The sequence below is a fragment of the Dermochelys coriacea genome, chromosome 9 (assembly GCF_009764565.3).
Source record: "Dermochelys coriacea isolate rDerCor1 chromosome 9, rDerCor1.pri.v4, whole genome shotgun sequence".
In the NCBI taxonomy this organism is placed as follows: domain Eukaryota; kingdom Metazoa; phylum Chordata; order Testudines; family Dermochelyidae; genus Dermochelys; species Dermochelys coriacea.
This window is the reverse complement of record NC_050076.1, coordinates 53238122-53310210: the sequence shown is the minus strand read 5'-3', so window position 1 is coordinate 53310210 and position 72089 is coordinate 53238122.

Genomic DNA, 72089 nt, shown 5'->3' with positions numbered 1-72089 from the left:
ACCAAGTACAAACACCCATCCCCATGCTTTCTGATCTTCCATTGGCTTTAGCATCACTACCCTCACTTAGTGAATGAGGTTCATGTTAGGATGACCCCCCTCAATTAGGACATATTAAGTACGGTTCTGCTGCCCTTGAGTCATATGACAAGGGCAACAACATTTCATTACCCCTGCATCCAAGACTAAAGTTAATTTTAACCCCAAACAGCCAAAACTGATCACTTTAGCAAATCAGGTCTGTCTGCTGATCACCTAAGCAAAGTAGGTTTGTCTATGCAAATATGCTCTGCTCCCCAGTTCATCAACAGAGGGCCGGAGAGAGCTCATTCAGACCATGGCTTACATAAAGGTTAAAATGTTAGGCAAATTTTTTTTAACAAAAACAATTTTCTGTTTTCATCTAATATTTCTCTTTGTATGTATATGGCAGGGGGAAATTCTGACTACTGAGTCCAAACTCAAATATTTATCATCAGATGCACAGCACGCACACATACTACACTGTACAATATAGAAAAAATAGCGGAAAAACCAGTAACTATATTATTAAAGAGCCCCAAAAGGTAATTCCCACCTCCATACATAGGAGCTATGGACTCTTATGCCCATGAATTGAGGCAGCTTCTGAACCACTAGCTGAGTAGTCTACCTCTTAGCAAAATAAATTGCCCTTTCATAGTCCTGTTTTGTCTATCTTCACTTCTGGATTCTCAGCTAGCAGTAGAGACTTATTGTGACTTTCATGGTCTCTAGTGTCTGCAGGCACCCTTGTCTAATGTGGACCTGGTAGAAGCCATCCGTACCTTTATCATCACCATCACATTGGATTACTACAGTGTGCTGTACTTAGGGTAACCACTGAAATCCACCCAGAAGGACTAGCTGGGGCAGAACACATCTGCCCAGCTTCTGAGCGGGCTGAACCATCATGAGTACTTAGCGCCTGCGTCAAGTTTTTGCTCCACTTGTGTTAACTTCTAGGCAAGTTAAGGTATTGGCGGTACACTTGAATAGGCTGGGATCTGTACGTTTGAAAGACCATCGTTTACCCAACACCATCTGTGCCTTCACTACAAGGATGATTTGATGGGAGGCGCTTGCTGTCATTGCCTTGGTTCATTCACACCAGGCTACATTGTAACGTTCATGTGCAGCCCTAAGAAAGGAGTGGTGCATAACATACACCACCCCAGGAACAGCCCTAGGCAGCTCTGACACTCTGAAATGTCCATGTGATTTATACATGGAGTAGATTACACACACACACACACACACACACACACCCTCTCCAGTGCTGCACTCACATGCGTGGGCTTAGTCCCCCTGACCAGTGAATAGGGCGAGGCTCCTTTCATCCCTGTTTTCACCCCACCACCTGCTCCAGAGAGGGAGGAAGGAAGCAAAGCAAGTACCCTGCTTATTCCTGTGGGCCTGGTTCCAAGGTCTAGGGAGGCCGCATAAGGTGGGTGTGTGGAGGGGCTCTTCAAATGACAGGTCACCCTGAGACCCAGTCACTCACACTGGGGAGGAGTTATTCACAGGCCTGGTCTCATTAAAGTCAATAGGACACGTGAGTAACTACACACTAACGTGAGCAAGAGGTTTGGAGCCTGGCCCAATGATCAGAATTGCAGTAGGGAAAATGTTAGACTGGCTTTTGGGTGTTGGCTGCAGTTCCCTGACACCATCAAAACTCCGTTTTACATAAAGAAGATCGGAGCAGGGGATAGATAATCCCTCTTTTATTTTAAGTCAGGCAGGAGAAGCCCATACAGGAGATGAGTTGGCTAAACTCCTCACATCAGAACAAACACAGCCTAATGGCTTCATTTATTTCAGAAGGACTGGCTGGAGTCCAGACACCCGGTCCGTCTAGCTGCTCCTCCCTGTGCTGAATCCAATCCATCCATTACCCATTTCCCTTCCCTTTGACACTTTTAGAATTTATTCACCTATTTCTTGCCTGAGCAGAAAAAGCAAAAGGGAAAGTTACTGATTGATTTCACTCTTGGAAAGTCCCTGTCATCTTGTTTGATGACTTCATTGCAAAACTGAAATAGGCAAGGCAAAAAGCAATGTTTTCAGAACAATTTGGAGCAAGAGGAGGAGGAGGAGTAGGGGAAGGAAGAGGAGGAGGGGAGCCACGGAAATTTGATGGCCTTTATTCTTCAATTCCCATGTTGTGTCTGGCTTGCTGCAGGCTACAGCCAGAAAACAAAATTGTTATGATTCTTATTAGTTTTTATTTTATAAAGCCTGAACTACACTCTGTAGAGGTTTCAAACTGGAGCTGCAAATCATAAGCATGCCAGCCTGCCTGGGCACCTCATCTCTACACTAATGTACTACTTGTCTGCAGGAAAAAAACCTTCCATCTTTTTGATAATCACAAGCCAGGAGCCTGGTTAGTCTGGAGGGTTTGTACTGGCGTACAGAGGGCTTCATGGCTGTGTTACCAATTTGAATCTGCCCCACTTCAGAATCTCTGTCACGCTTGGTTCACCAACCTCTGCGAAAGGAAGTGGTTCCAGTTTGGATCTTGCGCTTCATAGAAAATACAGAATAAAAATGGAAGTCGCAGAGCAGAACACAGGGATTTACAATTGGGCATAAGAACCTGCTTCTATCACAGTTGAGGCATGTGGGAAACTTGATAAAAAGGACTTGGGTCTGCTGGGCTATAAATTTGGCTCCTTTTTCACTGCACCACAGCTGGGGAAACTACTTGGCAAACAAAGTGTCTGAAATCCAACTCGCACTGGGACCCGGCCATGTCCATAGCCTCTCTCACATGCTCAGCTGAGAAGAGTCACACAACCATCACACATTCCCCGGAACTCTGGGGGGCAATTAGAATCGCTAAGCCCAAGTGGTCAAAAAAAATCACATATCAGTCACCAGAATATCATGAGGTTGGCTTCAAAAAGCATGAGATTTTAAAAGAAATAGCATAAGTTGGGTGCTTTCAGTTTGCCTGCTGGTCTCTGAGCCTTTAGGGTGCACTTTAGTATTGTTTTCAAGCTTTTCTCTGCAACCATGAGAGCTAGGAATTTTTTCAAGGCACAGGATGCCAGGAAAGACAACAAACATTACAGGATTTAAGAGAAAGTTGCAAGTGTTGGTGACATCATGTGATCCACACACACTCACATTTGCACATGTGAATAAACATGTTCACTCTCAAATGCTGCAGCACAGCCATCTGCAATATTTGGCATTTTTTAATCAAGCCCCAAAATAATAATTAGATTGGCTTAAAAATCACCATTAAAAAAAGTTGGGTTCTTTTGCTTTGCCTTTTGCTTTTTGAGTTAGTAGGGTTCGTGTTTTTCCACTATTCTCCACAACCACAATACAGTAGTTAGAAATGTACTTTTCTCTCTTGAAATGAAAGTCAAGAATCTCATGTAATCACAGGCTTCAGGAACTGGAGATTTAAGATAAATAACAAATATTGTGAGACTTTTAATAAAACGGCAACACTTATACCTTGTATTTATACAAATGGTGCTAGTTGTGTGTTTTGTGGTGTGAGATGCCAAGGAGATGGGGAGACTGTTTTAAAATAATTGGCTTCCTTAAACAAAATAAAGGAATGCACCATCAACAGGAACAGCAGTCAGATGGGGAAGGTACAAGGAATCGAAATAAGGAAATTATTTTCCCCCTGTACACAACAATGGTGTAGTAGATACTGGAATACTGTGAACTGTGCTGGTGTCCTGTACTTATTGGGTTCCGGGAAGTGGTCGGGCGGGAGCCCACCCACTGCTTAAGGATCCCCCCCAGCCTAAAGGGAGGATCTACAGGACCTGGAAACTAAATGATTCTGGGGGACAACTAATGAAATAACAGGGATGGGAGTGTGGTCAAAGGAAGGGAGCCTGACAGGGACACCGAGCAGAGAACCCCGGACAGTGCCCACTGCTCCTTAAAGGCATCAAGAGAGCCAGTGGATGCCACCCAGAGGAACTCTGCCTGGATACGTGAATGGATAGAGGATCGGAAACAGGCCCCACAGACACAGGAATCTCCATTGGCCAACCTCCTTTCCCTGGTTTTGTAGATGGCCATTTTAGCCAGGGCCAGGAAGAGGTTGACCAGGAGGTCCTGTGACTTTGTGGAGCCACGGAAAGGGAGTGCATAGAAAAGGAAGTGAGGGGAAAAGTGCAGCCAGAAACGTAACAGGATATTTGTGAGGAGCTGGAATAGGGGCCGCAACCTGGCGCACTCCAAGTAAATGTGCGCCAGAGTCTCCCTCACGCCACAGAAGGGGCAGGTGTCCGGGATAGGGGTAAACCGCACCAAATACATGCCTGTGCACACGGCACCATGAAGGAGCTGCCAGCTGATATCCTCGGCGGGCCTCGGGACCAGGGTGGAGTATAGGCTGGCCCACCAGGGCTCCTCACCCTCTAAAGGTGGCAGGAGGTCCCGCCACTTTGTGTCGGGGCGGGACGCAAGGGTGAGGAAGTAAAGAGTGTGGAGCATGAGCGTGTATAGGTGTTTCCTTGGCGCGGTCTGGAAATGAACTGGCTACAAGTTGTGCAGCCGGCTCACATAGATTCATAGATACTAAAGTCAGAAGGGACCATTCTGATCATCTAGTCCGACCTCCTGCACAACGCAGGCCACAGAATCTCACCCACCCACTCCTATGAAAAACCTCATCTATGTCTGAGCTATTGAAGTCCTCAGATCATGGTTTAAAGACTTCAAGGAGCAGAGAAGCCTCCCTCAAGTCACCCATGCCCCATGCTACAGAGGAAGGCGAAAAACCTCCAGGGCCTCTCCAATCTGCCCTGGAGGAAAATTCCTTCCCAACCCCAAATATGGCGATCAGATAAACCCTGTGCATATGGGCAAGATTCACCAGCCAGATACTACAGAAAATTCTTTCCTGGGTAGCTCAGATCCCATCCATCGAATATCCCATCTCAGGGGATTAGGCCTATTTACCCTGAATATTTAAAGATCAATTAATTACCAAAATCACATTATCCCATCATACCATGTCCTCCATAAACTTATCGACTAGAATCTTAAAGCCAGATAGATCTTTTGCCCCCACTGCTTCCCTTGGAAGGCTATTCCAAAACTTCACTCCTCTGATGGTTAGAAACCTTCATCTAATTTCAAGTCTAAACTGCCTGGTGGCCAGTTTATACCCATTTGTTCTTGTGTCCACATTGGTGCTGAGCTTAAATAAGCTCACGGAGAAGGGGCGGGGGGACCGGTTGGGTCCATGGGTCCGATGAAAAGGTCCAGAGGGCCTGGGGTGGTGGGTGGATGGGGTGTGCCCTCATGCAGGACCCGATCGAGGTAAGCCTGAGCAGCTGGTGGCAAAGTGGCCCTCACCTCCTGAAGTACACGCTAGGGAGTACAAGGCCTGGAGAGCCCCATATGCTGAGTGAGCATCAGGGGATCCAGCCAGTCTCCCCGGTCATAATCCGGGAGATCTCCGACTCTGGTGACTTCTGCCAGAACCAACCTCTGACGCACCGAGGGGGACTCTGCCACCTGCACATGGAGCTGGGGATTGTGTAGCAGGGGCTCCACGAGGAGATCTGCCCCCTCAGTGGCCGCCACAGACCTGGTTGCCGAGAACAGTTTCCAGGTCCAGAGGAGGTACTGGTAGAAGACCGGCAGCCTGGAGAGGTCTCGCGGAAGACCTCTTGGATGGAGATAAAGGAGCTGCCGGTCGTATCGGAGCCCTCGGAGGCGGCGCAGGAAGGCGTGCACCAGTACTTTCCATGCCGGACTACCTGCACCATTAAGGATCCTCTGCAGGGCCTGGAGGCGGAAGACATGGACCTGAGTGCATAGGCACTTTAGACTCTGTCCTCCCTCCTCCAGGGGCAGATGGAGGACCCCTTCAGAAACCAGGTGAAGTCCTGGCCAAAAGAACTCCAGAATCACTGTCTGGAGGTTGGCCAGGAAGCCCGGGGCTGGGACCAGGGTGTTGGACAGGACCAGTTGATTGAGCACCAGTGCCCTCCTTCGAAGGGAGAGGCACCTGAGTAGTCCAGTCCAGCTCTGGAGCCGCTCTGTCACCTTGCCCTCTAAATCATGCCAGTTCTCTGGCGGAAAGGCTGTGTGGCAGAAAGGTAAATGCCAAGATAGAGCAGCGGACCCGTGCTCCACTGGATGGCCTGAAGTGTGGGTGGGAGGAAGCTCGCCAGCCACCCATCCCCAACCACTAGTCCAGAGCTCTTGACACAGTTGACCCAGGAGGAGAAGGCTGCCGAGTACACGGTCTGGCAAGCCTCCACCCTCGCCAAGTCACCTGGGTCCTGGACCATGAGGAGCACATTGTTGGCGTATGCTGACAGGACCAGCCGCAGCTCCGACTCTCGAAGCACCAACCCCATCAACCTCCGGTGGAGGAGACAGAGGAAGGGCTCGATCACCAGAGCGTACAGTTGGCCCGAGAGAGGACACCCCTGCCGTACTCCCAGCCCGAAGCTGATCAGCTCGGTCAGGGTGCAGTTGAGCCTGACCAGACACTCCACATAGGTGTACAGCACCTGGAGAAAACCCACAAACTAGGATCTGAAACCCAATGCTCACAGAGTGCCCAGGAGATACCCATGATCCACCCTGTCAAACACCTTCTCCTGATTCAGGGACAGGAGGGCGAAAGACAGACCATCCCTACACCCAAGCTCCAAGAGATCCCGGACCAGACCAGGTTATCACAGATGGTATGGCCCGGGACGGTGTAGGTCTGGTCTCGGTGGATCACATCCTCCAGCACGGACCCTAGCCACAGCGAGATGGCCTTCACTACGATTTTGTAGTCTGTGCTGAGAAGTGAGACGGGACGCCAATTCCTTAACTCGCGGAGGTCCCCCTTCTTTGGCAATAAGGCGAGCATAGCTCGCCTCATCGAAACAGGGAGGACCCCGCTTTGTAATGACTTGGCCCAGACGGTGACTTGGTCTGGGCCAAGGACGTCCCAGAACACACGGTAGAACTCCACGGTCAGCCTGTCCATGCCTGGAGATTTGTTGGTGGGCATGCAGCGGAGGGCTTCCAAGAACTCAGCCAGAGAGAGAGAGATGCAGCTCTAGCCGGTTCCGGTTGCCCGTGCTGACCATCAGGAGTCCATTCCAGAGCACTCTGCAAGCAGTATGATCGGTCAGATCCGGGGAGAAAAGGTGTGGATCCGGGGAGAAAAGGTCCTGGCCCTCTCGCACATCTGTGAGGGGGATGCCGTCCTCCACCAGAAGGCAGGTGATGTGCTTCTTGGCCCCCCTCTTTTTCTCCAGGGCATAGTAGAAGCGGAAGCCGCGATCCATCTCCCGAAGGAGGCGGATGCAGGATCCAACAAAAGCATCCCGGGTCCGATGGTCATCGAGGGCCCAGAGCTCCTCCTGCATCTCCCAGAACACTCCACAAAGGGAAGGATCCTCAGGACTGGCGGCCAGACACCTCTCTAGCTCTGTGACCTCCCGTTCCAACTGCTCTATTGTCGCGTCCCTTCGTCGGTTGGCGCCCAGGGTGTAGTCTCGGTAGAAGAGCTGGGCGCGCACCTTCCCCAGGTCCCACCACTGTCGCGCCAAGGGAAAGGCATGCCACTGCCCTCACCAGGCCAGCTAGAACTCCCAGAAGGATTCCACGAAGCCCACATCCTCCAGCAAGCTGTTGTTAAAATGCCAATAGGCCAGCCCTGGCCTCTCCGCACGAAGAGAAGCCATCATGGTGGCCAGATGGTGATCTGAAAAAGGGGCTGGCTGGATGGTGGAGGAGTGGGCCCATGAAAGATGGAAGCGTGACAAATAGATGTGGTCCAACCGGGAGTGGCACTACCGATGGGCCTCCACCTGGACATAAGTAAACGTCACACCAGACGTCCACCAGGGAATGATGTTCGATAATCTCCCAGAGGACGTCCGCAGCGGCTGGGCTCTGCTCGGTCCCGCTCCTTGAGGGTGGTGTTAAAGTCCCCGCCCAGGACCAGGCACTCATGAGGATCCAAGGAGCCGAGGAAGGTGGACGCCTGCTGATAAAAATGCAGCTGCTCCGGGCCTGATGTCGGGGCATAGATGTTAACGAGGTTGACTACAAGCCCCTCCATGCGGACCTGGAGGTGCAGCAGGTGGCCCGGCACAACCTTGGCGACCCCCAGCACCTCGGGCCGTAGGTCTGGGGAGAACAGGGTCGCCACTCCAGCCATACGAACCGTGAGATGGCTAAAGTAGACCCTGTTCCCCCACTCCAGCCACCAGCTGTCTTTGGCTGCCGGATCCGTATGGGTCTCCTGCAGAAAAACCACAGAGTACTCCCACTCCTGAAGGAAGGAGAGCACTTGGCACCTGCGGAGACCCATCCTACAGCCCCGGGTGTTCAGTGTTGCAAAGGTGATAGGTGCCATGAGGAGGGCTGGGGGGGATCCTCGCCAGCAGGGATGCTCGCGGCCCTTAATGGGCCACACAGCAAACCGTGACCTACCCCGAAGGTGAACAAGGAGTCACAGAAGCCACAGGCCCAATGGTAAGCCGCGGCGCTCTGCTTCCCGGTCCTCTTACCCTCCCCCATGAGGACCCTCATGGCCTGGAGGATTTGATGAAAATCCCCCCATCGCTGGAGAGTGAGCTGCACCTTATTGCGGGAGCCACGAACGTCTTCTAGAAACTCCCACAGCTCCTCTCGCAGCCAAGGGGGGGGTGGGGTCACTGGCCCACGGTCGTCCTCCAGTGGGGCCCCTGGCATAGCCCTGTGGCCCAGCGAGATGGGCAGGCAAGGGGCGGACCCTCAACATGGTGCTCAGTGGGCCGGCACCACGTTACCCACCTCAGACCCCGGCTCAATGGGGGGCGGCGGAGGGAAGATAGCAGCCCTTAGTGGGTCGGGACAGGGAAACACAAAGGCTGCTCCCTGGGGGTCACTCTCCAGGAAAGAAAAGGAGATGGCCCCAGGGGCGGCAATGGCATCGTGGGAGGTGGAGGGGATAGGGACGGGGTCGGAAGTAGGGGCAGGGCAGGGGTCAGGAGTAGGGTCAGGGAGAGGGGCAGAGGCAGGATCCTGGGCCCCAGTAACTTGGCCTCTGGGAGGTGGCTCCCCTCGTTTCGGCTCAGGGATCTGAGGGACAGGGAGGGGGTCCCCAGTGATGTCGGGCTCAGGCTCAATGGCAGGTGTGACAGCCACGGTATCAGGAGGTGGGCAATTTTCAGTGGGGCCCCCACCTGGGAAGGAAGTCGGTTGCCCCATGCCCAGGATACCCCTGGTAACTTGGGTCCTGGCCACGAGGCACTGGCCATTGCCTCAGCAGTCTCGGCGACCGTCAGAGGAGCACCACCTGCCGTCGGACAGGTCGAAGAGTCCAGGGGATCCCCGGAGGTGGGAGCAGAAGCAGTGGTCATGGGGAGCGGGCACGGGGAAAACGGGGCTGGGGTGAGGTCACTCAGGTCGAGGCCCGCTGGCAGAGGGTCATCCTCCCCCTAGGTGACCAGGGTCAGACCTAGGGCCTCGATCTCCTCATAGATGGAGGGGAGATCACCTCCCAACACCCTGGGGCTCTCCCCACCAGCACCCAGAGCGACGCTCGCTCCGGGGCTCGCAGGGGCTTCAGATATTAAGGGGGCAGGAGGGGCTCTATCAGAGGCCTCCGTGGGGAGAGACCCCGATGGAGGGGCGGTGTTCCTCTCTGGCGCTGCCAAATCTTTCCCAGCCGCCACCTGTGGACGGAACTCGGCCATAGCCAGGGCAGAAGGCTCGGCAGCGGTGCCCCCTTTCCTGGTTTTCTGGGAGGCCTCCACATCGGATGGCAGGAGCGGAGCTCGAGCCTTCCACTTGCCCCGCTTTCCCCGTACAAGGGTCCAGCCCTCCATGGCATCGTCTGTGGGCTGGTTAACAGGGTTTGGGTCAGGGGGCAAGGATGATGACTCAGGGACTTGGGAAGGCAACAGTTGGGCAGCACGGGGGGGGCAGATTACCCCTGGGGCGGACCCTCTCCCATGGCCAGCGATACCCCCACAGCACCCTCCTCTACAGGCCCCGCCAGAGTGCATGCAGCAGAGGCAGGGCTCTCCCGCTCGTCCAGGCACCCTGGGGGAAGTACCCCTTGGCCCGAGCGGGAGAAGTGGTGGACTGAGGAGGAGGAGGGGCAGCTCCGGGTGCTGGGCAGCCAGGGGTGCCATCGACGACGGGGCCGGCGCCCTGCCAGGGCTCGGGGGTCCCGGGAGCTCCTCCATGCTGGGCCAAGGGGCAGTCCCTCTGGACGTGCCCCATCGCCCGGCAGAGGTAGCACTGGGCTTCCCCCGTGGAATAATGCACCCAGTAATGGGCCCCCTGGTAGGGGACGAGGAAAGACCCCTTGAGCGCCTCTCCGCCATGCGCTGCTGGCATCAGTTGAAGCTGCATCTGACGGCAGAACGAGAGGACATGACGGAGGGTGGGGTCTTTGTAGCCCAGTGGGAGAGGGCTGATGACAGAGATAGTTTTCCCCAGGGTAGAGAGGGCAGGCAGCAGGACAGCACTGAGGAGGAAAGGAGGTTAGGACTACACAGACACCCAGCTCGTCCAGCAGCTCCAGGGTGACGAACACGCCCCCCACCGCCAGGCCCTTCTCCACCGCCTCCTGGGCGGCGGCCTCTGAGGCAAGGAAGAAGACGATCTTGCCATATATTTTGGAGGCTGCCACGATGGCCGTGGGCCCCACCACCCTTGCCAACGCCCACACGTAGGTCTCCACGTGGGGCAAAGCAGGCACCAGGAGGCAACAGACGCCGTGCTTCCTGGTCAAGGAGGGAAAGGGGCCCCGGCCACTAGAGATGGTAACAGCGGCGGTGGTTGGGAGAGATGATGTAGTAGTTGGCAGGGGGCCGCCACCACCTGGGCATACACTCTGAGGGCTAGAGGGGGAGCACCCACAGTGCTGGTGGAGGGAGCAGCAGGGAGGGAACGCCGCGGCTGATGGTGGGGCCGCAGCAGTGGGGGTAGCCCCTGCTATGGAGGGCCTAGACTTTTTAGCGGGGCTCTTTCCTTTCTTTTTGCCCCAGCCCTTCCCGCCAGCTGGGGTGGGTCCCCTAGATCGGAGGGGGCAAGGGACATGGCAGCAGCAGAGGTCACCCCGTTGCCTGCCACTGCCGGCGTCCCAGCGGGGGCAATAGCAGGTGGTTCAGCAGTGGCGGTTGAAGTAGAGGCTGGGGGGACATGTCGGGGGGGGCAGGCGGGATGGGGTCTGCCCCAGGGATCCCACCCACCATGTCTCCAACCATGATGAGCCATGAGGGAGGGGAAGGAGGGGAAAAACACCGGAGAAAGGGATGAGAGGGGAAGCAAATCAACTGCTCCTCCCCACTAGGCTGCGGGCGGGGGAGGAGGATACCAAAATGAGGTGGGGGCAGATAGGAGGACTATCAAGGATTTGACCTAGGACAGAAGTCTGGCTCCTCTAGCTGCACTAGTGGAGGGAAGGTCACAATAATGTCAGGGGAGTGCAATGATCAACCAAAACGGGGGGAGAGGGGTGGGATAAGCGCATGGGAGGGGGCATGGGTACATGAAGAGAGGGCCAATCAGGGCAAGGAGGGGGTGCAAAGGAAAAGGAGCAACCAGGCTGGGGGTGGGGCAAGGGAACCAAGGGGCTAGCTGTAGGGCTGGGGCGGGACAAACAAACCAAACCTCAGAGGGAAAAGGGCGGGGAGAGCAAACAAACTAGGCTTGCAAAGGGCTCAGGCAAAGAAGCTGGGGGGGGGGGCAAAGGGCTGCAATAGTAGAAGGGCAGTCCAAAAAGGGGGGGAGCATGTGCACCCAGGTGCGCTTGCGGAAAGTCACCAGGCTGCTGCTGCAGGCCCAAATGGTAGAAATGGGCATGGCAGGCCAGGCAAGCAGCTGAGTCCTAGAGGCTGGTGGAGGGGGCAATGGTGGTGGTGGGGGTTGGCACACAGATGGACTGGGGGCAGGTGCCGTGCCACACCACACCCCCACAAACACAGTCAGGACCCCCACCACAAAAGCATAGTTCAATAATCCCTCAGTCCTCAAAGGTCCCCTCCACAGTGATCTCCAGAGTCTCCGTGCACTCCCCCAGCAGCTGATGGCCCTATTAGTCCTTTTCCTGCTCCAGCAGCTCCCCAGGACAAACACAGCAGCAGCAACTCCAGCAGCCCTGGTGGCCAGGCAGGAAGGACCCCCACAGGTGGCAGTAGTGGAGTCCTGGCTTCTTCCTCCAGAGGTGGGGGGAGAGGGGTCAGGCGGGCAAGGCCCCACCCCTCACTCAGCAGGAGGAGCAGCAGCAGCAATCCTCCAGGGAGGGAGAGAGCTCCAGCTGGCAGGGCAGCCCAAGCAGACTGATCCTCCCTCCTGGAGCAGGGTGGTTACCTGCTCTGGCCCTGTAGGGCTTAAAAGCTAGCCCTAGGAGAGGGCTAGGGCTGAGGGTAAGAAAAGCTAGGCTGATTGGGGAAATGGCCACAGCTGGGCCTATAAAGAGGCTGCTAGGCTGAAGCTTAGCTAGTCTCTCTCTGTGTTCAAAGAGGGAAGGGTCTGGCTGCAGGGACATGGGGGAAGTACCTTGAGTAGAGCTGGGCTGAGGGGAAAAGGCCAGGGAAGCTCTGGCCTGGACACCCCTAGGCTGTAAGGCTTAGATTAGGGCCTATTAAGTATTGGAGTTGCAAGGGGGCAGCTCACAGGTAGACAGAGGCAGCAGGTCCAAACCCCCTTGCCTGTGATGAATGGCTGATACACTGCAGTCTGTGCCGGGGAGTGGGGCTAAGTGATGACTGGCAGTAGCCTAGACTGAGGTGAGGTGGGGGTCGTGGGCAGGGGTTCCCCAGGGAGGGCAGTACCCCCAGACAAAAGGGTACTGGGTCCTGGAGGGACATGGGGGCCGGTGACAGGCGGATCACCAGCTGGCAGAGGGCGCTTCTGAGGCTGGTGAGCTAATTCCCAAGGATGACCAGCAGGAGGTGCTGCCGAGTGAGTCTGGCTCTATTACATGTCACAGGTTTTTAATTGATTTTGAAAAACTTGAGAGTGCAGAATGGAACCACAAAAATGATTAAAGGTCTGGAAAAATGCTCTATAGTGAGAGACAGAAAGAGCTCAGGGGTCTTGATTAGAGTGTGCAAGTACCTTCACAAGGAGAAAATACTAAAGGGCTTTTTAATCTCATGGGAAAGGCAGAATAAGAACTGATGGCTAGAAGCTGAAGCTAGACAAATTCAAAGGAGAAAAATGGCCCATTTCTAGCAGTGAGGGTGATTAACTACTGGAACACACTACCAAGGGAAGTGGTGGATTCTCTTGAAGTCTTCAGATCAAGACCAGAAGCCTTTCTGGAAAACATGCTTTATTGAAACATACATTATTGGGCTCAGTACCTGACTGAAGACCTCTGGTCTGTGTTATACAGGAAGGCAAACTAGAGATGATCTAATGGTTCCTTCTTGCCTTGAAATCTATAAAGATAGAGAGGGGATTGTGACATTACTCAGGGTAACAACAAGGAGTCTGGTGGCACCTTAAAGACTAACAGATTTATTTGGGCAAAAGCTTTCATGGGTAAAACACCACTTCAGTTGCATCTGAAGAAGTCGTGTTTTACCCATTAAAGCATATGCCCAAATAAATCTGTTAGTCTTTAAGGTGCCACTAGACTCCTTGTTTGTTTTTGTTGATACAGACTAACACGGTTACCCCTGATACTATTACTCAGGGTACAATCTGGACTGATGGATGGCTGTGGCCCCTCAACTCTCCAACTTGGGGTGCCTTTACCCTGCTTCTCTGTGAGAGTAACAACTCCGGTCTGCCTCCACACAGCCTCCAGCCTGTAAACCACTCCCAGCTATACTGTATGAGTGCTATAGCCAGACACTCATGAATTACATTGCAGGGTAACACCAGAAAATTCCCAGTCCCAGACTTTCCCCCAGAAATGTGTGTCTTGTACTACCCAGCACCCTCCTGGACAACACAAACTCATATAAAGTTAGTTAGTTATTAATAGAAAATAATATGCACAAATCTTGTTATCCCAAATGGAGTTCCCCAAACGCTCCAATCCAAACACACTGGTTTAGATAAAACAACAAAACAAATGTATTAACTACAGAAAGATAGATTTTAAGGGACTACAAGTTATGAGGCATACAAATCAAATTGGTTACAAGGAAATAAAAAGGTAAGACACAGCAACCACCTAACTTAACAAGCTAAATGAATAGAAAGCAAAGGTCTCTCTCACCACAAGTTCCGGGATCTTACTGGCTGAACCTCTTTCAGTCAGGATTCTCTCCCCCCAATCCCTTGCTGCTTCCTTTGCTCTTCAGGGGTGGATGATGCCATGGACAGAGTGCAAAGAAGAGATGATTTGGGGCATCTGCCCTCTCCTCTTATAGCCCTTTCTCTTGCACAAGAATCTCCAGCTGATGTTCAGGAGGCAAAGTCTGCATGGCCAGGAACCTTAAGATGCTTCTTTGTCAAAATGTAGATTTTTTTTTTTTGCTCACATCCTCTTTCATGCTGAAGAGAGGCCACTTAGTCAGGTTATGGTCCATTTCATCTCGTTGACACCTGGCTGAGGCATTGGCTAGCCTTTTGTCTCTGGGGAACTTGTTTGTGACTCCAGAATATGTTGGAACATTTCTTGGGAATATCATACAGTGGAATTGTATGTCTTTACATTATGTATGCATACAAGCAGACTACAGTATGGAGCAAGGTGTCCTGCCTTGTCAACAGACATTGAGGTGGGAAGATCAGCATCCAGACTCTGCCACTCAGTGCAACCAGCTCTGTGCATGGCACAGGGCCAAATACGTGGTCTTCCAGGCAGATAAGCACCCATCTGTGTCAGGTCAAAGAGCTACTGCTGTTTGTGACTGACGGCGATTGCTGAGAATGGAGACAAAATAGCAAATTCAATAAATGTGCTAGAACAGGGCTGAAAAATTCTGAGAAAACATTTCTGTCATCTGAATTTGCAGAGGAAAGATTTAGGTTAGGTATTATGAAAAACTTTCTAATGATAAAGGGTAGTTAACTTTGGAACAGGCTTCCCAGGGACTCTGTGGAATTCCCATCCTTTAAGGTTTTTAAGAACAGGTTGGACAAACACCTGTCAGGGATGAATCATAGAATCATAGAATATCAGGATAGGAAGGGACCTCAGGAGGTCATCTAGTCCAACCCCCTGCTCAAAGCAGGACCAATCCCCAACTAAATCATCCCAGCCAGGGCTTTGTCAAGCCTAACTTTAAAAACATCTAAGGACGGAGATTCCACCACCTCCATAGGTAACCCATTCCAGTGCTTCACCAGCCTCCTAGTGAAAAAGTTTTTCCTAATATCCAACCTAAACCTCCCGCACTGCAACTTGAGACCATTACTCCTCGTTCTGTCATCTGCTACCACTGAGAACAGTCTAGATCCATCCTCTTTGGAACCCCCTTTCGGGTAGTTGAAAGCAGCTACCAAATCCCCCATCATTCTTCTCTTCTGCAGACTAAATAAGCCCAGTTCCCTTAGCCTCTTTTCGTAAGTCATGTGCTCCACTCCCCTAATCATTTTTGTTGCCCTCTGCTGGATTCTTTCCAATTTTTCCACATTTTTCTTGTAGTGGAGGGCCCAAAACTGGACACACTCACTCCAGATGAGGCCTCACCAATGCCGAGTAGAGTGGAATGATCATGTCCCTCGATCTGCTGGCAATGCTCCTACTTATACAGCCCAAAATGCTGTTAGCCTTCTTGGCAACAAGGACACACTGTTGACTCATATCCAGCTTCTCGTCCACTGTAACCCCTAGGTCCTTTTCCACAGAACTGCTGCCTAGCCACTTGGTCCCTAGTCTGTAGCAGTGCATGGGATTCTTCAATCCTAAATTCAGGATTCTGCACTTGTCCTTGTTGAACCTCATAAGACTTCTTTTGGCCCAATCCTCAAATTTGTCTAGGTCCCTCTTTATCCTGTCCCTACTCTACAGCATATCTACCACTCTAGGAGTGGTATGGTCTAGGAGTACTTGGCCTTGCACAAGGGACTGGATCAGATAACCTCTTGAGGCCCCTTCCAGCCCTAAATTTCTATGATTTTTTAGAATGGAAATGTTTCTCAGTGATAGTCTGATTTTGGCAAAATCCTGATGGAACCCAGCAAGATCCAAGAGAAACCTGCCTGGCTTCCTGCCAGCTGGCCTGCGTGGTGGACTGTGAGGAGCTAAAGCTCCTGATTCCTTGGCAGCCTCACTATTGGGGGAAATGGGCAGCTGGAATTATTTTGGGACAGTTCTCTGGCCTGTGTTATACAGGTGACCAGACTAGATGATCACAGTGGTCCCTTCTGACCCTGCAACCTATGAAATGCTGAATCATTTATTATTTGTATTATGATAGCACCTAGAGGCTGCAAATGACTTTGGGGTTCCATTTAGGGGACCAGACTAGATGACCTGTTGAGGTCCCTTCCAGTCCTATACTTCTATGATTCTCTGATTGTGCTACACACTGTGCAGACAGAGAATGAGAGACAGACCCTGCCCAGAAGAACTTCCAGTGTAAATAGACAAGACTGACAATGAGCAGAAGAGGAATCAAAGGCCCAGAGTCTCAAAGTCTAACTGTGATTTTTCTCCATGTCAGTATGTGGCAAAAGCTTTCTCGCCTCTCCCTGTGGCAGTGACAACGCTGTACGGTTTAATCCTTGCAATGGATAACAGACACAGCTGAATTTCAGGCAGCAGTGTCTTTCGCCCTCTCAGGATCCACTCCTGATGATCATTCCCTTTGGAATTATAATGGACATCTCATGCACTACAATATGGGCAAACAATCAAGGGCAGGTGATTAAAAAATGCTCAGTGCTGGTTTAATTTCATCCCCACTGAAGTCAATGGGAACTTCACTCATTGACTTTAATGGGAGCATGCTTAGGATAATACTGAGTATTAGTTCCATTTCATGGAGCTGGTGCAAAGCCCAAATTCCGCCCCTTCACTTCTGTCTGAAAAATGATGCACAAAGGTCCAGGAAATGAAGAACCCTTATTCTAACCAACACAGAAAGGAGCTTGAGGTGTTGTAGAAACATTACAACACTCTTTTCCCTGCCTCATAAAAGAGGGAGAGTGGAGACAATGCATTGTCAATATTCATTAGTGCTTGGAAGATTATGATAATTGTTAATACAAACATAATTGTTGTTTTTCCTCCCATGTTTGGCCCTGTGAATGTCAATATATCCCCCAGAAGGATTTCTGGCTGGTTACCCCACCTGCTTTTCTGTGCATTTGGAAAGGATTTTAATATAAGAGGTATACATTTGTTAGTGGATTCTTAGGCTTTGATTATAGAAAAGGTACCAAGAGAACAGTATGGTTTATACACTATGCATGTATGATAACGGTACAGAGTTTCCTTCACCCAGGGGGATCCAACAACATTTTAGGTGACAATTTCCATTTGACTGAAATCCGGTTGTGTTGGCGCTCTTCTGATGAGAGTGACTCATACAAAGCTGACAGCAAGGAGGCTGTTCTGGGATGTCAGAGAAACTCTTTCAAAAGCGCTGGGAGTCAATAGCAACAAATTGCTGAGTGATGACCCGGGGTGAGATTTCAGTCCAACCCTTCATCTTCATAAACATTGAAGGAGAAAGTGGCTAATGAAGATAGATGAATGTTCTCAGAACAGGGCCTGCATTTTACCGTGAGCTATGGTAGATAGACAAGAGCACTATGGGAAAAGAGCATTTAGCCTGCTATGTCAGACCCTGTGGCTGGCTCCTGCATTGGTAGATGGAGAGCAGCCATTCATCTACAGGTTGTCAGGGCTGGATCTGTACAAAAATGCTGAAACAATTTCAATCCCATTGGAAAAGATGAAAAAACCCATATACTGGGTTTGATGTCGCCCCTTGCAGGTGCAGAGTATTCACATAGAAAAGCAAAGAAAAACTGATGGCCAGAAGAAACATAGAATCATAGAATATCAGGATTTGAAGGGACCTCAGGAGGTCCTCTAGTCCAACCCCATGCTCAAAGGAGGACCAATCCCCAACTAAATCATCCCAGCCAAGGCTTTGTCAAGCCTGACCTTAAAAACTTCTAAGGAAGGAGATTCTACCACCTCCCTAGGTGTAACACATTCCAGTGCTTCACCACCCTCCTAGTGAAAAAGTTTTTCCTAATATCCAACCTAAACCTCCCCCACTGCAACTTGAGATCATTACTCCTTGTTCTGTCATCTGCTACCCCTGAGAACAGTCTAGATCCATCCTCTTTGGAAGCCCCTTTCAGATAGTAGAAAGCATCTATCAAATCCCCCCTCATTCTTCTCTTCTGCCAAGTGTACATGGAGCCATTGATCACTACCCGTTGAACCCGACAATCTAGCCAGCTTTCTATCCACCTTATAGTCCATTCATCCAGCCCATACTACTTTAACTTGCTGGCCAGAATACTGTGGAAGACAGTGTCAAAAGCTTTGCTAAAGGCAAGGAACAACACGTCCACTGCTTTCCCCTCATCCACAGAGCCAGTTATCTTGTCATAGAAGGCAATTAGATTAGTCAGGCATGACTTGCCCTTAGTGAATCCATGCTGACTCTTCCTGATCACTTTCCTCTCCTCTAAGTGCTTCAGAATTGATTCCTTGAGGTCCTGCTCCATGATTTTTCCAGGGACTGAGGTGAGGCTGACTGGCCTGTAGTTCTCAGGATCCTCCTTCTTCCCTTTTTTAAAGATGGGCACTACATTAGCCTTTTTCCAGTCATCTGGGACCTCCCCCGATCACCATGAGTTTTCAAAGATAATGGCCAATGGCTCTGCAATCACATCCGCCAACTCCTTTAGCACTCTCGGATGCAGACCATCCGGCCCCATGGACTTGTGCTTGTCCAGCTTTTCTAAATAGTCCCAAACCACTTCTTTCTTCACAGAGGGCTGGTGACCTTCTCCCCATGCTGTGCTGCCCAGTGCAGTAGTCTGGGAGCTGACTTTGTTCGTGAAGACAGAGGCAAAAAAAGCATTGAGTACATTAGCTTCTGGGCAAGTGTGAGTAGAGATTGTGTTGGTACCAATAAAGCTACATACTAGGCATGCTCTCTCACAAGTCACAAGGCCCCTGTGGGCACACTCCATGATTGTCAAGAAGGTATGGTCAGAAAGGGGCAAGGTGTGGAGGAGAAAGAACATGTCAGAAGAGACATGGGTTTAAGCACCATCTTCAATATCCAAATGAGGTGCTTCGCTACATCCTCCTACCTTTGACCTCGCTCCTGCTAGCAGACCCAGGTAACACAGCAGTCCTGCAGCCACTCTCATATTCAGGCAGGGTTGTATTCCCATAGGCTCCTTCAGGGGACATGATCATTCTGTTCGACATTGATGAGGCCTCATCTGGAGTATTGTGTCGAGTTTTGGGCCCCACGCTACAAGAAGAATGTGAAAAAATTGGAAAGTGTCTAGCGGAGGGCACCAAAAATGATTAGGGGACTGGAACACATGACTTATGAGGAGAGGCTGAGGGAACTGGAATTTTTAGTCTGCGGAAGAGAAGAATGAGGGGGGATTTGATAGCTGCTTTCAACTATCTGAAAGGGGCTTCCAAAGAGGATGGATCTAGACTGTTCTCAGTGGTAGCAGATGTCAGAACGAGGAGTAATGGTCTCAAGTTGCAGTGCGGGAGGTTTAGGTTGGATATTAGGAAAAACTTTTTCACTAGGAGGGTGGTGAAGCACTGGAATTCGTTACCTAGGGAGATGGTAGAATCTCCTTCCTTAGAAGTTTTTCAGGTCAGGCTTGACAAAGCCCTGGCTGGGATGATTTAGTTGGGGATTGGTCCTGCTTTGAGCAGGGGGTTGGACTAGATGACCTCCTGAGGTCCCTTCCAACCCTGATATTCTATGATTCTAAGCACAATCACTTTGTGTGGTTTACTGCAGTGGTTCTCAAAGCCAGTCCGCTGCTTGTTCAGGGAAAGCCCTTGGTGGGCTGGACCGGTTTCTTTACCTGCCGCATCCACAGGTTCAGCCGATTGCGGCTCCCACTGGCCACGGTTGTTAGGATATAGATATTCAGGCCTGTCTGTAAAGGCCTATACTCTAAGAATGTAGGTGTATTCTTATCACTTAGCTAGTTATAGAGGTATAAAAGAGAGAATCAAAATCACTGTCTGCCGGTGTAAGGTCCTTCTCTTACTGTGACAGTCTGTGGCCCTGTGCTTAGGCTAAGATCTTTGGCTAAGCAGCAGAGGCAGCCATAAGCTGGGAAGCGACCGATCACCTCCTCACATTCCAAACTAGTCACATTGAAATAAGGTGCTGTTGGGCTGTTAGGCATTATCAGGACAGGATTCCTATCGCCTCCAGAGAAAGGGAAGTGCCTAGAAGATGTAAAAGGAAACTTAGTTTGATAGCATCCTGTCTGGCAAGAACTCACTTATCAATAGCTGGGATGTGAAACCCTCACTTCTTTGTTGTTCTGTCGCTGTAGTCCCCATTTCCCTATTGTTTCTCTGTATAATCTCTGTCTGGTTCTGTGATTGTTTCTGTCTGCTGTATAATTAATTTTGGTGGGTATAAACTAATTAAGGTGGTGGGATATAATTGGTTACATAATCATGTTACAATATGTTAGGATTGGTTAGTTAAATTTCAGGAAAATGATTGGTTAAGGTATAGCTAAGCAGAACTCAAGTTTTAGTATATAGTCTAAAAAGAAAAGGAATACTTGTGGCACCTTAGAGACTAACACATTTATTAGAGCATAAGCTTTCGTGAGCTACAGCTCACTTCATCGGATGCATCCAGTGAAGTGAGCTGTAGCTCACGAAAGCTTATGCTCTAATAAATTTGTTAGTCTCTAAGGTGCCACAAGTACTCCTTTTCTTTTTGCGAATACAGACTAACACGGCTGCTACTCTGAAACCTGTCAGCATATAGTCTGTTTTCAATCAGGAAGTGAGTGTGTGTGTGTGTGTGTCAGAGGAAATGGGAACAGGGAATGGGAGTGGGGAATTGAAATCATGTTTTGCTAAGGGGGGGGGAATGGGAACAGAGCCACAGGTAAGGCTCTGTGGTGTCAGAGCTGGGAAGGGGGACACTAAGGAAGGAAACTGGAATGATGCTTGCTGGAAGTTCACTCCAATAAACATCGAATTGTTGCACCTTTGGATTTCGGGTATTGTTGCTCTCTGTTCATGCGAGAAGGACCAGGGAAGTAAGTGGGTGAAGGAATAAGCCCTCTAACAGCGGTTTGCCACTCCAGGCCAATGGGGGCTGCGGGAAGGGCGGCCAGTACGTCCCTTGGCCCGCGCCGCTTCCCGCAGCCCTCATTGGCCTGGAGTGGCGAACCACGGCCAGTGGGAGCCATGATCGGCCAGACCTGCGGATGCGGCAGGTAAACAAACCGGTTCGGCCAGCCAGGGGCTTTCCCTGAACAAGTGCCGGACCGGCTTTGAGAACCACTGGTTTACTGCACTCCATATAAGGAATTGCAGAATCAAAGCCCTAATGTGGGCAACAGAGGGCTATAAACTTGACTTTAAGTGGCTCATAGGAATATGGTGCAATCTGGATGATGCTCTAATGAGTATCAGACCCTGCCCATGATGTGCTGTGGGAGTGTAGTCAGCAGGATCTCCATGGCCTGGCCTGACTCCACAACCACAGGTGGCTAATCAATCCTGAGGGGATAATCTCATCAGTTCTCAGAAAGGGGTGCTGCACCAGCCTACTCTCGCCCCATTTCCCACAGCTTCACATGGGCATGGGTGGGCTCTTGGGAGTGACATCAGAGAAGGCAGTGCCCTCTCTGGCATCTCTAGGCCTAAGTGTATGTCTACACTGCCGCTGCCTAGGGAGACTGACTTGTGTTAGCGGGGCTTGCACTAGTGTGTTAAAGATAGCTATGTGGACCTTATGCCACAACAACCAGACAGTGACCTCTACTGCGCTAAAATGAGCCCTGCTAGCACAAGCCTGTCTACACGGGCTCTGAGGCTCCCTCCCAGCCACAATGTAGACATGCCCGGAGGGGCAGCAGGGGAGAGCATCCAGCACCCCAGCAGCTTATAGATCTGACTGTCACATCCATTTTATGGGCCTATCAAGCCTGGAGATATCTGTCCCTGAGAGCAGAAGATAGGAAACATACTCCTCCATGAGCTCCTGGGCGCACAAACAGATATTGGGGGGAAGGGCTCTAACTTCCACCGTCAGCAAGCCTTTCCATGTCCTTCTCAGCAGTGGGTACCATACTCTCTAAATGGGGGGCAAAAGCCAGGTGGGGCTGGTGAGCTATGAACAATCTAGTCATCAGATTTCCCATCTGCACATTGTCCATGAAGAGGGCATGGTTTTTACATGCATACAAAGGCTGAGATCTTTCAAAACCACCTAGGGGAGTTAGGCTCCCAGCTCCCACTCATGTCATTGAGAATTCTGCATCTCGATCCCCCAGGCCTCTTTGAAAAATCTCTGCCTAAAATTCCCTTTTAACAAATAATGGAGACATTTGTAAAACCCAGACCTGTTCACGGATCCTTCACAATTTGAAGCTAATAACCTGGCCAGCTCCAGTGACAGTTGTGGGTGTTGTCAAGGCCAGGGAGTATGCTGATGTATGTGGAGGCGACACAAAGTGCTCTCACGCAGCAGAGGGATGCTGATCAGCTTTCAACAGGAATTGAAATGTCCAATTTAGATGAATCCATTGGAAGCCCAAATGCTTTTAATCAGGAACACATGGATGAACTTCGCGTGAAAAGTTTTCCATCCCACTGCCGTCTGCATTACAGGTTGGATTGTCAGCAGATGGCCCCCTTGTCTTTGGCTTCCACTCCGTCAGATGTGTGCTGTGCCTGTTACACACTGCTGTGATGAAAGCACCAGCATGCTACAACTCAGACAGCAACTGACGAGAGCCAGAAGACAATGCCTTCATTTGAATGTAAAGTTATTAGTGTCAAGGCCCATGTCTGGAATCAGAGTCCCACTCAGTCTAAACCATCATTTTGAGCTAATACATTCAGCGTTGTGAAAGTGGCAAGGCTGGTTACAATTTCTTTGTCAGACCCAGCCACAGAGAAATGCATCATTAACCAAGTGTAAAACAGCAAAGTCAGACTCTGCTCTTTCAAAGCACTACAATACACTTTCCTTATCTATTGCTGTTGCAAAGGGCCCGCGAGTCACATGTCTCTGTAGAACTTGTTTGACTTATTATGGATCTAGTTAGCAACAAAACAACAACAGCCCCTTGTATCCCCTGATTCCACTTCTGCTCAGATATACTGTGACCATAAATTCAGACTTCACTACGCATTGTAACCTGGATATTTTATAGCTGCTAATATGTCAATTTCAAAACCGTTCCCTCTATGTTAGTCTCCACTTTGCTATTCCAGTTCAGGCTTTCTAGTTCTTGCTATCAGTGAATGACATTAAGTCTCTCTTTTTAAATTAAATACATTTGTGACCTCCTAAACATTAGTAGAAATCTCCCATCAAACTGCTAACCTGCCCCATGTTATTAAAAGGAAACTGACAATTTGCCTTCACCATGAAGGGGGACTTTGGGAGTGATGATATATATTGAAGCCAGATGAGGAAAAGGTATTGGAAGCAAAACGTTAGGGGACTGCTGCCATTATAAAGCTAAGAGTCTGATTTTTGTGTATGCCCATCTTTGCACACTCAAGCAGCTACATGTTCCCTTTTGAAGCACTAAACACACGTGCACACACATTGTTTCTTAGAAAATGCCAATGCTGGTGTTTGCATGTGCAAAGTTGATATTAAATGGTTTCTTTTCTGTGGAACTGAACATGAACATGAAGCAGAGGAACATACAAATGCTAACGGCCAATGAAAGACAAGAGTTAACAAAATACATTATGTATGAAGGGTTGTTCAATTTTATAGAGAACTTGTTTGGTTAAGGCCAACCATTAAAAAAAATCCCATTTGTAATGCCAAAAAAACAGATGGGCTGGCACATCACAGTCACCTAAAAAGCCTTATTTGTTCACAACCATTTGACTGTGAAATTGACTGGGAGAAATTGGGCTGACTTTGTGGAAGTTGAGATTTTGTTAGAGGAGCTGAAACCACTCTATCGAATGTAGATGCAATTCAAAATGGTGAGTGATTGCTGTAAGGGGAAGCAATCATTTTCTTTGTCAGGAAGCATGACCTTGTACCTGGGATTTATGTCATGGAGTGGAGAGTTAAGAGCACTTTTGAGACCATGTTTAAAGAAAGATGTAAATGGGAACAGACTTGCTTGTGTAGGGGCAGTGCAAGATTTAAAAACGCATTTGCCCTCTGCATTTGCATTGGCTTATTTGATCGGGACATCTCAATGTTCAGCACTGCCTATGTTACTTCAGAGTATAGTCTCATTGCCTCGTGCTTTTGAACATCACACCCTTGGCCTGTAGGCTCCTGCAGCCTCCTGAATGGAGACATGTGTTGGTGGGGAAAAGGGAACTGTTGGCCAGTGAGAGACCATGTGTATCATGGAGACACCATTCCCCAACAGCCAGATCTGCCAACTTTCCACCCCTTTGCACAGGTGGAAATGGGTTATAATGCAAAAGGGAATTGATCCCATTCTGTTTTAGGGCCAAATTCTGGCACCCATAATCCCACTGCTTTTAGTAAGGCTACTTGTGATATCAGAGACTACGCACTATGAGTGAAAGGGGAAGGATGTGATTGTGAATAAGCTTCCCATGCAACATATTGGGGGGAGGGGTAGCTCAGTGGTTTGCGCATTGGCCTGCTAAACCCAGGGTTGTGAGTTCAATCCTTGAGGGGACCATTTAGGGATCTGGGGCAAAAATTGGGGATTGGTCCTGCTTTGAGCAGGGGGTTAGACTAGATGATCTCCTGAAGTCCCTTCCAACACTGATATTCTATGATATTTGACATTAACAACCAAATAAACAAGCATAATTTAAAAAAAGCCAGAGTGCATTGATCTTTGGACAAAGGGAAATAGCTTTCTGATCCCAAAGAGCTTGCACATGAAATTATATAAAGGGCTGGAGTTTTGATCACCTGCTTTCAGACCAGTGACATATGGGGAAATAATAAAATAAAGCAGAAAAGGAGCAATGAGTTATTTTAGAAAAAACAAATTCACAACACATTACCTAGGTCCCTATATTGTGTGGAGCAGATACCTTAGTGATATGTTATAAAATGCCAATATGTCTTATGTGTTGCTGGTAATATGCTTGTCCTTCCAGTTTTCAACAAAATGGATATTTCTGTACATTGGAGTGAGGGGATTTGTGGAATCTGGAAGGAAAAGTTTGCGTTTAATAAATTGCCATTATTTTAATAAAGCTTTATTCATTTGCAGTCCTGTGAAAAAAAGTTGGTCTCCTGAAAGCACTGTTAAATATCCTCAAATCTGTACACATGTATCAAAATTCTTAGGTTTGACAATCAAAGAAGAAAGTGCATCCCTTGTGGAGAGACTATTATTAAAATGTTATCCAGAGTCAAATCCATTTTTTATCAAAAATGTACAAAACTCCTGGCAGACTGATAGTAAAGTAAGTGCAAACTGATGGCAGTCTGACAGTAAAGTCCAGATGGGAACAGAATCTCTCCTCAACAATGAAAAATGTGCTTCTAATTAATAAAGTCCTCTGCAGTAGCATCTTTGTTTGCGGAGCCGTTGTGCCTTTAGGGATAGACCAGGGTTAGGAGTGGCCTCCTGGGGGCAGTATTCTGTGCACACTGCTACACCCCTTCAGAGCATGCAGCTTCTACTTTATTTATTGATTTTATTTTACTCCTTATTATGGAACACAATATTTCCATGGCATCCACACAGGTTACTTCTGTCTGCCCCACCACAAAGCACTTTACTATTGTTCAGTGGATTGTGTTCAGAATTGCAAGGGAAAGTGGGTTTTGAAAAGGGATTCAACAGAGGTTAGGTGGTTGTGTATCATGCAGGACATTCCAGGCATAGAGTCCAACATGGGAGAGGACACAGAATTACTTGTGAGGAGAGCTGGTAAATTTTTTTCTTACTGAATTTTTCCATCAGAAAATGCCACTGCATCAAAGTCAAAACTTTCCACAGGAACATGTTGATTTCAATAACATTTTGTTTTGAAAATAAAAAATATTAAACAAAACATTTAGATAAATTCATATTGGATCCTTATTGGAACAAAACATTTTGACTTTTTGTTTCAAAACATATGTTGTTATAATATTTTAAAAGGAGTTGAAATTGAAATAAAGCATGCCAATTTTATTGACATAGAACATGCCATTGACCCAAAGTCTTGTTCTTTTTTTTTCCCTTTCCCCCAAAATGTTATTTCACAGGAAGTGTTGCAATTTTTGCTTTTCATTCCATTTTGGAGGCAAGGAGACAGGAAGGGAGGCAGAGTGGGTGGAGTGCAGGGTCTGCACAGAAGCAGAACAGGTGCCCATTAAGGAGTTTGATACTGATGTGGAATGGGAGGCAGAGCCAGTGAACAGGGTAAAAATGGTGCATGAGGGGGGTGATATGACTGGAGCAGCAATCAAGGAAGATAAGTTTGGTGGCAGCATTTTTGATAGATTATAGATGCCTTTGCTCATTAAGTTCATTTTCTAGCCCCTCCTGACCGAAGAGCCAACTGTAATATCTTAGCTCTCATAGCCTCATTGGCCTTTAGATTTCATGTTTTACACCTTTTGCTTTATTGCTTCTGAAGTGCTCCTCTGAACCCCTATGTCTGCAGAATGGCCACACTGTCTCTTCGAATTCCCCATGTAACATTGCATTGTAGGATTGTTCCAGCCGTTCTGTACAGACTCTTATTCTGCTAAAAACTTATCTGCTGTATATATGTGAAAGGACCAATCCTCCTGTATTTCTTGTGCATACCTGTATTAATATCTCACATCTACATAGGGCAGATACCAAACTATATACATAAAGCTTAGATTCCTTTCGTGTAAGCTCTGTCCTCAACGTACCCTTTTAAAGGATGAACAGCAGATACAATGATACCTTATATCTTAATAAGACCATATCTTTCCATAAAAAGAATGGTTTTACTGATCGTCAGTGCTAGACAGCCTTCCAGCACTGCTGCAGCTCCAGGAAGAGATGATGCTATAGTGACACCAGTCCTTCATGTGCATGCTCAATTTTGCCTTGAGGGACCATTTTCTGCTCTTCAACTTCTTGCATTTGGAATTATGAGTCACAACAGCTGGAGGGCAGAAATCGTTAAGGAGGAAGCAAAGGAAGTTATTAAAGCACAGTGTCCCCATCTCCTCTTCAGAATGCCTCATTTATCACACTGGAATTATAAACCACTCCAGGTAGTACATTGGATTAGATTGTAAGGAAAGAAAATAAAGGGAAGCCAGCAGCTCTGGTAGGAGCAGTTTGAGATGTGGTTGTAGTGCATCTCTACCTCTTGCCAGTTTTTTTGTTGAGTTCTAGTAAAACATCCGGGTCCATTATTATTAAGGCTTCCACCCACACCTCCTCAATTCACAGCAGAGTGTAAAATTAATTTGGTTTATTTCAGAGCGGGTGATCGCTGGATGTCTTCACTGCCTCCCCATTGCGAGGAAACAAATTTCCTCCTTAAGTGCTTTCCACTTGACCTGCTCTTTTCTCCACTGAGAAAATTGAGGTCAGTGGAGTGGTGTTGTGCAGTGGCAGCCATTTTCACAGTGCCCTGGGTTTTGATTGCAAATGCTACAGTGGGGCCAGCCCCAGGATCCCTGCATCACCTCATCCAGCGGTTTATCAACTCGCAATGCTCCTGACCATGGCTAGCATCCATGCCTGGTCCCAGGAGACTCGGGGGATTTAGGCAGGAGGAGGCTGCATTCCCACTTGGTCCAATTATTTTTCAGGCCTCTGGTACACAGTTTGAGAGGTTATGTCTGACAAGCACAATAAATAAAGCTAATCCAGAGAGCTGTGGGAGGGGATTGAGCTATCCTGAAGCGTTTGAGAAAGACTGGGCCTGAGGTATGAACTCCAGCCCTTCCTTTTGTGTGTGAATGAAAGGCAGTGGGCTAGAATCAGTCAGACAGCAAAGGAGACAAGTACATTGCAAACTGTTTTACAAGTTACTCTCACTACTTGTAGATTTTGCTCCATTAACAATATTCAAACATGAAAATGACCATGTATACATGCAGCGGGTACAGGGTTTAGTAGAATGCTCCTTCTCTGGCTGTTTTAAACCCATAGGCCTGGATTCTTCTTCCTCACCCTTGCAACAGGACTGGAGGGGAAGAAGAAAAATGACTGGAACCCACCTCCCTGTGTTCTGGAACAGCCAGCATGACCGTCCAGCTCCTGCTGTAAATTAGAGCAACCTCAGAGCTACTCTGTATTATGCCACATGGACCATGGGAAGCAGAGAATAGGCACAGAATAGCATTCCATCCGTCTTAATAGGGCTGGTGTAGGGCCCTGAACCAGCTCTGTGCAAGCCGGGGCAGCAGGGTGTGTTCTAAAGCAGCTGCCTCCATCGTATTAAGATCTGGACACTCATGGTCAGAGTGGCCCAAAGAGGTCTTAGGGTCTGTCTACATTGCAATCAGAGGTGTGACAGCAGTATGTCGACACCTGCTGCAAACTAGATCAAAGCTAGTTTGGGTAAATTAGTCATGAGAGCATGGGCTGTACAACCCTGCTTGGGATCCTGGGTATGTCCTTGAGCAGCTAGCCCATGCTGCTGTGGCTTCTCTGCTATTGTTATTGGATCTAGCTTGATCAAAGCTCACTCAGGTATGTCTACATGAGCTGCAGTCAGACGTAGGCAGCGTAGATATCCCCAGTGCGAAACTGACACTTGGGCCTGTGGCATGTCGTTCCTACTTTACACGCTTCATGGCTGAAAGGTAGCCTGGCACAGGTTATAAAGGAGCAGAATATTCAACAGCCTGCCCGAGGAGCGTGTCCCGTGGCTCCTGCCAAGACTCAAAGCCGACTGTGAGTACATGATCTCATTCCCTCTCCTCCTTCACTCCTGAGCAGGTTCTGACAAAAGGTGAATGGAGAGAAAGAGAGAAGGGTGAGGTTCAGCGTGGATCAAATGCTCTCTCCAAAGCTGCTACTGTGATAGATAAGTGCCTCCTACCCCTAATGGAGGGGCAGAAACTCCCCAAGCTCTGTTATAAATTGTTAGTGTCAGCAGGGGGCAGGCTTGGGCAGTGAAGGACAAGCTGGCGCTCCAACACATTCCTTTCTTGACCACAACCCTGCAATATATGGGTCAGAGACTCCTTTCTAAAGGTTTCCCTTTTTTCCCCACTCGCCTTTGCTGCTCCCAGTGCCAGGTAGGGGGAAGCAGGCACACAGGAGAGATGTGTCGGTAGTGGCTTGCAGCTATCCTGTTCTCAGGGGAGAGCATTAGGGGAAACCCACCGTAAGCCCTGAAGGGGACAGATTCATCGGAGGAATCATTGTCTGGGGGTAGGGGTGGATCTGTGGGGTGATTGTTTGGAAAAAGGGGCACACATACCAGCACTTTTTAAAATACAATTCAAACGCTGGACCAGCTGGGATGATTCTCTACCTAACAAGCTACAGTAGAGATTTGATTGCTGTGGAACCCGCCCTGCAGAAGGGACAGGTGACTAGATTCTCCCGGGAATGACTCAGGAGTCCATATTTCATCTACTCTGGTTAACTCCTCTGACTCTGCAGGACTCTCCAGTTGCAGCCAAGAGTTTAGCCCATGATTGTTACTCTTGGATTTGCACATTTGGATTTGTCAAGGTTCCTTCTCCATTCTGAACTCTAGGGTACAGATGTGGGGACCTGCATGAAAGACCCCCTAAGCGTATTCTTACCAGCTTAGGTTAAAACTTCCCCAAGGTACAAACTATTTTATCTTTTGCCCTTGGACTTTATTGCTGCCACCACCCAAGTCTCTAACAAAAATAACAGGGGAAGTGCCCACTTGGAAATGTCTCCCCCCCAAATATTCCTCCAAGCCCTACACCCCCTTTCTGAGGGAAGGCTTGATAAAAATTCTCACCAATTTGCTTAGGTGAACACAGACCCAAACCCTTGGATCTTAAGAACAATGAAAAGCAATCAGGTTCTTAAAAGAAGAATTTTAATTAAAGAAAAATAAAAGAATCACCTCTGTAAAATGAGGATGGTAAATACCTTACAGGGTAATCAGATTCAAAATATAGAAAATCCCTCTAGGCAAAACCTTAAGTTACAAAAAGACACAAAAACAGGAATATACATTCCAATCAGTACAACTTATTTTATCGGATATTTAAACAAAACAGAATCTAACACATATCTAACTAGGTTGCTTACTGACTTTTTACAGGAGTTCTGACCTGCATTCCTGCTCTGGTCCCGGCAAAAGCATCACACAGACAGAGAGGACCCTTTGTTTCCTCCCCCCACTCCAGCTTTGAAAGTATCTTGTCCCTCATTGATCATTTTGGTCAGGTGCCAGCGAGGTTATCTTAGCTTCTTAACCGTTTACAGGTGAAGGGGTTTTTCCTCTGGCCACGAGAAATTTAAAGGTGTTTACCCTTCCCTTTATATTTATGACAGGGTTTGTATCCATTATATACAAATTCCTCTAGCAGAGATGATAGACTAGTGCCAGTTGCATCCCTCTAGTTACTATCAGTCTATTAACTGCATCACTCATTCATTTATTGTAAATTATTTGTATTATAGTCGTACTTAGAGGCCCTAACCTAGATCCGGCCTCATTGTGATAGGTCCTGTAAAACGTATAATGAAAACCAGCCCAAAGTGTGACAATCTAACTAGACAAGACAAACAGGAGCTGGAAAGGGAAAGAGAGGGGAAGTGACTTGCTCACCATCATGACAGGTCATCAGGAAAGTTAGCAATAGAACGCAGAACTCCTGAATCCTGACTCCCTCTCTGGGGCTCTGTCCTCTAGATTACACAGCCTCCCCAGCCTTGGTAGTGCCTAGACATGCACATTTGGATATCTCTCTTTAACACAGCAATGTGAGTGCTAGGAAAGGTTAGTGATGCAACTCACTAGGGGAAATATGTTACAGACATTCCATAAGTAAAAGCTTATATGTTCTGCAGAATATGTTGTAACCTTCATTTTTTTTCTACCCATATTGTAGCACTTCCATTAATCCAGATAAACAATCTTACTTTTGATATACCAGAGTGGTGTATTTTTCTCCTATTCCTGTGTTTGGTTATTGATTCACAGAGAAAACTTATTGCCTAGCTAGTGTTTGGAGTAGGGCTGAGTGAATAATATACAACACACCACTTCCTTGACAAATATAGCCTCTACCTCTGCTCATAGAAGGGCATGAGCCAACTGTAGTCTCCTCCAGTTTACTCTTTAGAATTCCTCAGTAAATTGGTTTGCAATTTTATTGTATTTATTTTTGACCTGTGGGTTGATTGTGAGCAGATCATTAACATCAATACTTGATACTCAGAATTGGTCACAAATAGGGAAAATAGCTTTATTATCTATCTAATACGATTTCAGGAATGTCTCTCTGAAGCCTTAAATGTCTGTAGAGTCAGTATGAAGCAACAGAATCAGCTACAAGTATGGCTGAGAGCTCTTTTTGTTCAGAGTGTCACCAGTCATCAATGGGATTCATGGTCTGTTACCATCCAGTTTTCAAGTTCTCAGCCATTTTGACGTTATGAATTAGACCTTTGCAGGGTACAGCTAGAGCAAGGCATGTATCTATGCCAAGCTAAGAGTCCTAACCATTGTGATATCAGAGTTAACTCAACCAAACATCACCCTTATTCTACAGCTCATTTGCATGCAACAATTCCATTGGTTGTATGAGAGAGACTGCACAGACGGTCGATTGCTTGGTCCATCTGCCATAGTTCTTCAAAACTACCCACATAACCAGCACACATAATAACCCTAAACTCACATAGACCCTCACTGGTGCACACACCCTTTGTTCGCCACCTGCACAAACAGACTTCCCAGCATAGCACAATCAACACAATCAGCACCCACAATAATTCTGAATACACATAGCGTCTCACTGCAGCATACACCCCTTCTTCACCCACACAACCCACCCAGCACAACACAACCCACACACATCAAAACAATAACCCCCAAAACAGATAACCCCTCATTGCAGCACAACAACTCATTCACCCCCTGCACAAATCAACACAAACGTTCCTGGATTGTCCCTCTGTCTGTCTGTCCCTCTGAAGCTTAGGAAGTCTGTTGAGTCAGTGTGAAGTGATGGAAACAACTCCAAGCCTGGTTGAGGGCTCTTTTTGTTCAGAATATCACAGGTTCAATCATCCCTGGGCCCTAGGAGAACCAGATGGGACGTTGGAGCCAAAGGGTCTGTGTTTGTTGGAATATGACAACTGAGCTGAGGAGGTGGGAGTAAAAGCTCTGTAGGATCACAGGAGCTGCTCTGTAGGATTTCCTGGTCACTAATCCACACAGCTCTATGTTACCCTGGCATGTTTACTGTGGCAGTGTTTTGTGAATGTGATTCCTACAGTGGTGTTTGATGAAATAGTACACAGGTAACTGGTGTGAAGGCCTGCCACAAGTGCTGAGATAATTGGATTCCAAGCCTTGCATAATTGGGAACATGCGAAAATAGCTTCCACAGGTACTGGTGTATGGTGGCACTGTTACCAGTACCAAACTATGCTTTGACCATTCACAATGCCAAGAAAGCAAGCTACCTCCACTGGTCACAGAGAGGCTAAAAGAAAGAGGACATGAAGGGGAAATAGATAAATCAGATACAGAGCGCAACTGCCACACCCATCCAACTACACAGCCTTTCAGCTACTAGTTTCTAATTATTATTATGTATGATCCAATTTCTCTGTCCAATTTGCGATGGTTGCCTGCCTGAATACCTAGTCAAATCAACAGAGGCCGTAAAAGAGGGGTTGTTAAAGAACCCAGGAATGAAAAACAATAGCACAGCTCAAAGCCTCAGGTACCCACCCCATTTCAAAGGACTTAATACAACAATGGCTGGGCAATCAATTGCGGGGAGAACGTACCTGGCTGGCATTATCCAAAGTAGGATGTTTTCCTCTTCCCAAAGCTCAAGTTGCAATCAAAAGGCCCTCTGCGGGGTTAAAAGGGTGCCCTGGCATTTGGGTAGATGGAAGAGGTCAGGAAGCTGACGGAGAAACACACACTCAGGGTGCAGGGAGGCTGACAATGCAGAGTCAGGGTCTGCCATGAGCAAGCTGTCGTCTGGTGCACAGAGAGAGCAGGGCACACACACAAAGGCTTCATCATTCCACCTGTGAATTGCCAAGCATAGGTAAAACACTCTGTGTATAGGTCTCTGTTATTTTTAAGTCTACTTCACTAAACTCCATTTGCTCTTTGGGCAAACAGATCATATTCTGTGCTGGAGAAACTGCTTCTGTGTCACTGCATACTGTTACTGACCACAGACCCGGAGAACTCTGGCAGTGTCCAAGCCCAGTTGGTGCTGCTAAGTAATAAGGATGGGTGCTCAGGGAGGGGTATCCCGGACACCCGCTCAGTTGGATTGAGGGATCCCACCCCAAAGAGAACAGAAGGCATGGGCCTGTCACTGGACAGGGGTGCTGAAAAAGGGTCCCAGAATGGGTAGGCTGCCCAGGGACTGAGACTTTGTATAGGTCACATGGTATTTTTTCCTCCTCCCAGCCTGGCACAGTTTAGCTGAGGGGTGGGCAAACTATGGCCCGCGGACTGGATCCGGCCCACCAGCTGTTTTAATCTGGCCCTCAAGCTCCCAATGGGGAGCAGGGTCTGGGGCTTGCCCCGCTCTGGCGCTCCGGCGCTCCAGACGGGAAGCAGGGTCGGGCGCTGCTCCATGCACCTCCTGGAAGCTGTGGCATGGCCCCAGTCCAGTTCCTACACGTAGAGGCAGCTACAGGGCTCTGCTCTGAATGCTGCCTCCACCCCAAGCACTGCCCCTGCAAATCCCCTTGGCCGGGAACCGCAGCCAATGGGAGCTGCAGGGGCAGCGCCTGTGGATGGGGCAATGCGCAGAGCTGCCTTGCCGCACGTCCACGTAGGAGCCAGAGAAGGGACATGCTGCTGCTTCTGGGAACCACTTGAGGTAAGCACTGCCCGAAGCCTGCATCCCTGAGTCTCTCCCCTTGCCCCAACCCTCTGCCCCAGAGCCCTGATCTCCCATCTACCCTACAAATCCCTCAATCCCAGCCCAGAGCACCCTCCGTCTCAAACCCTCATCCCCAACCCCACCCCAGAGCCCTCACCCCCTCCCACACCCCAACCCTAATTTTGTGAGCATTTATGGCCAGCCATACAATTTTTATTCCCATATGTGACCCTCAAGCCAATAAGTTTGCCCACCCCGGTCTAGCTCCTCTAAGCCCCAGTCCAGCACAGCACATAAGAACATGCATAATTTGTAGCATACGGTTAAATGCTGTGCTGGCATGGGGCTATAATCAGGAGGAGGTTACAGACAAACAGTTCTTTCCTGGCAATATTAGGCTGCAGTTTCAGATGTATTGACTGGGCACAGAGTTTCAATTTAATTTTGTCTTGTCACATTCACTCAAAGCCACTCTATAAGCGTGCACAGTGCTAGCTGCAAAGAATGTGCTCTGATCCCATATAAAGTGCCATAAACCGCGCAACAAACTCCATCATTTCAAAACCCAATTAAGGTTGCTAAGTGACAATAATATGGTTATCTTTCACAGAGTTTACAAAACCGAAGAACTTTAAAGCAAGGGAATGAAGAGTAGATGATATCATAAATCTTACCCTCCACATATAAAAAATAATCATATTAACCTGGTCAAGTTCAAAGAAATGCCTCTTTTCATTATGGCACAACAACCTTTAACACTGATCCCAGGTTTGTTGGCTGTTTTCATTTGTTTGTTATCTTGATTTCAGTATTCACATATTTCCTTTAAAAAGATGCTATTAATGGGAAATATTATTGCTAATATATTACTCAGTTGATGCACAAACTTTTTTTGGCATTTCTTGAGGACAATGCTGTATATGTAGTTTAATAGGCAATGTGTCTAACATCAATTCATGGTAATGTTAGACTGATTAATATGATTAATATGTATCATTAATGTGTACTACATAATATTTAAAGTCTATATGAAGATGTAACTGGGTTGCCTAGGCAGCTCCCCCTTGTGGCCCATGAAGTCATGACTCATGCAGCTGTGGTCTCTGCTGGTAAGAAACTGTCTCTGTAAAGTCCTAGGTAGCAGTGCTTTGTCCTCCGGCCAAGACACACTTCAGTCCTTCCCCTTCCAGGGTGTTCATGCTTAAAGGAAATCAAGAACAAACCCCTACAATTCAAAACAGGGTCATCCAACTAGCCATTGGTGGGGTCCCACCCTTCTATTCAGAGCTTGTCTCCAAACAATCTGTGCTTTGCTCCACCATTCAGGTTGACTAATCCTCAGAAGCGTTCCAGCACTTCATTAACGATGTGCTACAAGACCTCTTGGACCAGCTCATGGTGGTGTATCTACATGATACACTGATCTTCTCAGATGATCTGAACAACACACCACTCATGTCCATACAGTCCTGGAGAGACTCTGACAACACAATCTCTACAGTAAACTGGAGAAGTGCACATATGACCAGACATCAGCTGAGTACTTGGGTTTCATCCTGTCCCCAGAAGGACTCAAGATGGATATGTAAAAAGGTCCAGGCTATTTGTGACTGGGCAGACCTGTGCAATGTGCATGACCTAATATGTTTTTAAGCTTTGCAAACTTCTACTGGAGGTTCATTTTGAATTTTTCAAAACAAGCTGAATCCCTCACTGCCCTACTCTATAAAAATTGCCCATTTCCATAGGTCGCTTGGGTTCTGGCATGCATTCAAGCAGTTGAAACTTGTTGTCACCATCATTCCAGTATTGGCCCACTCAGATGTGATGCAAGCTTTCATTGTGGAAGCAGATGCCTCTAGTTCAGTGATCCAGGAAGTACTCTACTAAAGGCGTTGACAGAAGCAAATATTACACCCCATCACCCACTACTTAAGGAAGCTCACTCCTGCTGACTGAAACAACCAGATTGTGGACAAGGAGCTCATGGCAATTAAGACGGTCTTCAAGAAATGGTGACATTATTCAGAAGGGACCCACATCTGGTCCAAGTGTTTATCAACCATGAGAATCATAAAGCCCTAAACACATGACACCTCTGGTGGGCCCTATTTTTCTCCTGGTTCAGCTCTATCTTGACCTACTGCCCTAGAACCAGAAATGGCAAGGCCAACACCTTGTCCTGAAGATATGGCTCCGACCCACAAGGTCCCAGGCCAGAACCACCTCACATTCTCAAGTCCCATAATTTCCTTAATGTGACTCACCACCAGGACCTGCACACTCTCATCCACTCTGCTTCTGTCTCCAGAATTCTGCCTGACAAGTTGGCTATTATCAGCTGAGAACCACACAACACCCAGGAGGAGATCACATTTGTAAGAGACTGCATCTATTTTCCCCCAGGACACGCAAGAGTGGCAGTCTTCAGCTGTGTCACAACTCCACCCTGGCAGGACACTTAGGGCCAATATAAAAATGATTAACACCCCGTTTCTTCTGGTGGCCTCAAATGGCCTTATGATAGAAACCTTTATAGCTTCGTGCAAGGTGTGTGCCTGAACCAAGATCCCATGTCACAAACCCTGCAGTCTTCTCCACCCTGTGGACACCCCCTCTCAGCCCTGAGAAGCCATTGCCTTGGACTTTGTGGTTTCACATCCATCCTGATGGTTGTAGATCAGTTTTCTAAAATGGCTCACTTCATTCCTTGCACAAGTTTACTCTCTGTTGAGGAAACCGCCCAGGTTGGATAAACAACATAGTCCGTCTTCATGGCCTCTTGGATCACATCACCTCTGACTGGGGACAACAGTTTACTGCTCACTTCTGGAAGAGTCCCTACATTTATTAGAAGTCCACACAAACCTGTCCTCTTCCTGCCATCCTCAGTTGAGTGGCCAGACAGAATCAATCAGATCTTCAAACAGTACTTACAATTCTTCATCAACCATCAGCAGGACGACTGGCCTTAACTGTTATCCTTTGCAGAGTTTTCCTACAATAATGCACACTATGCCATAGGCAACAGCCCCTTCTTTATTAATGAAAGGTACCACCCCCAATTTCACCCACAACTACCCACATCCTCCCCCAACCCATCTGCCTTAGACTAGTACAATATATCCATCACATCCAAGAGGAAGTGAAGGGACACATTGAAAAGACAAAGGAAGACTATAAAAGACATGCAGACAAGCAAAGACAACAGTGTCCTACCTACAGCATGGAACAAAAGGTATGGCTTTCAACAGAACACCTCTGTATGGACAGACCCTCCCGGAAACTAGACTTTTGGTTCCTTGGCTGGTACCAGATTTGGACACAAATCAACCTGGTCACTTTTGAGGTCCAGCTCCCTTGATCCCTTAGAGTTCATCCAATATTCCATGTCTCACTTCTAGAACAATACATCGAGAACAAATTTCCCCATAGAGCCCAATTGCTGCCCCCCACTGGTGCAGGGTGAGGACAAATACATTGTTCATGAAGTCCTCAACTCTAAAATCAGGTGGGGCAAACTATGGTACCTGATCGATTGGGAACGTACAGGTCAGAGGAACGCACTTGGGAACTAACTGAAAACATTCTTGCTCCTGCCCTGGCTTGGGTCTTCCATTGGAATCACCCCAAGAAACCTGGACCTATGTTGCCTGGAGGGCAACCCTAGTGGAGACCTATGGGTCTCAAACCTGGATCTGCTGACAATCACTTACCTGAGACCCATGAAGCCCAGTCCCAGTGGGAGGCTCCATCCTCTGATGTCCAACTGGCAGAGTCCCAGAGCACCTGATTGGTCTGCAGGTCCTACTTAAGCCAACTGGGATCCACCCTGCTCTGGACTGCATGCCTTGGGCTTCCTGCTCCCTATAACCCCCTTCCCTTCCCCAGCTTGATCTCTTGGCATTCTAACCTGGCTTCACTGCTGGCATCTGACTTGTGGTTCCTGGTCTCCTGTTTGTCTCCTGTTTCTGATCTCCCAGTATCCCAACCAGCCAATTCTTGACTCCTGTCTCATGACAACGGACTCTGGATCTGACTATTAAGTCTGGCTGTCCATGGCCATGACACATCCATTTTTTTTAATGCTAGCTCTGGATTCTGAAGTTAAGCATGGTCTGATCTTGTATCAGCAGTGAATGACATCAAACTTTCATGGACTTAAATATTTTTCTCCACCCCAACAATAAAACTCAGTGTAATTTGCAAAGGAGGAAGCCCCACCTTCCAGTTTCACCAGGATCTATGGAAAGATTCCTTCCAAGAATTGGTTTCAGACTAGCAACTGTGTTAGTCTGTATCCGCAAAAAGAACAGGAGTACTTGTGGCACCTTAGAGACTAACAAATTTATTAGAGCATAAGCTTTCATGGGCTACAGCCCACTTCATCGGATGCATCCAATGAAGTGGGCTGTAGCCCACAAAAGCTTATGCTCTAATAAATTTTTTAGTCTCAAAGGTGCCACAAGGACTCCTGTTCTTCTTCCAAGAACTGTATATTAGAGCTGGTCGGGAATTTGGTTTTTCACAGAAAATGCTGAGTCTCCAAAACCTTGTGCCTGCTCTGAATTTGGCATAGCCTGAACTTGAACCTGGGTCCCTGACATCCCAAGTGAGTGCTCTAACCACTGGGTGGGCTTGTGCACCTGAACAATTTTTGAAAGGTCTAGTTTTGATTCAGCTGTGAAACAAAAAACAAATCTCAAAATCTCACAAATTTTGTTTCACAAAAAATTGTGTGTTCCGAGCTTTACTGTGTGTACAATAGTGTTCCCCTGAATACTTAATATCTCAACTCTCCTTTTACTTGATGCAAAGAGGAAGATATTAGCTGGACTTGTATTGGATGGAGGAATTAATGTGACTTTTAAAGAAATCAATCTATCTTCATTGTGGACTTTAGATGAAAAATTATCACCAAAAAAAAAAATCAGTATTAAAGCAGGATTAAAAGTTCTTTTGGCTTTGCCTAGTAATTGAAGCAGGCTCCTGAAATTCTCTGTTTTATTCTGTGCTAAATTTCCCCAGTGACTTTTGAAGTGTACAGAAGTATTCCAAAACCAAGCAATTACCGGGAGGGGAATGGACAGACACGAAAGGAAGTTTCAGGTACTGCTAACAGCTGTCAAAATATATCACTCCTCCTTTCTTCCTTCCTTAGTAATGATGCTGTTATAGATAGATGATGGAAGCTTAAATTTAAACACTGGCAGCTAGATTCTCCACTAGTGTAAATCTGCATAGTTCTATTGAAGCCAATAGAGCTACACTGCTTTACAGCAACAACAGAACTGGCCTCATAAATCTCTGCAAAGAGCCAAAGAGTTCAAGCAAACTTGAGAATCTTGTTGATTTCATTACAGTAAGAAGAGAAGTTGGGAGTGTGGATCTCTGTCCTGGGGTGTGACCCCTGTAGTAGGAAGAGAGCCTGAGACATAAGCCCTTGTATTAGAGGACCGGTATGAGGCAGGACCTGCTCACAGAATCTGGCAAGACCAGGGCTAATATTTTAGAAATATACATTCCTAAGAAGTACTAAGCACAGAGTACTCATGAAAACACATCCCGATATCAAGTGGTACCAGAACATCCTGATATCAAGGATAATACAAATACATTCCCCAAAGATAATAGGAATACACTGACCCGTCCTAAAAAATAAGGTCAGAATGCCAGTATGTAATAGAGATGTTTTAATCAAACCAACATGTACAAGATGATGGGTAATAACTAGCCACGTCAGGGGGCAGTAACTATGTCAGAGGGGCAGTATTAACTTGTTGGGGTATAAAGATGTATCTCAGAGGGAGTATCTTTGTCTGGCCTAGGGAGGAAGGGAAAGTCCCGCCCTTCACTGAGCTATTCCATTCATATGGGCATACATGTATTAGTAGTCCAGTACAGTTTGCAGAATACTATTACCATGCTTCGTTGACAATAAACCTGGCTGGGTGACTTCGTCCCTTAACGGATCTTGTGGTTATTGGGTGGTTTGCTCAAAGTCTACCGTGGCAGCTGTCTTAGCAGGGCTGGGGTGGCACACAGAGGGAACACACACACACAGGCAAACATCTCTCAACATCTAACCACAACCCCTATTCTGCTATCAGTGTATCAGGAATGTAACTTATTGCACTCAGTATTAGGGGGGTGTGAATCAATCCATTCAGATGAAAACAATTAAAAAGTTGACCCACACCTTTGACCATCTCTTAAAGTGAATCAAATGTGGACTTTCTAACAATCCATTTAGTAATTTTGCAAAAAAAATTCGAGATGAAGCAATTCCAGATGAAGCAATATAGTGCTGGTTTGCTTTCGGCATAGCATGGACTTGCTCATATGCACAGAAGATGACAATATATTACATAAAGCTGAAGTGGCTCTAAAGCTAAGCCTTCATTCAAGACACATGCATAATATAAAGCACATGTGTAGTCTGGGACTACGCAAATGCTTAAGCATCTTCCTGAATTTGGTACTAAGACAGTTCCCATTACAAGCTTGATCTTCACTTGCTCCACTCCCTGCTACCTTCCAAACACTGTCTAGTAGAATGTTTGTGATGTGAGCACATTTTATTATTTTTTCCACCAGCTCTACAGGCAGTTGAATAACATTTGGTAATTAATTCACAGCACATTTTTATTTTTGGCAATTTCCCAGTAAATTATCCCAGGATAAACATCTTTCGTATTCAGCCAATCAAAAATAGTTTTGCAATCCCTGCCCCCAAAACCAACCCTATATGATCAGAGTGGAGGGAGTCAGTTTCATGAAGTAGAGTGATCCAGCATTGTTTTGCAGGCCCGCCTAACTATGCTAAGGCCAGCTCTGAGTGACAGAAGGGGATTGAAGGTGCTTTCATTTTAAGCTCTGTCATACTCTGCTCAGCTGGAGGAAGTAGACCGGCAGTCTAATTTCACCTCTCTCTCTTTGAAGCGCCTCACCTGCTGATCTGCTTCAGGAAGCAGAAGAGCAGCAGCCTGAGCTGCGGTTGCTTTTATTCCTCCACTCTCATCAAAGCAGCGGAACAGAGCTCTCTCCAGTTGCCGTTAGCAGGAGAAAAATTATGCTGAGCAGAGGTCTAAGACCTCTGTCCCCCAGAAGCTGGGGGAAGCACTGTGTCAGTGTTCTCCACATATCCTTTTGGTCCATCAGCTAGTGGAAGCTCCAAAACATGAGCAATTTATGATTGTGAGCTGGTGCATCAGAGCCCCCTCTGGCGAGGCTTGGTGTGGCACCTGCGTTCACTCAGTCTGACGGGGTTGACCAGGAGGCTGGTATGGGAACTCAGGCCCACTCATTCCACTGGCTTCAGGGTGCAGGGCCCTCAAACTAGACAAGCTGAATCAGGGTTCAATGACTCCAGCTGTACCCTGGGCTCTGACTTACTACTCCCAGATTTCTGTAGGTTCTTCAGCCTGCTGGTTTGGTCATCCCTTTTAGGATGCCATCCTTGAGTGTCTTTTCAGCAGCTTGCTGGCAGGGGTTCCCTTCTCCAGCCTGTTCGCTCACTCCTCCGGTAGCTTTCTTGCCAGTGTTCAATAGCCTGACACCTCCATTAACCCTGAAATAAATGAGTATTGGTGCTATGGGGCCAGAATTATATGTCTCCCATGGTTACAAACGCCACTGAATATACAGGCCCTGCTGGTTTATAAGCATGTGATCTCTGTGACCCCAGGGCCACCAAGAGATAAGCTCTACTAGCTCCCCAATAATGTTTGCAACAGCCATAAGCCCTATACATGAGTGCTCCCCACAGAGCTTGTCTCCACTGGGAAAGGTGTGCTGCAGTGCACTGTAGGACTCCTGGGAACAAGGTGGTCATGCAAGTAACAATTCCTTCAGCTTACATGCCACACAATTTACAAGAGAAGGGCTAAGCTGGAGCAGTTTGGGTCTTCACTGTAGTGTGGCAAGGCCCAAACCAAACCCACCCATGGTTTGCTGTTGGATCTCCAGCTTCAAGCACTCATCCCAAGGCTCTGTAAGGAAGGATAACCATCTTCACAGAAACAATAAATATAGGTGTGCAAAGAAGAGGGGAAATAACAGGACAAAAAGTTAACCGAACAAGTACTGAGGTACGAGAGCTCAGAAACAGCAAGCACGTTGGTATCATCATCAGCAATACTAGCTGCTAAAAAGAGCCGCCCCCCCTCCCCCCCTCCCGTTTTTGCAATGAGACTCAGAAAACGTAGGTTCCCATTCTTCTAATACTCTCTAATGGATGCAGTCTCTCGGAGCTATTATTGACAGACTGTCATTGCTAATACAGCTCTTACTCAGAGACGGAATCAGCTGTCACAATATGGGCATATTTACCAACAGCCAATAACCCACGGCAGGTAACTACTGATGTGCTTTGCTATACGAATATGTTGCTGCTTGCTGTCTTTGCTGCATGTACTGTCAACCTGTAATAATGGCCACTTGCCATGTTTTGAAGTTGTTTTGCCATGTTTTGGAGGGGTTTTTTTGTTTTTGTTTTTTAAACAACTGGAGTTCTTTTTTGAGGGGGACGAGCCATTTGACTGCCAAGTGATGTTCTCAAACAGCACAGCTGATGGGATGTACACAGTGGATAGTGTTGGCTGGCAGAAATGGCTGGGTCACTTTTTTCTTTCATGCCGCATGCACAGCTTTGCCTGTGGTAGTCACCATCTGTGGAGGGGCAAAATTTTCAAAAGCACCTGAATGATTTAAAAGCCTAAGTCCCAAGTTCCAAAGTGAAATCTGTTTTTTATAGACATAGGCCAAGGAAAAGGTGTAACACCAAAACGACAGGTAGCTCAAAGTGCTAGACATTAACTTCTAAAGATTCATTCTGTGCCAGAGCTTGGAGAAAAGCAATCAGAAGAAATGCAGAAGCAAAATAATTTCACCTCTCAAATTTAATGAGTGGGCTGCAATGATTGTGTATGTTCTCAAAACTAATGGGAGTACAGGGCTTGTGTATTCCTGGGCCTTCTTATCCCTATAGTAAGAGGTGGTGCAGAGCTCTGGTCCAGTTAATCCAGTATCCTGTCTCTGAAAGTGACCAGTGCCAGTACCAGTACCATGGAGGAAGGTGCAAGGAACCCCAGAGTGGACATTACAGAAAATCTTGCACAGAGAACAAGTTTCTTCCTAACCATCAGCCAAAGGCCTTCCAAAACATGCTTGAATGCTACTGATAGTAGCTGTTGACATTCTCATTCTCCACATAAATGTCCAATCCTACTACACTCTTGGCCTCAATGGTAGCTTGTGGCAATGAGTTATTTCCTTTGATTAGTTTTATATTTGTTTTATATTTGTTCATAGACTCATAGAACTCGAAGGGACCTTGAGAGGTCATCTAGTCCAGTCCCCTACACTCGTGGCAGGACTACTTAGTTAGACCATTCCTGACAGATGTTTATCCAACTTCCTCTTAAAAGTCTCCAATGATGGAGATTCACAACCTCCCTAGGCAATTTATTCCAGTGCTTAACACCCTGACAGTTTTTCCTAATGTCCAACCTAAACCTCCCTTGCTGCAATTTAAGCCCATTGCTTCTTGTCCTATCCACAGAGGTTAAGAAAAACAATTTTTCTTCCTCCTCCTTGTAACAGCCTTTTACATACTTGAAAACTGTTATCATGTCCCTTCTCAGTCTTCTCTATTCCAGACTAAACAAACCCAATGTTTTCAATCTTCCCTCATAGGTCATGTTTTCTGGACCTTTAATCATTTTTGTCACTCTTCTCTGGACTCTCTCCACTTCATCTACATCCTTCCTGAAATGTGATGCCCAGAACTGGACACACTACTCTGGTTGAGGCCTAATCACAGCAGAGTAGAGCGGAAGAATTACTTCTCATTTTTTGCTTACAAAACTCCTGCTAATACATCCCAGAATTATGTTAGCTTTTTTTATAACAGCATTAGATTGTTGACTCATATTTAGCTTGTGGTCCACTGTGACCCTCCAATCCCTTTCCACAGTACTCCTTCCTAGGCAGTCATTTCCCATTTTGTATGTGTGCAATTGATTGTTCCTTCCTAATTGGAGTATTTTGTATTTGTCCATATTGAATTTCATCCTATTTACTTCAGACCATTACTCCAGTTTGTTCAGATCATTTTGAATTTTAATCCAATCCTCCAAAGCACTTGCAACCCCTCCCAGTTTGGTATTGTCCACAAAACTTATAAGTGTACTCTATATGGCATTATCTAAATCATTGATGAAGATATTGAACAGAATTGGACCCAGAACGTCCTTTAATTTCATTGTATATCCAATTAATCTAATGTTGTGAGCCCGGCTAAATAGGAGAGGCTGATCTCTCTGCTGAGTACTCGTTGATCTGTATTCCTCTGTCATGTCCTCACTTATTCATTTCCTCCCTAAATTAAAAGTTCCATTTTTTTCAATTTTTCCTCAGAAAACTTTCCCTACTGTTGATTGTTTGGACACTCTCTACTTCTGCCCTGTCCTTTTTGAGGTAGTGTACTCAGTTCTGGTCACCCTATCCAAGAGAAGAGTGTACTACTGAATTCTATAATGGCATTATAATAATTGTAGTGTTTCTTTCTATCCCTTTGCTTACATTGTTTGCTTTTTATGTTCATTACTGGACACTGAAATGAGGTTTGGGGCTGTTCACAGTGGTGGCCATGTCTTGCCCCTCAGTGGTCAGATTTGATGTAGTACCCAATATGGTGTGAGAGTAGTACACATAGCACCTTGGAAGGATCAATCTACTACTATCCTGACACCCATTCACCTGCTTTGTTAGGTCCTCTGAAGTCCTCCTCAATCTTCTCTGTGCTTGACTACCCTAAATAATGGTGTCATCTGCAAATCTTGCCACTTCACAGCTCACCCTATTTTCAAGCTCAGTAATAAATGTATTAAATATTGGTCTTAATACAAAACCTTGTGGCACCCCACTCTTATCCTTCTGTCATATTGACAACTGATGATTTATTCCTACGCTTTGTTTTCTGGCCTTGACAATTTCTAATCTGTGACCTTTCACCCTATGACTATTTATTTTCCTTAAGAGCCTCTGGAAAAAAGCTTTGTCAAAGGCTTTTTGAAAGTTAAATAAAATATGTCGGCCAGTTCTCCTCTGTGCAGGATTGTGTTGGCATGCTCAAAGAGGGCTTGATCTGAAGCCCAATGAAGCCAGTGGGAGTCTTTCCTTTGACTTGCGTGGTTTTTGAATCAGTCTCAGCATGCCAACAGATTAGAGACGCACATCAGTGGTCAGGGGGACTCGTGCTAAGTTACTTTGGCATTTTGGAAAATCCTTAGCCAGAGAGGATAGTGTTATGTTGTCAAATAAAACCTGCACCTTTTTAAAAGCACGGAGAGTGACATATACTTATCACCATGTTGCACTGAAATAATTAATTGCAGCAAATGCTCTCTGTTGGTGCTAAAGACCACAGTCCTGAAGGGTCAGTCTGATATTTCCCTTGGCGCGTGTGTTCAGCGACCCATCAATCAGATCTTTTATTTCGATTATGCCATTTTATAATTGCTCTTTTCCTGAGAGCCCCAAATCCCAGCAGCCCAGTATTTCAGCAAACTCTGTAAAATCCTCTGTGCTTTGCACTGCTGGCAGCATTGTAACTGGGTTTTATAGGCAGACCTTTGCATCTGAGGTACATGAGCAGAGCACAAGCCCTTAATGAGACCCACCAGGTCCTTTGTGTCAGTACCTTGCCTGTGATCCCCATCGATCTGCTGCTACCTCTGCTCTTTAATCAGACACCTTGTAAGGGCAGAAAGGTACATTTACTGCCACACTCTTTCTCCTCCTAGACAATCGATGGTTATTAAGTGTATCTTGCAGGCTGGTAGGCAGAGAGCGAGATTCTCATTGCTCATCAACTCAAGGAGACTTCATTTTCCATTAAGTCTGATAAACAAGCTAAAAAAACCCAACACAACCCACTTCTTCCTGACAGGCATAACCAAAGAGTTTCATCTGCATATGATGTGCAACAGTGCAGTGGCAGCTCCAGAAATGGTCATACGGACATGATTTACGACACATGGGAGCTTTGCTAGGTTGCAGTACCCCAGACTCACTACAGTGTATTCTGGCCCACCAGTTAGGAACAGTACAGTATTCACGCTAACACTGAAGCCAGAGAGGTTTGTGGCTCCCTGAGAAGTGGTGGCATGGGAGTATCACCAACAATAACAATATTTCTAAAGTGCCCATAATTGGCCCTTTGTGATCAAACAATATGAAAAATGGACAGTTTTGTGGTTAAGGCTTTGGCAAGGGACACAGGAGTTCTGGATTCAGTTAGACTTCCTGACATAGACTTCCTGTGTGACTTTGGCCAAGTCATTTAATCTCTCTGTGCCTTAATTCTCCAGCTAAAAAAACCAGGGACAATGATGATGCTTCCTTTGTCTGTCTGGTCTACGTAGGCCCTGATTCAGCCAAGCATCTGTAGTCAGGAGAATGTATAAGCAATACTTAACTTTAAGCTGAATCTTATGTTCAGTGTAGGTCAATGGGACTTAAGCATATGTTTACAGTTAAGCTTGTGCTTAAGTGCTTTCATGAAATGGAGCCTTAGACTGTGAACTCTTTGGGGTAAGAACAGTTTCTTACTATGTGTATGTGCAGTGCTTAGTACAATGGGGCCCTAACATCAATTGGAGCCTCTAGATGCTCCTGTAATACTAATTAACAACCATCACCAACACCACCAAACCATCATAAAAATAAGGGGTGCTGAGAGGATCTATCTGAAGGGCCAACCCTGGATACTAAAAACACCTCAGTAAACCTATTTAAGGTACATTTTAAATATGAGAAGGGATTAACTGAGATAGACCAAAGAAAGCATGAGTTCCACACCATGGAAGTCACCACAGCAAAGATCTGTCCATCTGCTGACCTCAAATGGCGTCCTAAATTCTGAGAGCCACACACTACTGGGAGCCCAGCTGGAAGGTGATTTCAGTAGTCAACCCTGTCATCACAAGAGCAGATGCTGCTGATGTGAGGCTACCATGGGACAAAAAAAGGTACAGCCTTGGCAAGTTGTACAAGTCAGAAAGCACCCTGACACCTGACTTTCCGTGGGATCAGCATGGTTCATAGTAACGCCCAAGTGTTTTACTTACTGTCTCCATGTATGACAACATGATACAAATCAGAGCTTCTTCTGCATGTTGACCTCTACACACTAATAAAACTTACTGTCTTCCCAGAGATGGGAAAGACATAGCTGTCATGCATCTCACTAGTGATATCATCCAACCAATCATCTAGTAGTGCCAAAACTACATTTACAAGGTAAACAGGGCAAGAGGTGTACAAGAGGGTATCATCAGCAAACTCGTGATACATGAGGGTTGATCTCAACAAGAAGCTTGAATAACATGGGAGCTAGGATTCTTGAGGGATTTCTAATCCCTCCATTATAACACACAATCATTTGGAACTGCTTATTGACTCTCAACTTCCAAGTGAGTCTCCAATCCTGAAAGAGCAATTCCAGAAATACCAACAATGCCCCTTAATCGCCGAAGTAACAAGTCATGGCTGGTCAATTGGAGAGCTTCAGAGAGGTCCAGCATGACCAAAATGGCCAAATAGCCCCTAATACCAACAGATCATTCACATATGTAAATTATGCAGGGAAACAAGGAAACACTCTCATTACATTTTGTTTCAGTATGAATAAATGACTCCCTTGTGGCGGGTAGTGGCAAGGAAGGCTCTCTGCCACTAGTGCCCGCTGCCGACAGCTGCTCCAGCCCTGCATTGGTCTGCCTCTTCCCATGACTCGGCCCTCCAGACAGGTCATATTAAGACCTATCCCTTCTGGGGCAATAGAGAGTCCAACAAATAGAGATCCAATGTCCTTACAAAAGGGTTTCATCCTGAGGTCCTTATACCCTTCTCTCAGGTCTCTCAGTAGTCCTTTCCCCCTTCTTAGGGATCCACACAGTCTGTAGAGGAACCCAGGCCCTCTGACTAAACTAGAATCCAGTCCAGGGACCATATAACCAGCAGCCATGGTCTGTTCCATAAGACACCTGGCTGCTGCCTCCCAGACGTCTTCCGACTTTAGCCTGTCAGCAGGTCTCTCCCAGATCCTCTCTAAGTCCACCCTTCTTCCAGGCTCAGGACCCACAAGGCTCACCCCTGGAATTCCCACAATGAATTTCTGCAGTAAAATATGACAGGTTTCAGAGTAGCAGCTGTGTTACTCTGTATCCACAAAAAGAAAAGGAGACTTGTGGCACCTTAGAGACTAACAAATTTATTTGAGCATAAGCTTTTGTGAGCTACAGCTCACTTCATCAGATGCATGCAGTGGAAAATACAGTAGGGGATTTTATGTACATAGAGAACATGAAACAATGGGTGTTACCATACACACTATGGTAAGGAGAGTGATCAGGTAAGGTGAGCTATTACCAGCAGGAGAGAAAAAAAACCTTTTGTAGTGATAATCAAGGTGAGCCATTTCCAGCAGTTGACAAGAATGTGTGAGGAATAGTAGGAGGGAAAAATAAACATGGGGAAATAGTTTTACTTTGTGTAATGACACATCCACTCCCAGTCTTTATTCAAGCCTAAGCTAATGGTGTCCAGTTTGCAAATTAATTCCAATTCAGCAGTCCCTCACTGGAGTCTGTTTTTAAAGTTTTTTTTTGTTGTAATATTGCCACCTTTAGGTCTGTAATTGAGTGACCAGAGAGATTGAAGTGTTCTCTGACTGGTTTTTGAATGTTATAATTCTAGATGTCTTATTTGTGTCCATTTATTCTTTTATGTAGAGACTGTCCAGTTTGGCCAATGTACATGGCAGAGGGGCATTGCTGGCACATGATGGCATATATCACATTGGTAGATGTGCAGGTGAATGAGCCTCTGATAGTGTGACTGATGTGATTAGGCCCTATGATGGTGTCTCCTGAATAGATATGTGGACACAGTTGGCAACGGGCTTTGTTGCAAGGATAGGATATGCAATTTATCCCAACTTCTGCCCTCCTTTGGCTTGACCTGTCATCCCTCTTGGATTTCCCGTTCTGTTTCTCCACTGAACACCTCCTTGGAAGGCCAAATCCTGCCCCTTTATCAGAGCTCACCACCAGAGCTTTCTGCACATCCAATGGCAGCAATATGTCTCTCCTGGCCTCCTGCCAGACATCTCTAATCAGGAGAGGATCCCAGGGCCAGCTGTCCCCCTGGGTTTTATCCTTGACCCTCCTGGTCTCTCTAGTCCCAGAAAGTGACTGCAGAGTTCCTCCCTGCAGCCTGCTTCTGCTCCAGAATTCCTTCTCCAGCCAGGCTTCCTCCTTAATGAGACTTGGCCCATCCTCCAGGTGGAGCCAGAAGGGTTACTTGGCCTTTCGGGGCCACATTAACCCTTTCTAAAACGGGAGGGGGGTATAAACCCCCATCACACAGTACTACACAAAAAGTTATAAGAGGTTTGATGTAATCAGCAATAAGCCTTCAAACTTTTTGTGGAGAAAGCCATGGTGCATGAAATTCTGTCAATCAAAACTGGAAGAAATATTTAGTCAATGATAAGAGGTGTACTTCAGCAGGAGTTTTGCTTCATGAGAAATCCAGGCTTGGATCGTTGTCTCGAGCTTACAATTTTGCTTCATCAAGACATGATAAGATAAAAGATCTTCAACTTTATGAATATAAAGCAGGGCAAAATAATAGATATTATATGTAGCAGCTATGGGCACAGGATTAAGTCATTTGGATCCACGTAGACCAAACAGAGAACCTGGTGAGTTAGCTACCAAAGGAAAGCAAATCCTTTTCAATACCTCTCCCCACACAATACATATAGGTTAATTCCCAGGCATCATCATTTTAAATATTACAATCCAGTTATCAGTATAGAAAAAGAGACAATAAACGCTGTTTGAAAATTTATCATTTATATTAGTTCCAGTTAACTTTAATGAAGATGCAAGACCTTTCAGTTCAAGTCAATCAAATCCATTCAGAAGCCACCTTATGATCCATCAGTTCAATCCCCCCAAAATTGATTGCAGTTGTGTTTTGATTCAAATCAATTGTTTTCACCTCAGTTCCATTGATTGCAGTGGACTCGCATTAGTCAACAGAGCCTCCAGTTAAACATGCGGGCTGGAACCAAGAGAGTGGATCATTGCGCAGCCTTGAAACAGGCACTGTCTGAGTGCTGAACTGTAGTTTTGTGCTAAGTCCAAAGCACAAGAGGGGAGAGTTATTCAGGTTATTAAACAAAAGGAAACACTGATATTAGCAGGCATTGGTGTAAGTAAGGACCAAACAGACTTCTAGCTTTCATTCAAAGAAACCACAATCTCTGCAGGCGGTCCTGTTATAATTGAAATCAGGGCGGTCTTGTGCTAGGCACTGTATATAGACTTAGTGAGAGGCAGCCCCTGCCTTAAAGAGTCTGCAATCCAAATGGACAAGACAGTCAAAGATGGGAGGAGAGACAGACGCTCAGAGGTGAAGTTATTTGTTCAAGGTCACACAAGAGGTCAATGAAAGAGCTGAGAATAAAGCACAAAAGTCTTCCGAGTCCCAAGCCAGTGGTCTATCCACTGCACTGCACCATCTCGCCTGACACAGACGATATTTCCACCAAACAGCTGTGGTTCCACGTATTTAGAAGATTCACAGACACACCAGGTACAGTTTTTAAGCTCTATAGACCCCGCCCCCACATAATAGGAAAATGTATCTGGGCATATCTGAAAACTTCCTTTCTTGGAGTAATAAGGTCCATAGATACCCCACAATGCCTGCTTGCAGCTTTGGGGCAGAAACAGACCTGTCAGTCACTGGCAGCAGGGAATGCCCTTCTCCCTAGTCCTCTAAGTTCCCGCTACTTGTGACAACTTTCACGCCCAGGATAATTCAACTCTACTTCACCACATTGTTTAAATATACTTTGAGGAAAAAGCACAACAGTTTATTCTTATTGCAAAACATGGGAATTCCCTCTAATGAAACAAACCCAAATGTTTAGATGGCATTTTCCTTCTCCCTTTAAAATCATCCGTTTGCCTCCAAGGTGGACAGCTCTCAGAACTATATTTCTCAAAGAAAAATCATTTTCAGGTAAGCATTTTCACAAATAACATAAACAGAACAGGTAATCATCAAGTGATCCATTCCCTGGTTCCCATTCCCAGCTGCTGGCAAGCCAGCTAGGGACACTTCAGAGCATGGTTTTGCATCCCTGCCCCTTCTGGCTAATAGTCACTGATGGAACTATCCTCCAGGAACTTATCTAGAAACATCCTCTAGCAAAGAGTTCCACAGGTTGACTGTGTATTGTATGAAGAAGTACTTCATTTTGTTTCTTTTAAACCTGCCACCTCTAAATTTCATTTGGCAACCACTAGTTCTTGTGTTATGAGAGGGAATAAAAACATTACCTTATTTCTGTCTCCACACCAGTCATGATTTTATAGATCTCTATCATATCCCCCTTTAGTCATCTCTTTTCCAAAGTGAAAAGTCCTAGTCTTATTAACCTCTCCTCATAGGGCAGCCATTCCATACCCCTAATCATTTTTGTTGCCCTTTTCCAATTTCAATATATCTTTTTTGAGATGGGTCAACCACATCTGCATGCAGTCTTCAAGATGTGGGCATACCATGGATTTCTATAGAGGCAAAATGATATTTTCTGTCTTACTATCTATCCCTTTCCTAAAAATTCCCAACATTCTGTTTGCTTTTTGACTGTTGCTGCACACTGAGTGGACGTTTTCAGAGAACTATCCACAATGACTCCAAGATCTCTTTTTAAAATAAATAAATAAAGGTTCATCTTCTCCCATTGTGCTAAAGCCCACAAATTCATTGAAATGGGATTTTCACAGTAGTATGCCTCCAGCATTGGAAGCAGGATTATCCTTTAAATATACAGACCCAAAGCAAAGTATATTATATCTTTCTCCATCCTCCCCAGGACACTAAGTCATAGAGAAGACTTCTGACAAAATGGCATTTGCTAAAGACCAGATGACCAATATGTATGATTTGGTGAACTTCTCTATTGATGGACCTGTGGTCACCTAAAAGACCTCAATACAGGGGGTAAGGACTTCTCAGCCCTGAGGTTGTCAGTGCTCCTAAGGATTGGACTTTGATGCTTAACAGAAAGAAGCACAGTTCTCGAATTTACTGTGAGAATGAATTCTAGGACTGTTGTGAGGACTACCTGCATGAATTAATATATAATATTGGATGCTATCAGAGAAAGCCCCCAATTTCAAAAACTCATCAGATTGGAGATAATAGCCATTGGGAAGTCTGGTTTAATGAATGGGAAGTGGAGTGATACCTCCTGCAGCGGTTTGTTCTTGGTAGTGCTGTATGAAGCAGAAAAAGGTTCCAAGGTCACAGTCTATGGCTGGACTAAGTTTTATCTCTAAGGAGACATTTAATGTTAGGATTTGTAGAAAACATCTTTTTCTTCAACATGCTGAGAATATTATACTACAGAGTCTTGACCTCCTTGCTTGGACAGTCTATACACCTGCAATAAAGCCCTCCTGGATGAACTCCAGGCTATTTTCACTGGTTTAACATGGTAGTTATACTATGGACTTGCCACCAGTTAGTAGAGTAAATTCTATTTGTTGACTTCTTTTAGAGAGTCCATGACAGTAACAATCACTCCATCCAAGTATCAATTTTAAGTCTGTCTGGTCCCAGCTGGAGGATTGGGTTTGCAATAGCAGACCTCTTCTGAGAGACAGATATCCAGAGATTCAATTATAGGTTAAATGGGCCTGAGAGCCATAACCTCCTCAGCCAGAAAGGCATACACAGAATCACTGCCTCTCTCTCCTTCCGGTCTTTGGTACTGTCCTGGGGAAAAAGGTGGGAAAACAAACAGCAGGGACCTTGCCCAGCTTTGCAAGATGTTATTTACCACATAACATCCTGACACAGAGAGGCTCCAAAGCACAAGGAATCCCTGTGTTCCAGCTGATGGGGGCTGTTTCCTGTCTTTCTGATACTCATTCCCTAAAGTGAACCAGGAAGATCCCTTTAAAATCTGATTCTCTGCATTCAGCAGTTGTGGGAGCATAGAATATACAACTGGAGCTAGATCTTTGCCAACAGATGAGATAGAATGAGATAGGGAGGGGATACTAGGAGCTACTGGACAAGTATCATATAAACTGTGTAGGAGATCGGTAGTTTGAATAGACTCCATAAGAACTGGATTTTTGTTTGGGACACCACTTGTTTTCCATTATAGCCAGCTTCATCTTCTGGTAACACTCTTCTAAAATGGGACCTTGCACCTGACAGTATTCATCCTCAGCCCAGGCCTGTTATTGCTTTTCCTGGTACCTTGTGTCTGTGTTTGTCCTGAGTCCAAGACACTCCAGGAGCAGTATCACATAAACCATTAAACAGCATTTCCCTATCAGCTCATAGCCTGATGGGAGTTGTAGTTTGGGCTCCTATTCTCTTCTACAGGCTGAGCTCCCTGGAGAACTGTAACTCCCATAATGCAATACTGATTTCTCACTGACCAGGCTCTACATGGTGCATTATGGGCAGGGTCAGGTCTAGGGGTGGGTGATAGGTGTGGTTTCCCTGGGTGAATACTTCCGGGGGATGCGACACTGCTGTGCCCTTCTGTTTGTTTGTTTGGTTTTTGTCTCAGCTGCTCGGGAGGGTGGGGGGTGGCAGCACCAAAAACATCTTCAACCCTGGCACGCAAAACACATAGGGCCATTCAGGATCATGTTATGAGTCAGTTCAACAGACTGGAACATTTCACTTCTGGGAAAGTCAGCGTTTTGTTTCAATTGAAAAATGTTGAAACAAAACATTTTGGCATTGCCGAATGCAATTTTTCAGATTGTCCATTCTATGAAAAAAATTCAGTTTCCACTTTTTGTCCCAATTTGGGATGAAAACAAATGTGGAGACCTCAGAATTTCCTGAGGGATGGGAGTTCTGAATTTTGCCCAGGAATATTCCATATCTGTTAGCTGGGGGCTGGGGTGAGGGTGAGGATGGAGAGTGGGCAGAGAGGCATGGCCATCTGCACTAGAAGCTGGAGTAATAACCTGGACATTAGCGCATGGTGATCCACACCAGCAGATGGGGACGACTGCCCAATAGTTAGGGCATGATGACCCGCAGCAGCAGCTAGGATTACCATCTGATACTTCTCCAGCCTTGAAATTCCTATCCTCCTGTAACCCTTCTGCCAGGTGGAACCAGCAGCAACCAGCGCCGGGTTCAATATCTTGGGGTTCCTGCCTTGGAGAGGGAAGCAGAAGTCTCCCTTCCTCCATAAGACCTTTCTGGGTCTCTCAAGGAAGGATAGGGCCTTGAGATAGGCTCCCCAGAAGCTCTACCCCTCTCCATTGCATGGGATCCATGTAGGCCAGATAGAGCCATGTTTCTCCTGGATGTCTCAGCCTGGGACGTGAGGAGGGATGCTTTCCATTGTGGAGGTGGTAGCAGGGGGCCGAAGACCCCTTACTGTTCTAGCTGGCACTGGCTGTGTCCAATGCCCTCCATCCATGACCTGCAGGGAAGCCATGGGGGAGGCAGAGGAGGTGGCTGAGCTCTGCAGTCACAGAGGGGGCTGTTGGTGCAAGTGCCAGGGGCCGCAGGCACAACGTTCCATCTGGTGCGCTCTCCTTCTGGATTCATTCCCCTCATGGACACTTTTGAGGGGGATGCCTGCTCTGGAGCTAGTTCTTTCCCAAGCCTGTTGGGGTCCTTTCCTGCTGGGGGCAGAGGGATGAGGTGACCCCATCCAGACTGGGCTACATCTTGCCATGCAAAGCTGGCCTCCCTAATCCTGCCTGGCTTCTTTCCTGTTCAGAGAAAGAGGGGGCAAAGCAACTCTTGCTCAGACTAGGCCGTGAGGGAAACTGCATTGTGTATGCAGAGCTGGCTGAGCTCCCCAGCTAGACTCTCAATAAAGGGGCAAAGCAGAAGACATAGACCCTTCGCATTGCCTCTGGCTTTCTCGGCCCAACTTGCTCCCTGAAGCCTGCCCAGGCACCAGCCGCTGCAAACACCTCAGCGGAGGTAAAGATACAATTTCCCGAGAGGGCAAATGCAGCCTTGGGCCATGGCTGGGCATTAGATAGCTAGACCCATTACTTAGCTGAACTGTTTCTTATGCATTGGAAAGGAAACTAGGAATTTCCCTCCACAAAGCTGGGCAACCGGAAGGGCCAGAGGAGCTGCCAGCAGCTGGGGAGCAGGAAAAACTTGGGGAACTTCAGGTGCAGGTCTTTCCCCTGCTACTAATGACTGACAGATCTGGGCCTGCCCCGCAGTTGCAAGCAGGCTGAATTACCCAGTAAAACCCAATCTGTAGACCTTAGCTAGCATGAAGAACCGGCAGTCACTCTCACTGAAAGGCACAGAATGCAAAAATACAGGAGGGGAAAAGGAAGGGTCTTTGACATAGGGCAGCTGAGCCTGCTCTTGAGCTCTCTGTCAGGTGGGCACGCAGACCGGACCCCTGAGAGCATCAGGGAAGAAGGAAAAAGAAAAAGAACGCTTGATTCTCTTGCAGTATGGCAAAGTGTCATTTGTCAGAAAAACAATGCAACAAGAAACAGCAAAAGCAGCTCATCTTAATCAGTGGCAGCGTTGTTATCGGTATTTGTTCTGGATCACCCAGCTCTGCATTCCTATCTGGAAGCAAATCTAAAAGCACACTGGGTGATGCTGCTGTCTCAACAATTGCTAAAGTCTCAAGGTAAAAGAAACCAGCCGTGCCAATTGTAGTCAGCTGTCTGATGGAACAACTGGTGATGATATTTGCTATAGGTGTAAGTCACTCCATGCAGAGTATTCTCAGCAGGCAAAGCTCTAGAGTTGGTCATAAAAATCTGCCCCCCCCCCAAAAATAAAATTCAAATGAAATATTTTCATTCAAAATCTTTCAAATGGAAATTTTAAAATGAAGACAATGATACTTTGTTTTGTTTTGTTTTGAAATGCATCCTCCCCCCCCCCCACATGCTCTACCCCTCTCCATTGCATGGGATCCGTGTAGGCCAGATAGAAGACTTTTGGTTCCCCAGTAAGGTTGGGTGGGGTCATTTCCCCTTTCTTCTTTTTTCTGCTTCCCCCTCTCACTAGAAAAAGGTGGGAATTAGTTTTTAAAAGGATGGGGTAAAGTAAGCAAAAAAGGGTTTTTATTTGGTTTTGTTTAGCAATGTTCTATCAAAAACTGTGCAAAATTACATTCTCCCCCAGAATTTCATTTCTGATGAAACCCCATTTGTCCAACGGGATATTTCTTGAGTTAGATTCTGTTTTGTTTAAAGGGCTGATAAAATAAGTTGTGCTGAATGGAATGTATATTCCTGTTTTTGTGTCTTTTTGTAACTTAAGGTTTTGCCTAAAGGGATTCTCTATGTTTTGAATCTGAATACCTTGTAAGGTATTTACCATCCTGATTTTACAGAGGTGATTCTTTTACTTTTTCTTTAATTAAAATTCTTCTTTTAAGAACCTGATTGCTTTTTCATTGTTCTTAAGATCCAAGGGTTTGCGTCTGTGTTCACCTATGCAAATTGGTGAGGATTTTTATCCAGGCTTCCCCAGGAAAGGGGGTATAGTGCTTGGGGGAATATTTGGGGGGGGGAGATTTCAAAGTGGGCACTTCCCCTGTTATTTTTGTTAGAGACTTTGGTGGTGGCAGCATAAAGGTTCAAGGACAAAAGGTAAAACAGTTTGTACCTTGGGGAAGTTTTAACCTAGCTGGTAAAAATAAGCTTAGGGGTTTTTTCATGCAGGTCCCCACATCTGTACCCTAGAGTTCAGAGTGGGGAAGGAACCTTGACACACGGCTATCCAACCGCCCCCTGCTCCCTGTCCCCTGACTGCTCCCCGGGATGCCTTGCCCCAGCCCTGGCCCCCTTACCATGCCATTCAGAGCAGCATTACTACCTGAAAGGGGGTTTCAAAGAGGATGGCTCTAGACTGTTCTCAATGGTAGCAGATGACAGAACGAGGAGTAATGGTCTCAAGTTGCAATGGGGGAGGTTTAGATTGGATATTAGGAAAAACTTTTTCACTAAGAGGGTGGTGAAACACTGGAATGCGTTACCTAGGGAGGTGGTAGAATCTCCTTCCTTAGAGGTTTTTAAGGTCAGGCTTGACAAAGCCCTAGCTGGGATGATTTAACTGGGACTTGGTCCTGCTTTGAGCAGGGGGTTGGACTAGATGACCTTCTGCGGTCCCTTCCAACCCTGATATTCTATGATTCTATGATTCTATGTCTGGCAGCCATGCCGCCCAGCCGGAGCTAGACATGCTGACCTGCAGGAGTGCGCAGCCCCACCGCCCGGAGCGCTGCCTGCGCAGCAGTGTGGCTGCAGGGGAGGGGAGACAGTGAGGGAGGGGCCGGGGGCCAGCCTCCCCGGTGGGAAGCTCAAGGGCTGGGCAGAACGGTCCCGTGGGCAGATGTGGCCCGTGGCCTGTAGTTTGCTCACCTCTGGCCTAGGGGGCTACATAGTTTTATTTAGCATTAGTTTATGCACCGACATAGTTCTGTTGAACTCAATGAATCTATACACGTGCATAATAATGCTCATACACAAGTGTTTTTAGGGTCAGTATAGGAACTAAGCATTATAATTATTTCATTAAAAACAAAGTAATTCATTTATTTAATATCTAATTATTATTATTTTTATAGTACAGAAATGCTTGAGGTACCAACTTAGATCGGGGCCCCATTGTGCTAGGCACTCTACAGAGAGACAGTAAGAGAATATGAATTACTAATCATTTTTACTAATTTCTTTTATAATGAAGTAACTATAAAAAAACCTGATAAAACCTACGGACTATGATAAAATGACAAATGAACGAGTCAAGCTAACAAAACCAAGCACAGTTCAACAAATAATGATAAACTGCATAACACTACCTAGCCGTTATGTAGCCGATTTTGTCCATGAATCCCGGAGTGCTTATAAAAGAGATCACTGTTATTATCCCTATATTAGAGATGGGGGAAACCGAGGTACAGAAAAGGGATGTGACTTTCCCAACGTCGCATAGCAAAACAGTGGCAGAGCCAAGATTTCCTGAGTCCCAGTCCAGTGCAGTCCACTAGGCAACACTGCCACACAAGTTTCTTTTTTTAATATACCAATATATTAGAGGCAGAATGGTAGTGATCCATATATTGAGGTCGTCCTACACTTTCTATTATACAGATTCTTCCAAATGCTTCATTGAAAAGCTCTATCTCCTTTCTGGTTTGCAGCAGGACTTTAGAATTTGATAGGGAGTCAGGAAGGTGACTTGTTAGGCTCTGTGAAAAGCCACCCATATTGGGCTGTCAAAAATCTACATTTCTTATCTCTGTTTTCCTTAGTAGTGCTTGCTAGGAGCTCGCTGCTATAGTGTATGAACATTCCATTAGCACAGTACATGCCGCACATAACTTATCCTCTAGTGGGGACACAGACAAGCTAGATCCTCCTCAAAGTATCTTTTGGATTCAAGATCGTGCCTTGTGCTTGGAATCAGGAGACCATGAGTTCTAAACTCACTATTCTCAGCTCATTGATGTTATAATTTCCCCCCCTTTACAGCCTTTATTATTGAGCAAGGCATCATACCTCATTGAGAGGTTACACAATCTAGGAATGGAACCCAGCTGTCTAAGATGGCAGACTCAACTCCAGGTACCTTAGTCACGCTGACCTTTAGAAAGAGTCTTCCAAATCTATGTTCATGCTATGCTCTCTGTAAAATGGGCCTACTCATGCATATAACCCTCTATTTCAGTGTCCTATGCATCTTCTAGTGGTTGGTCCAAGAGCTACAGTGGGAAGTGGTAGAGGTCTATAGTGCTTTGATAAAGGTGCAGGGTTCAGAGATTCTACATCATTGCATGCCACCAGGTCACTGGAAGAGCATTCGTACTCAAGCAGTGGCATAGCAGGAGATGCTTCCTATTTTGAGGTTCCCCGTGGAGTTACAGACACTGGTGCCAATGATGTAGCCCCATGTGATCATCACGTCCCACAACTGTAGGGTTGCCAGGTATCCAGTTTTCGATCGGAACACCTGGTCAAAAAGGGACCTTGGTGGCTCTGGTCAGCACCACTGCCAGGCTGTTAAAAGTCAGATTGGCAGAACAGTGAGGCAGTCAGGCTTCCTACCTACCTGGCTCCGTGTGGCTGCAGGGAAGCGGTGACATGTCCAGCTCCCAGGTGTAGGGGCGGCTGCGGGAGCTCTGCACTGTGCCACCACCCCGAGTGCCAGCTCTGCAACTCCCACTGGCCAGGAACCACAGCCAGTGGGAGCTGTGGGGGAGGTGCCTGCTGGTGGGGACAGCACACAGAGCCCCCTGACCGTGCCTCTGCCTAGAAGCCAGACATGTTGCCACTTCCTGGGAGATTCCTGAGGTAAGCACCACCCAGAGCCTGCACTCTGAACCCCCTCCTGCACCTCAACCCCCTGCCCCAGCCCTGTGTCCCCACGTGCATCCGAACTCCCTTCTGGAGCCCACATCTACTCCCGCACCCCAACTCCCTGACCCAGCCTAGAGACTCCTCCTGCACCCTGAACCCCTCATTTCTGGCCCCACCCCAAAGCCGGCACCCCCAGACCAAAGCCCATGCCCCCTCCCAAACCCCAACACCCTGCCTCAGGCTGCAGCCCCCTCCCACACTCCAAACCCCTTGGCTCCACTCTCCAGCCCAGAGCCCCCTCCTGGACCCTAAACCCCACCCTCCTGGACCCTAAACCCCACCCCAGAGCCCTCTCCCCCAGCTGGAGCCCTCACCCCCTCCCATACCCCAACCCCTATCCCAGTCCAGTGAAAATGAATGAGAGCATGAGGGTGGAGGAGAGCAAGCAAGGGAGGGGGATGGAGTGAGCAGGGGCAGGGCCTTGAAGAAGGGGTAGGGTAGTGGGGAAGGGGTGGGGAAGAGGTGGGGAAAGGGATGAGGCATGGGGGTTAGGGTTTCTGCTATTAGAAAGTTGGCAGCCTTACAGACTGGCCAACTCCAGTGAGGAGTCGAACAAGGCAACATCATAAAGTCCAGGGCTGATCTGCACCAGGTGGTAGGTGCTCAGCTACTTGGAGCTGGAGATGAATTCATTAATATTTGTAGAGGGTTTTCCATCTGAGGATCTCAGAACACCTTAGCCCTGACTCTATTACCCTTGCTTTCACCGATTGGTACCAAACTCTGTGAACGGGCCCGTTTAAATCAGAGGGATTCCATGCTGAGTAAGGATCAGAGGGGTAGCCGTGTTAGTCTGTATCCACAAAAACAACAAGGAGTCCAGTGGCATCTTAAAGACTAACACATTTATTTAGGCATAAGCTTTCATGGGTAAAAACCCACTTCTTCAGATGCATCCGGAGTCAGGTTTTCTTGTGCACAAGGAAGGGTATACAAATCTTACCCATTATTATGCCAAGAACAGTGTTGCAACCTAGTGGTGAGAACACCTCTAGTTATCTACCTTTGGGGAAATATAAGGGATGGACATATTCCCTGGGGAGGACACTGCCTCGCTCCATTGCCTATGCACTACTGAGGCAGTATAAAGATAGTAGATACTCCACAAACCTTAGCTGGGGTTCCCCTGACTCAGGGAAGGCTCCAGCAGCTGTAAAGCTCACAGAAACACCTGCATCAAGGGGCACACAGTGGACAGGAGAGGGAGAAAGCGTGGCTGGAGAGCAGTGTGGTCATCTGGTGCAGATTAGCACAGCCCTGACCTATGCAGGCTGTGACCAGTTCCCTGACAAGCCACCCTTCATCTACTGCACTCAGTGGAAGATGGTGACAGCAAAGAATCTGGCCCATGATTTGGACTGTCCTAATGCATTAACAAGAGAGTGTAAAGGAGGTACATGACTACAAGCACCTACACCATTATTACCAGCATGTGTGTGCATACAACACAAAACCCAACTCCTGTGTCCCAGGAGTAGAAGATACCTTTAAATATAAATCAGTGGCAAGGCCCGGGGCACAATAGGTCAATAAAATTAGAAGAGAGGCGGGAAATGCAGCATTTTTTTCTTCTCCTTCCCTCCCCCTCTTGCGTTAATGGTGGAAATTTTTCAATATGTTGCTAGGTCCCAGGGGAAAGAAGGCCACCCAGCTCCACATTTGCATAAAATCCTATTTTCGGGCACATGAGGATCCTGTCTTCATCCCTTACCAAGAAGCACTAGCACTATCACTGCTATACTGTACCTGCATGCAGCTTAAATGGGATTGATTTATGCTCCATATATAGTATTCCCCAATGCATGCACATGTATTGTATGCATTTATATACATACTGCTTAACAAGTGTTCCATCAGATCACTTAGACCCTGGTTATTTTAAAATGGCGTTTAAATGACATATAATATGCCTTCTTTTGCTTTTGTACAACATGCAGCTGATAACAGATTTGTCAGAGCAATTGCCTTGCTAACAAATAATAAATCCCAACTCGGAAGGTGACATTTAGGTGGAATTCAATTCACTTCTTTGTGTTTTTTCTTTTTTGTTTTGTTTTATGTATGATATCTTTTCCCCTTTGATTTTCATTTTAAGGTCAGCAGAGCTGAGGAAGTAGAGCTGTTATTAAAAGGAAAAGCTTTATTTGATTTGGAGTTGACTCCAGGCTGTTAAGCAGGATTTCTGACAGTACAACATAGGATCATTCCTTTTTATTGTGTGCTCAAAACTTCTCTCTCGTAAAGGGACACGGTCAAGATCTTAAACCCAAGATTTTCCCTGCCTTAAAAATTGTGTCAGATTTTGGAGTACGTTCTCTAGATTCTGAGTAACATTTTTTATTATGACTCACTGCTTCCTGGCCTACATTATCACGCGCAAGAGACCAGACAGGAGCTCACCCTGCCGGCTCAATTTAATAAATAAATGATGATGATGAATAATGAGGGAAATAAACAAAGGAGCACTATTGTTGCAATGCAACATTTCTGTTTCAGACCAATTCTGCTAACTTCACCCATGTTGGTTAGATCCTTCCTTAATGTATGAGTAGTCCCATGGGAATGAATGTAACTATTTGAGGAATAATGACTAACTCAAAGTTAACTGAGGCTGACAGAATCTAGCCTGTAATTGTTACGCTAAGTTAAGAGAAAGAAGGTGGCTGTGATTAGGGGTCCTCCAGACTTCTGATTAGGTCAGAAATTGCCGTGGTAATGAATCAGAAATTTATTGAACCAAAGGAAAATATTTGTATTTAAAGGCACTGACAGCCAAGTTCAATTGGACACCCTGATCTGATCCTCATGGTTCACCATTGTCCTTTTGAACATCACACTGGGGGAAATGCTGATGGACTGAGACACCCATTGTTCCAAAACCTCTGCCTATTGTGTCTGGAGTCCATTTTCCATATTATATACCCATGCTACAGATGGACCACTGAGGGTAAAGAGGTGCCAGGACAGGAAACAGAGAGAACACTGGATCATAGCAACCAAGGCTAATGTGTCTAAATAGCCTCTAGGGTGTAGGATTTATGATTCCTTCAACATTCTCCTAACCCATTAGGAGTTTCACCCCATTCCATTGCTTCTCCTCTTTTCTATCTCTTTTGTTGTGCTCTGGCTAATAAGTTCTAAGCTTTCCCAGTTTTGGAATCATTCAGCTTCCTTCTATCACTGCTGTATCTGTATGTAGGCGAGGGATAGCTCAGTGGTTTGAGTATTGGCCTGCTAAACCCAGGGTTGTGAGCTCAATCCTTGAGGGGGCCATTTGGGATCTGGGGGAGACATTGGGGATTGGTCCTGCTTTGAGCAGGGGGTTGGACTAGATAACCTTCTGAGGTCCCTTACAACCCTGATATTCTATGACAGGATAAAGCAGTGAGCAGCTGCTCTTGTGTGAACAAGATAGTACAGAGAATAGCAGAAGTTGTCCCTAGCCGAAGAAGTGAGATGAAGGCCAGCAACCCAGTGGACTGTCTCATAAATTGCTTTGTAACACACTAGTGAATCAGAGACAGAAGCTTTCTATTCATTTCCATCCTTTCTCTTTTCCTCCTCTGAGTCTTTGGGCATGTCTATACTACAGTCACAGGGAACTGCCATATCCAAACTAGCTTTAATCTAGCTAGTTCAGATACTAAAGCCACCATGGCTTTACCGTTTGTGTTTCAGTATGGAGTGTTCAGACCCACCCAGACCCATGAGTAATTACTAGGGCTGCCAAGCGATTAAGAAAATTAATCATGATTAATCATGCAATTAACTGTACTGTTAAACAATAATAGAATACCATTTAAATAAATGTATTTGGATGTTTTCTACATTTTCAAATATATTAATTTCAGTTACAACACAGAATACAAAGTGTACAGTGCTCACTTTATATTTATTTTAAATTACAAATATTTGCACTGTAAAAAAACAAAACTAATAGTATTTTCCAAGTCACCTAATACAAGTACTGTAGTGCAATCTCTTTATCGTGAATGTTGAACTTACAAATGTATAATTATGTACAAAAAACTGCATTCAAAAATAAAACAATGTAAAACTTCAGAGCCTACAAGTCCACTCAGTCCTACTTCTTGTTCAGCCAATTGCTCAGACAAACAAGTTTGTTTACATTTGCAGGAGATAATGCTTCCCACTTCTTGTTTACAATGTCACCTGAAAGTGAGAACAGGCTTTTGCATGGCACTGTTGTAGCTGGCGTCGCAATATATTTACGTGCCACATGTGTTAAAGATTTATATGTCCCTTCATGCTTCAACTACCGTTCTAGAGGATATGCATCCATGCCAATTAGAGGTTCTGCTTGATAATGATCCAAAGCACTACGGAATGACGCATGTTAATTTTCATCATCTGAGTCAGATGCCTCCAGCAGAAGGCTGATTTTCTTGTTTGGTGGTTCGGGTTCTGTAGTTTCTGAAAGTGCTGCTCTTTTAAAACATCTGAAAGCATGCTCCACACCTCATCCCTCTTAGATTTTGGAAGGCACATCAGATTTTTAAACCTTGGGTCGAGTACTGGAGCTATATTTAGAAATGTCACTTTGATACCTTCTTTGCATTTTGTCAAATCTGCAGTGAAAGTATTTTTAAACATCCAGGTCATCATTCAAGACTGCTATAACATAAAATATATGGCAGAATGTGGGTAAAACAGAGCAGGAGACATACTAATCTCCCCCAAGGAGTTGAGTCACAAATTTAATTAATACATTATTTTTTTAACAAGCATCATCAGCATGGAAACATCCTCTGGAATGGTGGCTGAAGCATGAAGGGGCATACCAATATTTAGCATATCTGACACGTGAATACCTTGCAATGCCGGTACGAAAGTGCCATGCAAATGTCTGTTCTCACTTTCAGGTGACCTTGTAAATAGGAAGCAGGAAGCAGTATCTCCCATCAATGTAAACAAACTTGTTTGTCTTAGCAATTGGCTGAACAAGAAATAGGACTGAGTAGACTTGTAGGCACTATAGTTTTACATTGTTTTGGTTTTGAATGCAATCACGAAAAAAATAATCTACATTTGTCAGTTGCACTTCGACGATAAAGAAATTGCACTACAGTACTTGTATTAGGTGAATTGAAAAATACTATTTCTTTTGTTTATCTTTTTACAGTGCAAATATTTGTAATCACAAATAATAATATAAAGTGAGCACTGTACACTTTGTATTCTGTGTTGTAATTGAAATCAGTACATTTGAAAATGTAGAAGAACATTCAAAATATTTAATACATTTCAATTGGTATTTTATTGTTTAGCATTGCGATTAAAACTGTGATTAATTTTTTTTGGTCAATCATGTGAGTTAACTGCAATTAATCAACAGCCCTAGTAATTCCTTGTGGGACAGCACTGTACTGCAGTGGCTTCACTGTTCCAGGACTTCAGCTAGCTGTATGAAAGCTAGCTTGGGTATGCCAATTCCTCCTAACAGCAGGATCGATCTGAAGAAAAGAACCAAACTTTGACACTTTCTATCCCTCACAATAGGCATAATACCAGGGAGCTTTCCCTTAAAGCCCTGATTGAGAATTTTTATTCAAATACAAAAGAAACCAAAATTCATGCCCTCTTAACTTCTCTTATATGTATGATTTTGAAATTATACATAAAACGTTATTAATGAAAAAAGATGACTCTACTGTATTGTATGCATTCATGGAGCAGAGTTAAGGTTATATGTTCAAACAAATAATTTTGACATTCCCTTAATGATGCAGTGCTAAAGGTTTATGAAAGGCCAAGGTGACAGAGGAAAATCCACCAGTGGAGGAGGCTGCAGCAGATTAAAGTGGCCATAAGATCCTTATTTTTAAGGTTGTGGGTTTTTATAAACCATGGCTACTGTAATCAGTCATTTAATATTACATAATGTAAATTTGTGGAAATGAGTATTCATGTTTATCAGCCTATGTCAAGAATCAATTTCTGCTTTATTGCTATTTTTCATGGAAATGACTTTGGACTGGATGGACAAGTTAGCTCAGCCCTGAGTATGAGGCACCACATGGCTATGCCAGCCCAGGAGCCCTATAAGAACGGCCATACTGGTTCAGAACAATGGTCCATTGAGCCTGGTATCCTGTATTCCAGTGGCTGGCGACAGATGCTTCAGAGGTAATGAACACAACAGTACAATTTATTGAGTGATCCATCCCTGCCATCCAGTTCCAGCTTCTAGCAGTCAGAGGTTTAGGGACCCCAGAGTATGAGATTGCATCCCTGACCATATTGGCTAATAGCCATTGATGGACCTCTCCTTCATGAACTTCTCTTATTCTTTTTTGAACCCAACTCTGGCAAAGAATTGTAACTTGGAGTCATGATTCTTCCCTTGCTCCCCTCTTAGAATCATAGAATCATAGAATATCAGGGTTGGAAGGGACCCCAGAAGGTCATCTAGTCCAACCCCCTGCTCAAAGCAGGACCAAGTCCCAGTTAAATCATCCCAGCTAGGGCTTTGTCAAGCCTGACCTTAAAAACCTCTAAGGAAGGAGATTCTACCACCTCCCTAGGTAACGCATTCCAGTGTTTCACCACCCTCTTAGTGAAAAAGTTTTTCCTATTATCCAATCTAAACCTCCCCCATTGCAACTTGAGACCATTACTCCTCGTTCTGTCATCTGCTACCATTGAGAACAGTCTAGAGCCATCCTCTTTGAAACCCCCTTTCAGGTAGTTGAAAGCAGCTATCAAATCCCCCCTCATTCTTCTCTTCTGCAGACTAAACAATCCCAGCTCCCTCAGCCTCTCCTCATAAGTCATGTGCTCTAGACCCCTAATCATTTTCGTTGCCCTTCGTTGTACTCTTTCCAATTTATCCACATCCTTCCTGTAGTGTGGGGCCCAAAACTGGACACAGTACTCCAGATGAGGCCTCACCAGTGTCGAATAGAGGGGAACGATCACGTCCCTCGATCTGCTCGCTATGCCCCTACTTATACAACCCAAAATGCCATTGGCCTTCTTGGCAACAAGGGCACACTGCTGACTCATATCCAGCTTCTCGTCCACTGTCACCCCTAGGTCCTTTTCCGCAGAACTGCTGCCGAGCCATTCGGTCCCTAGTCTGTAGCGGTGCATTGGATTCTTCCATCCTAAGTGCAGGACCCTGCATTTATCCTTATTGAACCTCATTAGATTTCTTTTGGCCCAATCCTCCAATTTGTCTAGGTCCTTCTGTATCCTATCCCTCCCCTCCAGCGTATCTACCACTCCTCCCAGTTTAGTATCATCCGCAAATTTGCTGAGAGTGCAATCCACACCATCCTCCAGATCATTTATGAAGATATTGAACAAAACGGGCCCCAGGACCGACCCCTGGGGCACTCCACTTGACACCGGCTGCCAACTAGACATGGAGCCATTGATCACTACCCGTTGAGCCCGACAATCTAGCCAGCTTTCTACCCACCTTATAGTGCATTCATCCAGCCCATACTTCCTTAACTTGCTGACAAGAATGCTGTGGGAGACCGTGTCAAAAGCTTTGCTAAAGTCAAGAAACAATACATCCACTGCTTTCCCTTCATCCACAGAACCAGTAATCTCATCATAAAAGGCGATTAGATTAGTCAGGCATGACCTTCCCTTGGTGAATCCATGCTGACTGTTCCTGATCACTTTCCTCTCCTCTAAGTGCTTCAGGATTGATTCTTTGAGGACCTGCTCCATGATTTTTCCAGGGACTGAGGTGAGGCTGACCGGCCTGTAGTTCCCAGGATCCTCCTTCTTCCCTTTTTTAAAGATGGGCACTACATTAGCCTTTTTCCAGTCATCCGGGACTTCCCCCGTTCGCCACGAGTTTTCAAAGATAATGGCCAAGGGCTCTGCAATCACAGCCGCCAATTCCTTCAGCACTCTCGGATGCAATTCGTCCGGCCCCATGGACTTGTGCACGTCCAGCTTTTCTAAATAGTCCCTAACCACCTCTATCTCTACAGAGGGCTGGCCATCTCTTCCCCATTTTGTGTTGCCCAGCACAGCAGTCTGGGAGCTGACCTTGTTAGTGAAAACAGAGGCAAAAAAAGCATTGAGTACATTAGCTTTTTCCACATCCTCTGTCACTAGCTTGCCTCCCTCATTCAGTAAGGGGCCCACACTTTCCTTGGCTTTCTTCTTGTTGCCAACATACCTGAAGAAACCCTTCTTGTTACTCTTGACATCTCTTGCTAGCTGCAGCTCCAGGTGCGATTTGGCCCTCCTGATATCTTTCCTACATGCCCGAGCAATATTTTTATACTCTTCCCTGGTCATATGTCCAAGCTTCCACTTCTTGTAAGCTTCTTTTTTATGTTTAAGATCCGCTAGGATTTCACCATTAAGCCAAGCTGGTCGCCTGCCATATTTACTATTCTTTCGACTCATCGGGATGGTTTGTCCCTGTAACCTCAACAGGGATTCCTTGAAATACAGCCAGCTCTCCTGGACTCCCTTCCCTTTCATGTTAGTCCCCCAGGGGATCCTGGCCATCTGTTCCCTGAGGGAGTCAAAGTCTGCTTTCCTGAAGTCCAGGGTCCGTATCCTGCTGCTTACCTTTCTTCCCTGCGTCAGGATCCTGAACTCAACCAACTCATGGTCACTGCCTCCCAGATTCCCATCCACTTTTGCTTCCCCCACTAATTCTACCCGGTTTGTGAGCAGCAGGTCAAGAAAAGCGCTCCCCCTAGTTGGCTCCCCTAGCACTTGCACCAGGAAATTGTCCCCTACGCTTTCCAAAAACTTCCTGGATTGTCTATGCACCGCTGTATTGCTCTCCCAGCAGATATCAGGAAAATTAAAGTCACCCATGAGAATCAGGGCATGCGATCTAGTAGCTTCCGTGAGTTGCCGGAAGAAAGCCTCATCCACCTCATCCCCCTGGTCCGGTGGTCTATAGCAGACTCCCACCATGACATCACTCTTGTTGCACACACTTCTAAACTTAATCCAGAGACACTCAGGTTTTTCCACAGTTTCGTACCGGAGCTCTGAGCAGTCATACTGCTCCCTTACATACAGTGCTACTCCCCCACCTTTTCTGCCCTGCCTGTCCTTCTGAACAGTTTATAACCATCCATGACTGTACTCCAGTCATGTGAGTTATCCCACCAAGTCTCTGTTATTCCAATCACGTCATAATTCCTTGACATCACCAGGACCTCCAGTTCTCCCTGCTTGTTTCCAAGGCTTTGTGCATTTGTATATAAGCACTTGAGATAACCTGTTGATCGCCCCTCATTCCCAGTATGAGGCAGGAGCCCTCCCCTCACAGACCTTCCTGCCTGTGCTTCCTCCCGGTATCCCGCTTTCCCACTTACCTCAGGGCTTTGGTCTCCTTCCCCCGGTGAACCTAGTTTAAAGCCCTCCTCACTAGGTTAGCCAGCCTGCTGGCAAAGATGTTCTTCCCTCTCTTCGTAAGATGGAGCCCGTCTCTGCCCAGCACTCCTCCTTCATGGAACACCATCCCATGGTCAAAGAATCCAAAGCCTTCTCTCCGACACCACCTGCGTAGCCATTCGTTGACCTCCACGATTCGACGGTCCCTACCCAGGCCTTTTCCTTCCACGGGGAGGATGGACGAGAACACCACTTGCGCCTCCAACTCCTTTATCCTTCTTCCCAGAGCCACATAGTCCGCAGTGATCCGCTCAAGGTCATTCTTGGCAGTATCATTGGTGCCCACGTGGAGAAGCAGGAAGGGGTAGCGATCCGAGGGCTTGATGAGTCTCGGCAGTCTCTCCGTCACATCACGAATCTTAGCCCCTGGCAAGCAGCAGACTTCTCGGTTTTCCCGGTCAGGGCGGCAGATAGATGACTCAGTCCCCCGGAGGAGAGAGTCCCCGACCACCACCACCCGCCTTCTCCTCTTGGGAGTGGTGGTCGTGGAACCTCCAACCTCAGGACATCGCATCTCATGCCTCCCAACCAGCGGAGTCTCCTTCCGCTTTCTCCCCCCAGCCATATCATCTGGTCCACTCTCCGCATTGGTACCTGTGGAGAGAACATGAAAGCGGTTAGTTACCTGTGTCTGTGTTACTGGAACCCGGACATTCCGCTTACCTCTTCTGGAGGTCACATGTTGCCAAGCTTCTTCACTGGCCTCTTGGCTCCTCTGTGCAACCTGCTCTACATCTTTAGAGCTTTGTGCCCCTAGAAGGCTATCCTGAGTTTGGTCCAGAAAATCCTCAGTCTCTCGTATACAACGCAGGGTCGTTACCTGTTGCTCCAGACCTTCAATCTTCTCTTCCAATATGGAGACCAGCTTGCACTTTGTACAGACAAAGTCGCTTCTGTCCTGTGGAAGAAAGACAAACATGGCACATCCAGTGCAGGTCACAGCAGCTGAACCCCCCCCTTCCATATCACCTACCTACTATGAGCTTCCTCAGAGACGTTGGCAAGATGTAAGCCTCACTGGGCTCACTCCAGGCGAACTCCCAGGCAAACTCCTGCTGTGAGCTGCTCTGCTGTCCCCGCTGCTCCGCTGGTTCGCTGCCGCTCAGCTGGTTCGCGAGGCTCCGAACCAGCTGATTTTTAAACAGCCAGGCTTCCCTGACGCAAACACACAGACACCCTAATGCCCGCCCCCTGCAGGCTAGCAGCCAATCAGACACTCACTCAGGCTCCCTCCCAGCAAACACACGCTCGGATACTTCCTCAGCAAGCAAACACACACACTCGGATACTTACCAGTCCCAGGCAAACTCCTGCTGTGAGCTGCTCTGCTGTCCCCGCTGCTCCGCTGGTTCGCTGCCGCTCCGCTGGTTCGCGAGGCTCCGGCTATTTTTAAACAGCCAGGCTTCCCTGACGCAAACACCAAGACCAAACGTCTTGCCTCAGGACGAAGTAAATTGTGATGCTCAGTTTTGGGGTAAAGCTTACTTCCTCCACTGTATGCCAGTCTAGGTCTCCTGGCTGACCTGAAGGGCATGAAGTATGGCTTCACCTTCTGCCTGTCCATTCCCTGTCCAACTGATTGCTAGGGAGAGTATTGCATACACAGCTCCTCTTTGCCCTATGTCTGATCGCAACCAGAGAACATCCTTCCTAGCTGGTGATGGGTGCTATAGAAAACCACACAGTACATAATGTCCCATGACTTTGCAAAAGAATAACACACAAGCATGTTTGATACACAACAGATTCCCAAGGTAAGCTAAAGGATAAGTGCTCCACTACATTAGGGAAAGTATATCCCATATTCTGTGGAGTGAAGGTTTGAACTTTAAGTTCGAAGACAGGTCAGATGGGTAATAGAAATTATTATGCAAACATTACATTAAAAAGGCATAGCAAAAGAAGCAATCTTAGCTGATTTACACAGATAATAGAATCCTTTGAGTGCATTTCTTTGAGAAATAGATTGTGAATTAATGCAATAAGAGGTTACTGTTCATTGATGGGCTGCATCTGTGTCCAAAGGGAGGGAGAAAACTTTTATATGTATAGGGATATCTGATGACAAAACCATTAAAATGTATTTACTTTTAGTGTGGCAAGGCACCTCATTCACCTCACCAGCCTCAACGCTCCCCCCTCTGGTGCTGGGGGCCTGGAGTTAATCGGTCTTAATCTGGAGATTTTTAATTCTTCACTTTGATTTATTTTTTCAATATTTACAAGGTGGGCCTCGCCATATTTGGGGTCAGGAAGGAATTTCCCCCTGTTCAGATTGGCAGAGACCCTGGCAATTTTTCCCTTTCCTCTGCAGCATGGGGCATGGGTCACTTGCTCATTTGAACTAGTGTAAATGGTGCATTCTCTGTCACTTGAAGTCTTTAAATCCTGATCTGAGGACTTCAGTAACTCAGCCAGAGGTTAGGGGTCTATTACAGGAGTGGGTGGGTAAGATTCTGTGGCCTGTGATGTGCATGATGAGCATGAGGCATGCCTGACACACACTTTTCTACAGAAAAAATTAACTCCCTGAAATATTCGGAACCTACCAGGAGATCTGGACCATTATTTTGAGAATTTCAGGACCTGATAAAAGATTAGCACAATCCTCTCATGTTCACCATGCTGGAAAATGCTGGCCTCATTGAAGTCAGGGGCAAAACTTACCCTTGGAATGAATAAGGCAGGATTTAACCCCCGATTTATACTTATAGCCTTAATAGTGCTTTGTACTGGACAGATATTCTCTGGTGAGAGCTCATGTCATTTCTATGGAGAAATCAAACAGCAACAGCTAAAATTGTACTAATTAGGTAACCAAGGCATGAAGAGGTTAAGCTCCTTACCCAGTGTTACAGAGGAAATCCGTGGCAGAGTGACGATCCATGGCAGAGTGTTGGCCTTGAGGCCCATGAGATCAGAGTGCCCTCAGGCTCTCTGTAGTTAGTTATCCCATCCGTACAATGGAGCTAACACTGCTTACCCTTTGTACAGCAATTTCCATTCTACAGCTGAAAACGTGCTGTGTAAAAAGAAGCACAGCACAGATGGGCCAACTGAGACACAGAGCCTGGCGATGTGGTGGAACAGCTAGACATCTAATAAACAAGTCAACTTAATTCTATTCTGCATC